At 35.7% G+C, this 60,948-nt stretch overlaps 1 protein-coding gene across 1 annotated transcript; it reads right to left on the bottom strand.

Moving 5' to 3' along the window:
• Positions 1 to 21,318: 21,318 nt before the first annotated feature.
• On the bottom strand, positions 21,319 to 37,580 carry LOC102804525 (uncharacterized). Its single transcript, XM_006819880.2, has 3 exons — positions 37,489 to 37,580; positions 32,386 to 33,208; positions 21,319 to 22,827 (listed from the first exon to the last, which is right to left on the bottom strand). The coding sequence occupies exons 2-3, from the start codon at positions 33,163 to 33,165 to the stop codon at positions 21,424 to 21,426; spliced, it is 2,184 nt and encodes a 727-aa protein (XP_006819943.2). The 5' UTR covers positions 33,166 to 33,208; positions 37,489 to 37,580; the 3' UTR covers positions 21,319 to 21,423.
• Positions 37,581 to 60,948: the final 23,368 nt, after the last annotated feature.

The raw sequence follows: 60,948 nt of genomic DNA, 5'->3' as shown, positions 1-60,948 counted from the left end.
TTATTGGAGTAGTGGAGTTTTACCGCGTTATTGTACTTGATGTTTGCAGAGTATAATAATACCAGTACCAGTTGAAACCTCATCTGTTGGCCCCGTGTTCGTATTTTATCATCGCCGCCAAGGAAGTCTTTCTGTAACTGTTGCCATTTTGGTATTTGAACCATCACACCTGTACTATACCAATTATGGTAATATTATGTTGCGTGTGACATACTATTAATTCCTATCAACTGTGATTGTATGAAATGTTACCATAGTAACTGTAACATGTTTAAATTTATTGAATAACTGACAGGTGTTTCTATTTTATTCCTAAAATTTGAAAAACAATTCAACTGTATAATGAACGAGGTTTGGTGGTAACACTTGATTGGTCACATTTTTTATAATGTCATGAACTTCATTGCAGTGACTACATGAATATTCATGTATTGTTTCTGCACTAAAATAATAATTAAGGCAATGTGAAATAGAAACTTATAATATAATTATCTTATGTGAACTCTAGGATCTAACTTATTGTACATGTACAGTAGCAACTTTACAAAACGTATTGCACTTAGTTTGTAACTTTCAATGAACAATGGGGACTAGTACCGAGTACAATGTACTGCTTACAGTAGAATACTATCTTAAAATGTTTAACAAATTAAGTAAACTAAAATAATGTGTTTGTACTGAAAACAGTAACAAGCTCACAGTAAAACTGTCAAGCAGTTGTTGACAACTGTGTTTGAATATAAACCTTGACTAGATTTAATTACCATACAATGACTTTTTACAAAGGTCAAATGTTAACTAAACTATAAATAATGACTTCAGTTGTTGACAACTGTGTTTGAATATGAACTTTGACTAGATTTAATTAACATACAATGACTTTTTACAAAGGTCAAATGTTAACTAAACTATAAATAACGCTATTTTTAATAGTTATTTAGGACTACGATTACCAAATATTATCTTCTATAAATAACGACTTCATAGGATATAACTTTATAATATTTAAAAAAATAACTAAGTAATATATAATAATGTGCTTGTACCGATGACAGTACCAATACATATAAAGATATCGATACATGGTTTTAATCACTGCAGCTATTTGAGAAGAGTACTTCTCACAGTATAAATTGTCAAGCACAAGCAAATGTGATTGAAAATTAACTTTGAACAGATCTAATTACCATACAATGAAATTCCAAATGATTTCAAAACAACTATTACAACATGGATTTTCTGGTTAAATCCTGATACAGATTGGGAGGATTGAATTTCAAAACATTAAAATTACTTTTCTTTAACTAAAAAAAGCTTTCACAACAATTATATTTTAAATAATTACTCCATATCTCATTAATTATGCATGTAAAGTGTACCAATATCGAACTTGGCCATCTTTGCATGTTTGTTTATAACATATATAAATTTGAAATGTAAATCTGAAAATAAAAATTTATCAGGCCCACAAGTCACGCGACAACAACAACGATGCCAACATTTTCCCCTTACTATACCTTACCCTTCTTTTACACAACACTATGGGCAAGGCAATAAGGTACCAACATTGGGGTAACTGTTAACCTTGGACAAATCCTTGTTCACATCTAACAAGATCAACAAACAACGATCTAACATAAGTTCACACTGACTAGAGATAAATCATAACTGTCTTACTCCCTGTAATAGCATCATCAGCGACTTTTTTTTACCGCGCCATAACTGGTTGAAAGACAAAAAATTGTTGCAACTCTTGGCATTGCAGAAGGCATCTAGATATCCCCCTTGCAACAACGTCCAATCTCTGATGACGTTCTTCATCAACTAACCATATTTCAATACCAGTCAATGAACAATTTGCAATGAGAGTAACAGGATCATTAAAGACTATGTTTGATAATATTAATTTTACAACATCAAAGACAGTAAAAGTGATATTAATTCTACATGGACATGTACATAATATTAATTCTACAACATTGAAGACTGTACATGTGAGATTATTAATTTTACAACATCAATAACTATATGTGTAATAATATTAATTCTTTAACATCAAGAACTATACACGTGATAAAATTAATTTTACAACATTAAGAACTATACACGCGATAAAATTATTTCTACAACATTAAGAACTATACATGTGATAAAATTAATTCTACAACATCAAGAACTATGTGTGATAATATTAATTGTACATCAAGAACTATATGTGTGATAAAATTAATTCTACAACATCAAAAACTATATATGTGATAAAATTAATTCTACATCAAGAACTATATGTGTGATAAAATAAATTCGACATCATCAAAAACTATATGTGTGATAAAATTAATTCTACAACATCAAGAACTATATGTGTGATAATATTAATTGTACATCAAGAACTATATGTGTGATAAAATTAATTCTACATCATCAAAAACTATATATGTGAAAAAATTATTTCTACATCATTAAGAACTATACACGTGATAAAATTAATTCTACATCATCAAGAACTATATGTGTGATAAAATTAATTTTACAACATCAAGAACTATATGTGTGATAAAATTAATTGTACATCAAGAACTATATGTGTGATAAAATTATTTCTACAACATTAAGAACTATACACGTGATAAAATTAATTCTACATCATCAAGAACTATATGTGTGATAAAATTAATTCTACAACATCAAGAACTATATGTATGATTAAATTAATTCTACAACATCAAAAACTATATGTGATAAAATTAATTCTACATCAAGAACTATATGTGTGATAAAATTAATTCTACAACATCAAGAACTATATGTGTGATTAAATTCATTCTAAAACATCAAAAACTATATATGTGATAAAATTAATTCAACATCAAGAACTATGTGTGATAATATTAATTGTACATCAAGAACTATATGTGTGATTAAATTAATTCTACAACATCAAAAACTATATATGTGATAAAATTAATTCAACATCAAGAACTATGTGTGATAATATTAATTGTACATCAAGAACTATATGTGTGATTAAATTAATTCTACAACATCAAAAACTATATATGTGATAAAATTAATTCTACATCAAGAACTATACTTGTGATAAAATTATTCTACAACATCAAGAACTATACGTGTGATAATATTAATTTTACAATATCAATAACTATTCGTGTGATTATATTAATTCTACATCAAGAACCATATGTGATAATATTAATTTTACGTCAAGAACTATACGTCTGATAAAATTATTCTACAACTTCAAAAACTATTCGTGTGATAATATTAATTCTACATCAATAACTATTCGTGTAATATTATTAATTCTAAAACATCAAGAACTATACGTGTGCTAATATTAATTCTACAACATCAAGAACTATACGTGTGCTAATATTAATTTTACAATATCAAGAACTATACTTGTGCTAATATCAATTTTACAACATTGAGTACTATACTTGTGCTAATATTAATTCTACATCAATAACTATACGTGTGCTAATATTAATTTTACAACATCAATAACTATTCGTGTGATTATATTAATTCTACATCAAGAACCATATGTGTGATAATATTAATTTTACATCAAGAACTATTCGTCTGATAAAATTATTCTACAACTTCAAAAACTATATGTATGATTATATTAATTCTACATCAATAACTATTCGTGTGATATTATTAATTCTACAACATCAAGAACTATACGTGTGCTAATATTAATTCTACAACATCAAGAACTATATGTGTGCTAATATTAATTTTACAATATCGAGAACTATACTTGTGCTAATATCAATTTTACAACATTGAGTACTATACTTGTGCTAACATTAATTCTACATCAATAACTATACGTGTAATAAAATTATTCTACAACATCAAGAACTATACGTGTGATAATATTAATTTCAGAACATCAAGAACTATTCGTGTGATAATATAAATTTTACAATATCAAGAACTATACTTGTGCTAATATTAATTCTACAACATCAAGAACTATACATGTGATAAAATTAAATCTACATCAAGAACTATACATGTGCTAATATCAATTTTACAACATTGAGTACTATACTTGTGCTAATATTAATTCTACAACATCAAGAACTATACATGTGATAAAATTAAATCTACATCAAGAACTATACTTGTGCTAATATTAATTCTACAACATCAAGAACTATACTTGTGATAATAATTTTACAACATCGAGAACTATACGTGTGATAATATTAATTCTATAACATTGAGAACTATACGTGTGATATTATTAATTCTACATCAAAAACTATTCATGTGATTGTACGAAATTATTTTTGACCTCAACCTTTTTCGCTCGGAAAGGCATTCACGCTAAATTTTGGATCCCCGGGCGCCTTTAATAGATAACCTATCTAAGTGCAGAGCTGAATAATTCATTTTACAAAATAAACAAGGAAGATTGGGAGAACATTTGAAACGTTTGTTGGTTGTGATATTGCATTACAAATGTACTTGCATTTCATTGCGTTTTATCGCCGAGGCAAATAGTCTCTCATCCCTTGGTTATTACACAGAAACTGTGGTTATTACAGGTATCACTGATTTTTCGTCGCCAGAGTGGTTCACGTCCCAAATTTTTGGATAAATAAGTTGCCCTATTTCTGTCCTTGACCTTTTTTTGCTCAAAAGGCAAAAGCCGATAAGACTCGATTTTTAAGTAACAATGTCGGTGTCGGTTAACTCTTACCAGTGTGCAACGTAGCCAAAATAAAAAGCATGATCATTTCAACACTGCTATTACAAGAGGTAAGAGTTAATAAATTTGGGGCGAAAGTTTTCAAAAAATTTTTTGGCTGTTGCCATGGCAGCGGTTGGCCATGATTTTTTTCCAATTAGTGACGGTACGACGTATCTGTCAATTATGAACAAAATCAGCCAAGCCAAACAAATCACAGAGAAGTTAAAAGCCGTTGCTGGTGCAAAGTTACCCCAAGTTTAAGGTAAATGTTCTCAGTAATGAAAATAGACATAAAAATAAAACAGTAAATTTTTGCCCACACTCAAGCTGAGTAGAATGAGCTACGTCCATGCTTTTTAATCCTAGAATTGTAAGGTGAGATACATATGGCTGTTGCCATTGAAACGGTGGGCCAGAATTTGTTTTTCAACTAGAGTGAAGGTGTGACCTGCCTGCCTTCCAAGTTTGAGCAAAATCTGCCAAGCCGAAAAAATCACAGAAGAATTAATACATGAAAACACTGGAAATCACACACACACACAAAGTGATTTTAAGGGCAATCCTGGCGAAGCGGATCGCCAATAGTTATTGACAAGTTGACAATCCCTAATATTGCTAAATCGCCAGTTGTGAACTTTATTAGGATTCTTTATTTATTAAAATATGTACACATTATATCTAATTGGGGTGGGAATTGCCAAGCCAGTTTATAAAATTGTGATCAAATATTTTCGTAAATAACACTGACTGCGAAATACGCCTTTTATATTGCAATTTTAATTAGTTGTATTGCAATGCATTAGTTATAATTTAAATATATATAAATTTCTTTATTTAATTGTTGAGACTCAGAGAGTTATACATTTGTTTCATACTATAATTTATCTATATTGGAAAATTATTAATTTCAATAAACAATATTCAACTATCCTTTGCAACATCAATAAGTTCAATAATTAAGGTACGTCAATAAGCAGTATAAATGGTAAATGTTTAATGTTTAATGGTCTTTGAAACTAGGGGCATTATCAGAGCATGGGTTTTATTTTGGAAATCCTGCAAGAGCAACTGCACAAATCGTAAGGGCAAATTAATAGCTTCTTCTGGCTTCTGGGAATGCCCATAGTTTCAAAGACCAAGAAACATTATCTTTATGATCTTATTGGTGTTGCAAAGGATAGTTGAATATTGTTTATTAAAATTAATAATCCACATAACCGTTTTCCAATATAGATAAATTATAGTACGTAACAAATATATAACTCAGTCTCATCAATGAAATAAAGGAATGTATATATATATATATATATATATATATTTACATTATTACTAATGTATTGCAATACAACTAATTAAAATTAAAAGAAATTGCAATATAAAATATTCCGTCAGTAACACTTCTCAAGGGCGTATTTCACGGTCAATGTTATTTACGAAAATATTTGTTTATAATTTTATAAATTGGCTTGGCAACCCCCCCCCCCCAATTAGATATAATGTGTACATATTTTAATAAATAAAATTAAAGATACACTAACAAAAATGAAATATTAATTATTTTATTATATAACCTGCACAGAAGTAATCAATATTTTTCCTTGCTAGAATGATGTGTAACTTCATATGGGAATCCTGATAAAGTTCACAGCTGGCAATTTAGCAATACCCGTATCAGGGATAGTCAACTTCTTGTGAATGTGATTACCTAACATTTTTTAGGTTTTGAGCGGAGCGGATCGCCAACCAGCCAACTGGCTTGTGGGATTGTTTGTAAGCATGAGATTGTTATGTGAATTTCGTTGATTAATGGAATACTGTGGGATGACGCTATCTTCAGGGCCTAACTGATTCAGACTTTTGTGTGGTGATTTCCAATGTTTTCCCATATTAATTCTTCTTTGATTTTTTGGCTGGGCGATTTGGTTCAAACTTGGCAGGCAAGTCACACCTTCACTCTAGTTAGGATGTAAAATCTGAAAACAAATTTTGGCCCACCGTTTCCATGGTAACAACCATATACCTTTGCACCAAATGTATCACACCCTACATTTCTAGGATTAAAAAGCACGGACGTAACTCATTCTACTCAGCTTGAGTATGGCAAAAATTTTCTTTTTTTTTATGTTTATTTTCATTATTGAGAAAACTGAACCCAAAGTTGGGGCTTTTAACTCCTGTGATTTTATTGGCTTGGCTGATTTTGTTCATACCTGACAGGTAGGTCATACCGTCACTGATTGGAAACAAATCCTGGCCCACCACTGCCATTGCAACAGCCAAAAACTGATTTTTTAATACTTTCGCCCCAAATTTATTACCTCCTACACGTTTTGTAATAGCAGTGTTCAAATGATCATGCTTTTTATTTTGGTATCACTGGTGCCGACATTGTTACACTGTATCAACGAAATCCCAAAGCAAGTTTGAACTTTGAATGAACTGTAAATGCTGCCTTCATTCTAGAAGTTGGAAATAATAAATGAAACAGCAGAATAAGTCCTAGTAATAAACTAATTGACTTTTAAAGACTGAATGGTTTTTGCGAACTTCGTATACGGGCACATTTAGTTATAAACTAAGCTTCACGCTCATGTCCTACCATGGAAACAGCCAAAAACATGTTGCTTGTTTTTTGAGCGGAGCGAATCGCCAACCAGCCTACCTGCTTGTACTGAATATGTCCCAGACTGTTTACTAGTACTACGCCACCAGAACCAGTTTACCAGAACACCAAAACAATTTGTCACCCTTCGCCACCCACAGCATTGATATGATTTTATATTAAAACGACCTGCGTCTTTGAGAATCTAGTCTTATCGACTTTGCCTTTGAGCGAAAAAAGGTTGAGGCCCAAAATAGGATATGTTATTTATTAGAGGCGCGCGCGAAACCAAAATTTGGAGAGTGAATCACTCCAGTGGCAAAAAATCAGTGATACCTGTAATAACTACAGTCCCTGTGTAATATAACCAAAGGGTGAGAGACTATTTACCAAATCCAAAATTTAGCGTGAATACCTTTCCAAGCCAAAAATGTTGTGGTAAAAAAAAAAAGAACGTACTTTAGTGCAAATATATTTTCACGGCGAACGCAATTTAATGCTAGTGAATTTCCTTAGTTATATGCGGTGTCCAATAGAGCGACTAAGGGCAAACACATTGGTATGCAAATTAGCTTTAGTTGAAAATTTGAGTTTTCTCAGCGATATCTACGTGAATTTGAACCAAAATGTTATCGACTGTGAGAGTCACTAAAATGCAATTGAAGGCAAATGAACACGTCAAGCAAAAAAGACTTTTTTGAGTCGTGATGTAAAATGGAGGCACATACCATTTTGACTCTTGAAGGGAATGGAAATCAGTTAATTTGAGGGTGTCACAATAAGTGAGGGAGTAAATCGAAAAAATGCAGACCTTGAACGTACTCTTGGACATTAGTACAACCTCATTTTTGTTTGATTACCTAACGTTTTTAGGTTCATTTGCTGCAAGTTACAGAGCACATACCTCAGCGGCCGTCCCTCAGCAAGTAATGAAGCAAAGGCATTTTCGATGTCGAAATCGCGAAACTCGCCCTTTTTACGCAAACTGAAAAGTTTGAAATACTAAACGAAGAACAGGACGACGAAGATAAAATATCCAACACATACCAAAAATTATATCTCAAAAGTGAATATTCATGGTGTATTTTAAGTCATCAAAGTTACATCGACTAATCCTAAATTCATTAGTGACCTTTGTACCGCAAAAAATTTACAACAACGTCATAAATTGTTGCTACAAACATGATATCATAGTTTTAACGATCAAACTTTTACAACCAGTGCAATTTTTATTTTTCACTGTGTCTTTTTAATGTGCCGATGCAAATTTTTATTTTCTTGGCTTGCTGATGAAATTTATTAAAACTTCTACAAAATATTAGTACTAAATTTAGGGTGGAAAAAATATCTGGCAAACAAGGGGTTAGGTAACATGTTTGCTATTGCTTTTCAATGGGTCCTTGCCAAGTTAAAATGTTTATAAAATGTTATAAATACTATTGTAAAAGCTGCAGTTTCTATTAAAATGGTGCAACGCAACAGAGGAAAAGCGGTTTCTATTAGAGCTGGTGTACATATGAGAAATGATGAATGTTTGGTTCTCAATTGTTCAAAAAGAATGGATGCGACTTCTATTAGGGATGCGGCTTCTAATAGAGATTTTACGGTACAACAAATTTCAAAATTTGGTTTAAACCTCTATTTAATGTTTAAATAACAATACAATTGTTTGTTGGATATTATAATTAATTAACAGTGGACAAAGTTTTGTGGTAGAAAAATATTTTTAAAAGACTGACCAAATTTTTTTATTATATTATTGTATTTTTGAAGGCAGTTTCCCATATAGAACAAAATAATAATTTTAAAATAGTTTTTCCCGTTTTAAGTTATTTCAGATAAAAAAAAAAAAGACAATGAACACATTTATGAACATGTACATACATGTTTGTCAGTATATGGCCATGAGACGTCAACAATATATAATTTATTACATGCAAGATATGGGACTTATGTAAACAAAGATAGCAATGCAGACTGACCAGTACAAACTGAGATGTGAGAGACGTCACCCAAGTAATTATTGCACCACGTTGCACCCAGGTCAAAACTTGTACTCGTGATATTAATTAGAAGAGCGCATTGGATTGTGGGAAAATCCACTTCAAATTTTGCACATTTGTGGCACGACAACCACCACACTTTAAGTTCACAAAGGCATTAAAGGCCTTGATGTCTATTGAGTCTGCCTTGACATCCTCCAATATTACTTATAATATTTATATGTGGTTTAATGTTATTTTACAAATTGTGGCTGATAATTGGTGCCACTAGCTAGATTTTAGAGTTCAAGCACTGATAGGGTCAGCTAAAACATTGTCTTAATAGCAACATTGTGACACAGCCCTGTTAACAGACACAGGTATGAACATAAGATTATGAAATTCTTATCATTTCACTATACAGAAAATCCTAACAATCTATATCTAGTCCACATCCAAAATGGAAAATAATATAGCACCGCTCTATTAATTAAAATTATGCAAATTACCTAATTAACATGAAACAAATCAGATCTAATGCTTTTTTAATGTGTAGCTATGTACCAAATTCAATCCAAAAAATAATTCAAAAATAGCTAATTTTCAACATTTTAATTATTTAAACTTATTTGCACACTATTTAGTGAATCAATTGCCCCAACCAAACGTAGCCAACTAGACAAGTTCGAAAATTAATTGTTTACAAATTACAGGTTGCTAATCGAGTTTATTAAAAATTAAAAAAGCCTACTCTAAAATATACAGACTTGTAGTCTACTGGTGTGTAAAACACAGAAATTTTCAAACAAAAATGCGCAGGTTTGTAAAATTTCAAGTTATCAAATCAAATTTTTCACCTGTCTAAATTGACAGGCCGGCTAAACGCCTGCTTCTATCATAGAGATATTCGTAAACTGTCAAAAGTAAAGATTTTTCAACAAATTCTGCCAGCTCTGACAGATTTTGTTCGATCATAGATTATCGGTGGAATCATTACTCACCTATCTAGACACCTGGAACAGACAATTTCTGAAATAACGTGTCACTGGCAAAACTTGTCATTTTTAGAACAATTCCATAGAACACAGTGTTAAAGAATATTGCACTTTTTAAAACCCAAATATTTGAAGTATTTCAGAGAAAAGTACCACATCATTACCAATTATATATGATTTTTTCAGGCTATGTCACCAACCTACAATTCTTAGTCCCTTGAATACAGCATGTCTGTTCGATTCGGCAGTAACCATGTGACTTACAAACTACCCGGGTCAATATATTTTTTATGTTCTACAGTACAAAACACACATACCGCATGATGTTTTGGCCTGAATGGCAAAATAAATTGCAATAAACCATCAGTTCAGCCATCATAGCGGTAGAGTCATGTCTGCCTTTTTGTGTGTTGTGTATTTTCACTAAATAAAATTACAGAAATTCAGTATTTAACGTCTTTTTGACGTTAAATGTGTCATCTCTATTCAAACGTATGTTGTATATTTTTACAGGTCACTGGAACACATCAACTCATGAAAATGTATGGAATACTGCTTGGCCAACATATTAAATCTCAAAACATACCACTAATGTTAGAAATACAATTATTACTACTTTTGTTCAGCCGAGAATCTGAATAGGAACTACCGGTATTTGCTCATATAAACTGTAATTTTTCTGAGAAAACATATTTTTTTTATTCAGTATTTTTTTTCCTGTGTTGGTTCAGTTATTGGACCAAGTTCAGATCATTTCCATTTATTTTTCTGCCCACTTAAAATCCGCTATATGCAATTTTTTATATGTTGCCCTCAAATCGGAAAATTGAAAAATTGAGTCGGTACGTCGGATTTTTTTTTTTTAAACTTGTGAAAACTAAGGGTATCGTAAATAGCCGAGGTATATGGGAAGAAATCAAACGCATGCTAGATATTAAACACAAAAATCAGAAAGTGTTTCTTTCAGTCTTTTGTATTTAAATACAGATCAACTCGAGGTTCAAAGTCGCCACTTATCCCCCCGGGGACCCTGGGGACCAAACAACGGTCCGGGATCGTTAATTTTTAGAGGAAACAATTTTTTTACTGCTTAAAATGGTGAGTTTTTAATATTTGGGCCTATTTAAAAAAAAAAAAAAAAAAAAAAAAAAAGACGCGACGCGATCCGCTCTGCTAGGATTGCCCTTATAATCACTTTTGTCGTTTTGTGTGTGTGTCTGTGTGTGTGTCTGTGTGTGTACATTTCCAGTGTTTTCACGTATGATTTCTTCTGTGATTTTTTTGGCTTGGTCGATTTCTTTCAAACTTGGCAGGTAGGTCACACCTTCACCCTAGTTATTAGAAAAAATCTGAAAAATTTTTTTGGCCCATCGTTGCCATAGCAACAGCCAAAAAACTGATTTTTGGATAGCTTCGCGCCAAATGTATCTCTTCCTACAAATTTGGGATAAAACATTCAGACATAGCTCATTCTACTCAGCTTGAGTGTGGGCACAAAGTTACTATTTGAATTTTTGATATATGTTTTCATTACCGAGAAATTTGACCCCAAAGTTGGGGTAACTTTTCACCAGCAACAGCTTTTAACTCCTCTGTGATTTTTTCGGCTCGGCTGATTTTGTTCATAGGTCGTGCCGTCACTAATTGGAAAAAAATCCTGGCCCACCACTGCCATTGAAACATCCAAAAACTTATTTTTGAATACTTTCGCCCCAAATTACCTCCTACCAGTTTTGTACACAGACAGCTGGCATCGGTGTTGCTGGGTGTATATGATAAAGGGAAGTTGTGCAACCAAATTTGCCGAGTTCGCAGTTTTTCGCCAAGAAAAAAAATAACTAAGGCAACAACTCACGGTTTTTCAACATTTTTGTAATAAAGACATTATTCTCTATCAATAATCTGCCCAAAACAGGAACATTTCCACTAATTCTTGTGTTTTTTCGACGTTTTTCGAAAAACCTGCGATTAGGCTGCAAAGGTAGAACATTCCGGAGGGGGCGAAACGGAAGAGCCAAATTTAACGCATAAAAATAGAATGCGTATTTTGACCTCTATGCGGTCGTTGCCAAAGAGCCCTGCGTCCATGCCTGGCGATGCTCTTCCGTTTCACCAGTTGCGTTTTTTTGACCAAAAATTTTGCAATACTGTCACGACAATTGATGAATAAATTAATACACATAAAATATGAATCACGGGCTAATTCAATGGTCACCGAACACTCCACTACTAATAAACAATCTGTGGCAAGATTGTAGCGTACTGTATATTTGACCCAGATTTGACAAGCGTGGTACAGTTTTTTGCGCGAGTCCGTAATAACGCGCAGAAAGGATTGTGAGTCCTCTTGGGTTGCTTAATATCCGTCTGAAATTCTGGACTGTGGTCATATTTTTCGATTAGGAGTCGTATATTTAAATAACTCATCGTGACTAGTGTTTTGCATTATGAAGTATATTATTATAAAGGTTAACACATGGTACTTTAGTTAAATATTTACCATTTCGTTATTTCATTATTTCGCTTTCCAGCATTTACAGGAAACGCTTCATTCTAGAAAATCCTATCGCAAAACGGTTGGAAATAATAAATGTAACAGCAGAATACGTCCTAGCACAGTCATTCTACTAGTATAGTGACTGTCGTCCTAGTAATAAACTAAGTGACTTCTAAAGACTGAATGGTGTTTGCGAACTTCGTATTAGTTATAAACTGACGTTAGCTTCACGTTTATGTCACCATGGAAACAGTCAAAAAGATATTGCTTGTTTTTGAGCGGAGCGGATCGCCAACCAGCCTACCGGCTTGTTTCATGATATTTTTCAGTCGGTTGCTGGGGGCAACAAAACATTTTTTTTTTGTTTGGCCCTACGATGAGATTATTGTTATTCCACGTTTTTCAGCAACTAAACCGAGTGCAACTATATCTAAGTTATAATGAGATTGACTTTTGCACTTACTTAAATATTTCAACATATTTTGGACAGCCTCTACAAATTGATACCTGATAAAACACACTCGGAAGAACGTCGATCAGTTCTTCACTCGAGTTATGCAAATGTTGACTTGTCGACCTTTTCCCATGATGCAATGCGCGAAACATAGGGAAAATGTTCCAAAGACACGCACGTTTTGTATTTGAGGTACTGAGAATTTAATGATTAGTAAAAACAATGTGATACTGACAAAATGGCCACTGACCACTAAAATTTAACCATCATTTTCTTAAAAAATAAGCTAGTAATACCAACCTTAAAAATATCCTTATATTGCCCTGAAGTACTATTTAATGCAGAATGAATAAATTCTGGGTAGGCTTCTACTTGAAGTCAGATAACGAATGAGGTACATTATGCCCTGATCACTCAAAGGTTTCACTCCCTTGTATAAGCTACCAAACTTCACCTTTATACAGTAAGAAAAGCCACTCCCACACAAACCAAAAGAATAATTGATTACAGAACACAGTTGGTGATAAAAATCAGTTGTTCTGACTAGTTTGTTTAATCATTGACTTGTTGTTATCCAGATTCAGTTATTTATTAATGGGGGCAGGTAAAAAACTACTTGACATAAATTTGCTTGTGATGAAAAAACAAACAAACTCTGGCTTGATTCTTTTCGGTGGGTTACAAATATGAATGTATATTTGTTTTCATTACCTTTCCTGGTAAAAAGATTCTCCAATACATTGATGAAAATTGTTGCTGTGTTGTGGACGTTTTTTACTAGAAAACTAAATTAGAACAAACTTTTGGCACAAAAAAAAAATTTATTGAAAATTTTGCAGAAAATAAATAGCTAAAAAATATGACAAAAAAAAATTAAAAATGTTGCAAAGTGTTTGTTTAAGAATTGTTTCCTCTAAACTAATATACATGCTTTAATATTTACTGTTCAGCAATTTTCAAAATTATTTATGAATACAATAAAACCGCTATGCAAGTTATATTGTAACTGCAGTGCCTGTAGCAACAGAACAACGTCGCCCACTCATCATAGAGATATTGATATGTTTGTGGTTTATGCATACAGAACCAAAGACCACCATACTCCATACAGATATAGGGGATATACAGTGGGCCGGTGTAAGTTCAAACGGTTTCTTTATAAGATGCCCTGATGTCAGTGGCAGGCTACAGTTAACAGTTATCCGATCAAACACTATATTAGGGACACAATAATGAAATATAATTGTCTTCGTCACACAAACAACATAACGTGGTATGGGGTCTAGCTTTGAACTCACACCCGTGTCAACAGGCGGTTGATCGTCGAACTTTTCGGACAATGTTTCGTCACATGGGTCGCTTTACGCATATAATGTTCACTCCCTTCTTACCTGTTGTCTGTATGAAGAATTGCGTTCGCTTTACATATCCAACGTCAATCGAGGAGTAGACATAAACGAATGTGTGTTGTTTGGCGACGACGTGCAAAATGCCAAGTACCGCTTCTATATCAGGTGGTGATGCGCCCGGAGTTGCGCGAGATTGGTTCAAAGTTCATTCTATTCTTGCCGCGGGGGGGAGGGGGATGTCGAATTGTTCGAGTTACGGGCATCGAGTTACGAACGAGTTACGAAAACATCAAATTACAGAAATGACCACGGCCCATAATTTTGAAACCACGCCCAAATTGTAACTCGATGTTCAATTAACAGTTAATAAAGCGCGGTGGTCGTCGCGCAGCGCGTGTTCGAATTTCATGTAAATAAACAATATATTTTACATGCGTTGTATACGTCGCTATGAGTCTCATATAGAACAGGACGCGGCACGACGACTGCCGCCCTTTAACAGAACTTTGAGTTACGGGCAACATACATTTTGATTTTTGTTTAACTTTCAAATCGAACTTCAATTAAGAGTTCTTCAAACTTCGAGTTAGTAACTCGAAGTATAATTAACAGTTAACCGAAGTTCGAGTTGACCACACAATAAGCTGGCTTGTTTCAACTTTTGAGTTTAGTCTCTGTTGGCGTTTGTAATGTCGCAACAATGTTACTGTTATTATTGCAACAAATTTGGGCGCGGGGGGAGATGCTTAATTGTGCGAGTTACGAACATCGAGTTACGAAAACATCAAGTGACAAAAATGACCATGTCCATATTTCAGAAACCACACCCACTTTGGCTAAACCACGCTCAAATTGTAACTCGATGTTTAAGTAAAGCCACCCTGGCACTTGAACGATTCTGTGGCACGCATTGGCATGACAAGAAATTTGAAGGGTCGCGTTGGAGGTTTTTTTCTTTGAAAATATCAAATTTGCTTTTTTCCACACTCTCTTATAAAAATATATAAAGCATGCATTCAACTAGAAAAACAGTTGTAGCGAATACATTTTGAGTAAATTTGAGATACAGTGTATTTTATGTTTTTGTGATTTTTCACGCATAAGAAACATCGGTATTTGGGGTTAGTCTAGAGAGTTGATCTCGACTCCCAGCTGCTCCACGATGGTGATTTGTGGTATAGTTATTCTCTGATAGTTGCCAATAAAATAAGATAGTTTGTCTACCACATTAATTAACTTTAGAAAATACGACACAACTCCCCCCCTTGTGAACTCTGACACGGTGTATCATATTTTAAAACAACGTTGACGATGTTTTTAAAAAAGTGTTATAAGGTCAAAATCTAGGTCCCACAACAGTAGACAAACTGGTATATTGAATTCAAACCTTTTAGAGTATCTCCAAGTACAGCGAACATCATTTCTGTGGCCTTATTTTGGTTTCTTCGAAAATAACATCTCTTTATTTGCACATTGATCGCGTGATTACACGGTTCCATTTTTGTGTTTGTTTGAATATTTATTTCATATTATTTGAAAAATAAGCTTTCTAAAAATATATAACTTAATGGGATTCAAAGAATATGTTACTTCAGAAATGTGCTATGCAATTGCAATCGCAATAACCTCTACTACATCCTTAAATAATAACACATGGTTGTGAGGGCAATATCACAATTTGTTGCCCATCCTACGCTATGGGTCATGCTATACTGCTATACTAAGCATGGCATATTTCATGCCCCTCAAGTCATTTTGGCTGTATTTGTATTTGTAAAATCTCCATTTGTATTTGTAAAATCTTCATTTGTATTCGTGAAATCTTCTTTTGTATTTGTAAAATCTCATTTGTATTTGTAAAATCTCCATCTGTATTTATAAAATCTCTATTTGTATTCGTGAAATCTTTTTTTGTATTTGTAAAATCTCCATTTGTATTTGCAAAATCTCTATTTGTATTCGTGAAATCTTCATTTGTATTTGTAAAATATGCACTTATATTCGTAAAACTCATTTGTATTCGTTAAACTTACATTTTTTGTGTGTAAAATTCCATTTGTATTCGTGAAAACCAGCATTTTTATTTATATTGTACTTGTAAAATCATCATTCGTCACGTATTGGTAAAATATTCAATTACCGGCTATATTCATAAAATAACATGCTTGTGTGATTTGTGAGCGTGGAGAGCACAGATATTGCATGTATTAAAAATGGCAGAAGATCACAGGAGGCTGAAAATCTAAATAAATAAATCAATTTTTTGTCAGATATATCTGTGTTGTTATATCTCCCAGTCTCTATTTGTAGTCTGTGAGCACTAATCCTCAATTTTGTCATTGATGACCTATGATGAGTATTTTTGACTACGTGTAAGTAGTTGTCAAAGCCAAAGTTTGTTATCAGTTCTCTGTAAGTCCGCAATTTATTTTTGTGATTTTCCACTTTGTTATTGTCTAAAATTTTCAAATTTTGTTTTTAGTTTTTCTGATATTATTTTATTTGTAATTACATTATTCGCGTTTTGCTTTTTTTTCTTCATGCTACAAATGGTCTATATCTAGATCTTTAAGTATAAGTTTTAAACCCAGTTGTAGGTGCCAGAGTTGTCTAGTTCTAAGCCGAGACTGTATGCTTCATATACCAGAGAATTTTCAGTCATTTTTTTTATTCTAGACCAGTATTTGGACACCTTCCTAATTCTAAAAGACATGCCACATTGGTCGCTTTGCAGTATTTCATGTGCAATTGTTCCATTGGTGACATGATATTAATATACATCTTTTGGTGTTTAATTATACTATCTGACCAGATTTCTGCACAGTAGAAAAATATTGGTTTTATCATGGTATCGAGCATTTTAAGATATGTTTTTATTGGTATATACGTATCTGAGAATAACAACTGTTTCATTTTGAAGCATGCTTTCATAGCTCTATTTTTAAGATCTTCTTGCGTCAAGTCAAATTTACCATTTGTTTTCAATTTATTTCCAAGATAAGTGTATGTTGACACTTGTGTATATTGTCTATTGCTCTTGTTACCAGTTTAAACTGCTAAATTGAAACTACCCACTAAAATACAACCATCATTTTCTCATAAAATTAGGCTGGTGAGTGGTGACCCCAACTGCGTGTTCGAATTTCATGTAAATAAACAATGAAGCCTAGTCATAATTTTTGACAAAATTGGTCATAAATCGCATGACAATGTTCTTTAGTTTATTATGTACAATCATGAAGCTAATGTTCCATGGTATAATGAAATAGCATTATTGTGTGTGTTACAGTTATGCTTTTTGAGAAACGTGTTCCAATATTTCTTAAAAATTGCTATTTTTAGAACAATTCCATAGAACATAATGTTAAAGAAAAAATGGATTTTTTGACACTTTTTAAAACCCAGATTTTTTTAATAATTCAGAACAACAAAAGGTACTCCATCATTAACAATATCAGATTTTTTCAGCCTATGTCACCAGGCTAGATTTTGAGATATTGCATAATATCTCCGCCATAGGAACCTGTGGTAAAAGTGTTATAATAGTGTCAAAATGGCGACTTTCCACTAAAATACAACCATTAATTTCTCGAAAAAAAGGCTGGTGACCCCCAACTTTTTTAGGTCAATATCCTTATATTGCCACGTATGTGAACATGTCTCAGGGGCGGATACAGGATTTGTTTCATGAAGGAGGGGGTCAAACTTTAAAATCGCCAGATTAAGTTAATCATTTTGTTATATTATACAAAAACAAATTGAATAAATTGTTCAACGCCCATAGCTCCGCCGAGCGAAGCGAGCAGCGAAGCCGCCGAGCGAAGAGCCGGTGAAAATTCGAGAAAACAACAGGAGTTTGACTTTGAAGTAATCCTGAACAATCAAATTTATATGCGTTACACACGCAGGGGTAATCTTGTTACACTGTTCAGTGGAGTCTCAACAACTACCCCAAAGTACCGTTTTCTGAGAGTTTTCGGCCTTTGTTTTCACCGTGATAGTTGCCATGCGGTGAAATGCGGTGAATGTCCACCCCCGAGAATAGCAATTTTTACCCATGATGACAAATGTGTTCGATAAGATATCGCCATAAAACATTCAAATCTAATAGAGGTCTATACGCAAGAAAACGGTGAGCCCTTTAATATATCTTAGTGTCTTAACTTAAAGCGAGAGAGTCGTCACCTGCGCACGCGCGAGAATTAAGTTCCAGGCGACGATAACAAAACACGCTAACAATGCAAAGGCTCATGGGTAGACGTTTGTTTGTAAACAATGACACGCTATGGCCATCTGATGATGCGCAGGGGACGACTCCCAAGCTTGGTGAATACCACTTAGCCAAATCCTAATGAGCCAAATTAGCTTATCCTGGCATGCCCACTAAAACTATCCCAATTAGCCCACACAACCAATCATGGTGAGCCCAACCTAATCTGGTGTGCTCACTTAACCTCTTCGGCAAACCCATATAGTCTATCGTAGTGTGCCTACTTAACTTGTCCTGGTGAGCCCCACTTAGACAAATCGTGGTTTGCCGACTTAACCAATCACGAAGGGCCTATTTAATATATCCTGATGAGAATACTAACCTAATCATGGTGAGCCCACCTAGCCTATCCCAGTGAGCCCATCTAACATATCAGGTTAAACCCACTTAGCCAATTGTTATGTGCCCAATTAACTTATACCGGTCCTTGTAATTCCCACTTAGCCTAGCCTTTATAGAGCCTAGTTGAACATGTCCTGGGGTGCCTACAAAGCCTTTCCTGGCAAGTCCACATAGTCTATCCTAGTGGCACACTTAGGCTATCCCGAGGAGCCCACTTTGCCAAGCATGGTGAGCCCCCACATTGAAGTGCTATATTTATATGTGCTGCCAAAAGGGGTCCCAAATTCACCACTTCTGTTTGAAAAGGGGCATGTTATTTTACCCTGTCTGTCTGAAAAGAGGTATCCTTTTTTCATTATTTGTCTGAAAAGGGTCCATATTTTCCAAAGACTGTCTCCAGAGCTTGAGTGATCTAGCAATCAGGAGAATTCAAGCCCACCTGCTTTTCCCTTGGCACCATTTATGCTTACTGTCTGAAAAGGGGTGTCAAATATCCACAGTTTGTCTGATAAGGCGTAGGGGTTTCAAACAACCAGCTATTACCCCTTTCCAGTATTTTTTGCAAGTACCACCCACAGGAATAGGTTTGCAAGTGAGCCCCACTTAGCCTATCATGTGCCCTACTCTGTTGAACTTGAACTATCCTGGACACTTGCACTGGACACAGCCTATCTTGAGAGTCTATACAGACCATCCTATAGACAGCAGATACAGGATGCAATACAATTAAACCCCCATAGACAGCAATGTTAATACTTCAAAAGCAGGGCCATTTTAAACACAAGTACCTAAAATATTTGAAAATTCATAGCAGCAATGTGATTTTAGTAATCGCATAAAGGTGACTGAATCTATATATTATTTAATATTGTTTCAGACAATTGCAAGAGCAAAGTGACCTTACACAAAACATGTCACAAAAAATGTGATGTGAAAAATAATACGAGATGAATGGTTGCCATTTTGTTGAAATCACCAATATGATGGAGACTGTAAAAAATGATGACTCATGATTCATACTATTATGGGATGTGACAAAAACTCACCGGTAAGAGGCACTCAGTGGAAACGTATTTAACATTTCACCCGGGCACATGATAAGTTCATGTCATATTGTACTGCAATGCTCAAGGATTGCTTGTCAGAACTTGATTTCAATAGATAGCACCTTTTTTCACTTGAAAAGTGATTTAATGCGCAATGTTGGTGTATATATATGAGGCATAAGCTGTGATTACAGTGTCCATATTTCGATGATGGCTGATACAAATTAGCACTAATGAATCAGGATTTTTATAGAAAATATAAATGGGAGAACAAATTTAGAGAAGTAGTTTTGTTAAGTTACATCAGATTCTGAGATAAATCTCTCAGCCTATCAGATTGTTTTTATTTTAGCCTATCACAGACCTGATCTTATTGACCAATCATACACATTGCCGCTCATATATTTATATATATATATTTATGTTGCAATTGATACATGTGCTTTCTCTCACGTTCGTTCAATTAGTATATATACTTCAAATTTATGTATTTCACCAGTGTTCATCTGATGCTACTAGTTACTATGTCGCGATAAACCACTAACATCTTTTTGCATACAACTGTTTGGTTCTGTTCTGGTATAGTCTTTCCAAATCTTACCCTTCAGGAGTTAACTGCTACATACTAACTTTACTCCCCAACAAACAAAGATTAATAGTCATTGTCGTTTTAAAGGGTTGATTTGTCTAGTTTTTAAAAATCAAAAGTGCAACAATATCATTAGAAAAGTTGAAAGTCCACGAAGGCTGATTTACACTGGTAAGTCCAAAATGGTTTATTTTCACTGAGATTCCACTCACAAATCTTAGAAGGCTTATTCTTCCATCATATTGATAAAAGTTTGAAATACAAGAATGCCATTCTTTGCAAAAAGTTGTCAAAATAAAAGGGATTTACAGTCATGTAATGAACTCAGTTGTTTTCATTACAATTTGTCCTAAATCTTCAAATTGTAAAAAAATGACAGCAGCAAAAATACAATACAATACATGGGATACATTACCCGCAAACTAGAGTTACAACAACCAGTAATTAAATAATTTAGGCATTGTTTGATTTACTGAATTTAATGAGCAACTATACATAGCAATACATCTGTAATGAAAACAGTAGAATCTCTCCACAATTTAAAACAGAATGAAGGCATACAGCATTAAAAGAAGTGATCAACTCGGAAGACTTCCTCTTTATGCATTTCTGCGACACGTTGTGCTATTTTCCTAATGACACCAACTTTGTCCAGCATATATTGTTCATAGTAATCTTGTGATGGTTTACCAAAGTGTTGATTTCTGAAGCTGGGAAATAAAAATATCAACTCTGGTATGAGAGACAACTCACTCTGTACGTGTAAATCATGCATTTTTACGTTTGCATGGCTTTTCTTGTGTTCTTCCAAGTCAGTTAGAATTTCAAAGCTTAGCGTACACTGTGAACAATTCCACAGTATCTTGTTCGCATGCATTCGTGCTATATGGCTACGCTGATTCTGTTTGTATGAGAAGCGCTTATTGCAAACCTCACAAAGGTATGGTTTTTCACCAGTGTGCACCCTCAGGTGTTCGGTTAAAGATGTCTTTCGTGAGAAACCTTTCTCGCACACTGTACATTTGTGTGGTTTCTCACCAGTATGCGTCTTCTTATGGTGAGAGAGATCGCTGCTGTGAACAAAACATTTCCCGCAGTCTGTGCACTGGTATGGTTTCTCTCCTGTATGTATTCTCATATGATTCTTTAAACGATATGTAACAGCAAAGCACCGTCCACACTCTATACACTGGTATGGTTTTTCGCCAGTATGGATGGTCATGTGGCAGTCCATGTGGCATTTCTGTGAAAATCTTTTCCCACACTCTCCACACTTGAACGGCTTCACTTCTCGGTGCGTCTTCAGATGGTTGTACAGTTGTCGCTTGTGAGCAAAGTCTTTCCCGCACTGCTGGCAATTGTGGGATTTATCTTGCATGTGTGTCCAAGAATGATATTTCAAGTTATCTTGTCTGGGAAACTTCTTCCCGCAGTCCGGACACGCAAATGGTTTCTCCCTAGAGTGAGTCATCATATGGTAATTCAGGTGAGCCTGTTGTACAAACCTTTTTGCACAGTCCCCATACTCGCATAGATATGGCTTCTCACCTGTATGTGTTCTTGTGTGGTTTTCTAAATGACATCTTGAGGCAAATGTTTTATCACATTGCATACATGGATGTTTTTTGGGACTTTTCTTAGCCGTTCGACGGACATACGTTTTAATTACTGGAGCACAGTCAATACTTGGTTCAATAGGACGAGGTGGTACGAGTTGTTTACGTTGACTTCTTTTGTTTTTACTAGCATTATTAGTGTAATGTTGATGAGGATTTCTTCCGGTATACGTCCTCCAGTCAAATCCGGATGACTGTTGATCATGATCAGTGATCGGTGTTCCCAAATAAGAGTATAGAAATGGTGCATCTGCAAGAGACTTGGTTGGTGAGTTAATCACATCAGACTTGTCAGATGGGTGCATCCTGCAGAGACTCGGATATATACTACACCAAGGCAGACTCTTATTAACCTAGTACAAGTACATCTTGAACAGTGACTGTAAATCCTAAGTAAAAGAATAAAACGAAAAGATAAGCAAAATCGCCTTCTAACTTAGAAAACTTGAAAATAAATTTCTACGAAGGTTTCTGATAACCAATAGATGTAGTCTATGGTAAATTATTATAAATATTTATTTGTAAATAATATATTTACTCTATTAGAAGCACACCACATTACAAAAAAAACTAAAATAACATTTAATAAATTTACCGGTAAAATAACATAACTGAATGAATAAAATAGGACTTATTTTTGAAACATTTTGAAACTAGATTGCTTATTGCTAGACATGGTAATTTAAAAACATAGTTGAACTCTGGTGACCTTCCCTTTCTTGTAAAATATTATTTCTTTTATCATAGTCTGTTTCAATATGAATATGCATTGTCATAATTATTCATGAATAAGTTTTAGGATTGAAACAGTAGTGGGAAAGCAGTCTACTAAATGTCCTTGATTGATGTAAATATCTTACAAAAACATTGGTACCTAATTTGTTAAAATATTTTAAGGAACATAATTTCCAGCTTTATTCAAAGTAATTCAGATATTTTAGTATAAAAACAAATGCCTCATTTAAAAAAAAAGTGCTGCATTTATACATGAATAGATTTGTAAAGTATGCAAGAAAACAGAAAATCTTAGCTGGCTTTTGCCCAAGTATCTTGTACAGGTGTCCAAAATTATTGATTCACTGAGACAAATACAATGTATGAACTGTCTTATTATATTGTGTATTGTGACTACTTTATTATTTGAAACAATCAGTCTATCGGCTGAGATAGCTCCGCTGTTAGTAATGCACATTTCAATTAAAGAACTGAAGACATCATTAGAAAATAAACAATATGTATAGTATCAAAGCAATCGGACTTGCTGTTTTCAACAAAAATATTCATTAAAATTAGATAATTAAAGATATCATCACGAAATGAACAAATCTGAGAGAGGTATACCTGAGGTACTAGTACCTATATGTATAGTATCAAAGCAATCGGACATGTGTTTTTTAAACAAGAAGTCGAAAATATCACTTTTTACCAAAAAAGACAAAAATAATCATTAAAATTAGAGAATTGAAGATATCATCACAAAATGAACAAATCTGATAGAGGTCCACATGTAGTACCTATATATGTAATATCAAAGCTATCGGACTTATGGTTTTCAACAAGAAGTTGAAAATATCACTTTTTACCAAAAATTACAAAAATATTCACAAAAACTGGAGAATTATAGATATCATCACATATGAACAAATTTGAGAGAGGTCCACATGTAGTACCTATATATGTAATATCAAAGCAATCTGACTTGCGGTTTTTAACAAGAAGTTGAAAATATCACTTTTTACCAAAAATTACAAAAATATTCACCAAAATTAGAGAATTGAAGATATCAACATGAAATGGACAAACCTAAGAGAGGTCTACCCAAGGTACATATACACCAAGTATCAAAGCATTCAGGCTAGTAGTTTTCAAGAAGAAGTCGAAAAAGTAAAACATTGACACGGACGACGACGGACAATCACTCATATGATAAGCTCCGCTCGACAAAGTCGACAGCGGAGCTAAAAATGTCTGAAATGATTACCTAATTTTTTAACAAAAATGTATGGTTGTTTTGTGATTATTTGAACGTTTTACAATGGCATATTACACTACTTGCATCTTATAAATCCAGAACAGGAATTCAGAACAGGGGAGAATAGATTATGTGATCTCTATGATTACAGTGAAGTCAGTCAGGGGATGAAAAAAGACTATCCAGTATGTTTCACATTGTAATCTTAGTAAGGCTACAAGCAGCTCTTTCTTTACTACATGCATGTATATGTCCATTGTACTTATCATAGCATATTTTCAGCAACATTATTCTTAGTAATTTATTTATAACATTATCTAATTCTATTTTCCAACTTGAAACTTGGTGCATAGATACTCTGGGCCAATGCGCAGATTTGATTAGGTTTTGGTGAAAATCCATGCATATTAATTACCTAATTTGCATGATAATTAGCTGATTTTTAGCTGTTCCACTGATATCTAAAGAACCACTTATTGGATTTTGATGAAACTTGGCACACAGATGCTCCAAACTAATGCGCAGATTTGATTAGTTTTGGGTAAAAATTTGTGCAATATTAATTACCTAATTTGCATAATGATTAATCAATTTTCGACTTTTCCACTGATATCTCAAGTACTAATCATCACATTTCCATAAAACTTGGTACATAGATGTCATAGGACACTGCACAAACCTGATAGTTTTAAGGGTAATATCAGTATATATTAATTAGCTAATTTGCATAATTAATTAATTTTCAGCTTTTGATATTTCAAGTAGTAATCATCACATTTCAATGACACTTGGTACATAGATGTCATAGGACACTGCACAGACTTGATAGTTTTTAGGGTAATATAAGTACATATTAATTATCTAATTTGCATAATTAATTAATTTCCAGCTTTTGTTATTTCAAGTAGTAATCATCATATTTCAATGACACTTGGTACATACGGTAGATGTCGTAGAACACTGCACAGACCTGATAGTTTTTAGGGTAATACGAGTACATATTAATTACCTAATTAGCATAATTAATTAATTTTCAGCTTTTGATATTTCAAGTAGTAATCATCACATTTCAATGAAATTTGGTACATAGATGTCATAGGACACTGCACAGACCTGATAGTTTTTAGGGTAATATCAGTATATATTAATTAGCTAATTTGCATAATTAATTAATTTTCAGCTTTTGATATTTCAAGTAGTAATCATCACATTTCAATGACACTTGGTAAATAGATGTCATAGGACACTGCACAGACCTGATAGTTGTTAGGGTAATACGAGTACATATTAATTACCTAATTTGCATAATTAATTAATTTTCAGCTTTTGATATATCAAGTAGTAATCATCATATTTTAATGAGACTTGCTACATAGATCTTCTAGGATTATGCAGACACCTGATTAGTTTTAATTGGATATTAATTACCTAATTTGCATATAATGTTCCACTGATATATAAAGAACCACAAATTGGATTTTAATGAAACTTTTAAAGAGAACTATGCAGAAACCCAATTAGTTTTTGGTAAATATTTATGCTTATTAATCACCTAATTAACATAATTAATTAACACTGATATCTCAATTACTGATCATCACATTTGAATAAAATTTGGTACATAAATGCTCTAGGACAATAGACAGGCCTGATTAATTTTGGGTTAAAATTTGTTCATATTAATTCTCTAATTAGCATAATAATTCATAATTTTTTTGTTCTGTTCTGTTCTGTTCATATTAGTTACCTGATTTACATAATTAGTTTTCAGCTTTTCCACCAATATCTCATGTACTAGTAATTTTGAATTAATTTTTAATGTGTCTTCAAAACTCTCAGCACACGGGAGTTCTTTCTAAGCTTTCTTTGATTTTAGTTTGTTACTGCCATGGTTACTGTATTTTTTGCATCTTACTGGACTTTAGTTGTGTGTCCATAGCTATTCTTCATTTCTGATATATTTCGTGTCATTAAATTTGTTATTTTCAGCAGAATATTTTCTTTCATCACACTATCAAAGTTATCTCCAATCGATAATACATGTATGTTTGTTAAACTCTCACCAAAGCCAAGACTGACACAAGAGAGCTATGGACCCACAGCTAACTGGACTTTACCAAGTGTGTACTGTATACTCTCCAAATAAAATATATAATTATGTTTGTGACCACACTCTGTAAATGTCATCAAGATATGGTTGATACAGGACAATAAAGTTCAAAGTACATATTTAAACATTTATTAGAGAAGGGGAGACGTGCACATATTGGCACAGTACCTCTCCATGGTTAATTTTGATCAGTTCAGCTGTAAATTTTTGAAAGATTTTGGCCATTTTTGAAATATTATATTCCATCTATAGTCGGCCAGATCATAACAGTCAAACTCCACCAGATGTATCCGCCATGGTGTGAAGTGGTGGAGAGCTTCACCTTCTTTCATGTTTATTTTGCGTGTTTTTATAGGAAAGACTTTTCAATGTACTTCCACCCCTATAACCCAAACTCTAACTCCAAGCAAGCCCCCCCCCCAATTCAGTTGCATATGCCCCTATAGATAACTATATGTCTTCTCAAGAGATGCTTATACAATTAATTTGGGGGGGGGGGGGCAAGAGAGGGTAGGGGGTGGATTAGAGTTAGGATTAGAGGTGGGGGTACATTGGAAATTCTTTCTTTTTTATATACCGGTAGTGTCATTTCATTTATACTGCTTCACTCTTATGTTGTTGATTTCAATGAATCACATGACTGCTATGTTGTAGATTTTAGTGACGCATGTTTAAATAAACAAGCGACCTTGCGATCCAAGGGGGCAGTGGCTGTTACTATGTTACTAAGTGGACAGGAGAAGTGGAATCTATGACAGTTTACCGTAGTAATTGCGGCAATGATTACTGGAAGGACATACCCCCATAAGAGGAAAAAAGGTTTGTGTACAATATGTAATGCATGGATATGTATAATTGATGATGTGGATTAGGGAAATTGAAGCTGAAACATAAGTTGTTGTCACTATTACCAGAATATATTTTTGCATCATTTGCTTACTGTACATGTGACTGAATTGAGAATGACAAAACGACATATGATCTTGAGATGACCTTGTCCTTTCCTTGAAAGATCTTGTCTGGAGGAGTGACCTCCTGACCCCCAGTACACATGCAATCAACATGCGAGACCATGACATGGCGCCTGGAGGTGACCCTGGAGATTGGGGAGGTGTTTTAGTCCCTCCCACCCTCACTGATCAGTATCGCCCATATAAAAGCAGCAAACATATAAACTTTGAATAACCTTGAGCTGAACCTGAGCATTTCTGGAAAACATTGGCCCATCAAGTTCATTTTCCAAGACAATGTGTACTGAGAAAGCCAAGTTTCCAAAAATAATAACAAAAGAAATCATAACTTCCACAAAAATGGAGATATCTTCATCAAATGAACAGACTGAGAGATTATTATGAATTTCAAAGCAATGTGGCAGTCGGTTTTGGAGAAGTCGAAAATGCACAAAAATGAGCAAAAAAAAATGCACTAAAAATAGACGCTTGCATATGGTGCAATAATAAGTCTAAGTGTAATCCATGTCAACAACATTCATTCTAAATTTAAAAGTAATCTGAAAAGTGGTTGTGTAAAAAAATCATTTTTAACCATAATTGACAAAAATATTCCCCAAAAAATAGATTTTCACATGTGATGTCATGAAATGCACAAATCTGACAGAGGCCCATCCCAGGTATGAAATAAGAAGGCAATCCAGCTGACGGTTTCGTAGAAGATGTTTGAATGAGAAAGTTGACAGACGTACATTGTAGTCAACCCATGAGCTCCACTCGGTCATCTTCGATGACAGCGGAGCTAAAAAAAACTCAGACATCACATCAGCGTCCATCTGGCTCTGCTATGGAAAACAAAACGATAAATATTTCAGTTTGTCAGGAATTGTTACAGCGCTGCTGCGTCACTGAAATCTACAACACTTGCCACCCATGTAACGTACAGTAGTTTATTTTACCGTGATATGACTCGCTCTTACTAATTACTGCCTGGGAATGCCCGAGACAAAATGGGACTGGCCAGGGCACAATGGGATTGCCCAGGACCGATATTAAACTATTCAAAACAGGAATTTGACTGATCAAAACTATACTCGCTAAAAATCAGCAAAATTTCCTCAATGTTTGCATCTTTTTCTGTATTTTTTTATGGCCGTGTGGAATTCATACTCACACATTTTGACCGTATCATTAGGCAAAAAAAAAAAAAAAAACTTTAAAAAATTTTAAAATTGGGTCGGTCGGTTGGATTTTTTTTTGTTTTTTTAAATTCATGAAAACTAAGAGTATCGTAAATAGTCAAGGTATATGGACTTCATATTATTCGGAACATGTCAAAGAAATACAGATCAACCGGAGGTTCAAAGTCGCCACTTACGGGGACTCTGGGGATCAAACAACGGTCCGGGATCCTTAATTTTTAGAGGAAACACTTTTTTACTGCTTAAAATGGTGAGTTTTTAATATTTGGGCCTATTAAAAGAAAAAAAAAAAAACGCGACCCGATATTTCATACTTTTTGGCCGGTCGCTGCGGGCAACAAAACAATTTTTTTTTTTGGCCTTATTCTGGTAAAGTGTATTGGTAAACTAAAGTATAACGCTATTAATGGATGCATGTTCTAGTGTCAATTATGGAAAGCTAAAGTTACACAAGGTTTTGGCAAAATTACACACATTTTTTACACTGCTAACTTTTTGACGCAATGTTACACAATATAATGTTACACAATATAATGTCTGGCAAATGAATGTTCCTTCTTAATTCACTCCAAAAATATTCTCCGTACACAGGTACATCAGCGATGCATATAAGTAAAACTTTGGGGCAATCATTGTTGCGGTGATTGACTCGCACTTGCCCATAGCTTTGACACTGAATTGTATAGTTATGACTATATGCGATTGATGCTAAAGTACCATTGTACGAAGCCTTATCTACTATTATTTTTGTTGTTAGTGACATTCACGGTCCTTGCTATTTTAATATATCTTTATAGCAGTGTATAAGTGAGTATTTTCACCCCGGGCAGTCCCATTTCGTCCTGGGCAGTAATTAGTAGGACCAGAGGTACATTACTTGGGGTTTGCAACTATGGTGACATGATACCAAGATCCAGTTTCAATATTGCTCTCGCTTAAGCGTTCCAACTCAGAAAAAAGCGAATGCGCATGCCCGAGGTAACTAGGATACTGGGATGTCCAGGTGGATCGAAATAGCTGCTCACGATATGACGGATTACGATAAGTATATTTTCTGTACATTTTCGATGTATTACATTTTTTCACTATGAATGTGACAATACATGTTTTATTACAAAACCGCCTATGTCATGTCAAAAGGTCGTAGCATCAGTCTCGCTATCTACGAGATGAGACTTGAATGCGATCTTGACATGATGTCACCATACAGTACTATGCGCGTTGCAAACCCCAAGTAATGTACCTCTGGTAGGACCCATATGACTCGGGTCTATTTGTACTAAAAGATCGACCACAGATAAAATAATTTGTTAGAAAATATTAAATTAACACCTAACCCACTGGCCGACTGCAGTCGAGTTCGGTCGTCTCCGATGCATCATCGTGACAGACGACAGACACCTACATTTTACCACAAAGAGAGTACATGTACAACGTGTGATATTTACGCGGCATGTGGGTCTATCGCCATTATAACTGAAACATAAAAACCTGAATATACCAACTTACCAATACATATAGAAGTAGAATCACTGATGATGATATCGCTTACTTTACAGGGAAAATATTGCTCTTTTCACACGCCAGCTGACTGAAACAGACGCATTCAATATTGCCCTCTATCGGTAACCCTCTGACCTTTGTGCTCATTTTGTCTACACGCCACGGTTTTCCTTGAAATTTACTATTTTAGGAATAATGCAATTCCCCACCCCCTTCTGCAGTATAACTGTACTGATATTTCTTTAATTTTGCAATTTTTATAAACTGCCACTCTCAGAGTGGCATAGAAAACAATGAATACATGAAAGAAGTTAAATCGCCGTAGAGGGGGTAATTAGAAAAATATTCAGCGAAATAATGTCGACTAGAAACTATTACGTGTGTTCATTCACTTATTCAGAGCAAACTTTTAATTTAACAAAATTTTGCCGATTTAAATGAAGAACACTATTTCTAATATCAGACATTAAGATGCCAATTTTCAATGGAAAAGGAATTTTTAATGCAAAAAAAATCAGTTGCTTTTCAAAAATGCTATTGATGAAAAGATATATACTGGTATTTTTTAAATAATGCATATTTTTTAAATAATGCATATTATTATTTAACACAGGAAATATCCAATGTTTGGGACTGGGTTTCTAATTTTTTTCTTTTTTTCATACATGAATAAACATTTGCAGACATGTTCTTAGAGTCACAAGCATGGTATACCTCCAAAGTATGGAGCATCAGTTTAATTACCGGTATTAATACAATCAATTACTGAAGTTATTATAATAAGCTGATTAAAACCCCTGTTGAGGAGACTTAACATAGACATGATACAGATGACTATGGAGCAGCAAGTAAACACATCACATCATGGATATATCACAGACAAAGTAATATTTAAATAATCCAGTATAAAATAAATACATTTTTGTATTTATGTGCGCTTACATGTACAAGTTCTGTAATGGTTTTTATTTTCTAAACATTTGTTCATGGTTTGGAACAGTTTCACATGAAATTATTCATGCAGTTATGCACAGAGTAGATGACAGGCTTTAAAACGCCTGTGTAGCCACAGTTTGGGTTTAATTAATCTAATATCAAAAGTTACGCCTAACCACTTCTTCCTCATAGGATCGCAACGTTATGCTGGATTTAATTGATGCTGTTGTTGTAACATAAGACAGGAAAGAGATGACAGATTTGTCGACAAAAATATCAGTGTGTGCAATCAGAAACAAATCTCTATTTTTAGACCACCACAAAGTCACGCACGTACGATTCATCGATGATATGGAAAAAACAATATACGTAATGCATGAAATACGCAGTTTGAAATGTCTGTTACAGAAATCGAATGATTTGATTTCGAACTTCAATTTCTCTTTTATAGTTCAATGTCGAAATTCCTATCAGAGAGAAATATGAAATTGAGATACCTTTACTTCATCAGACTTGACCATCATCAAATGTATAAGTGTAGTAATACCCGAAAAATAGTTTCTCGATTGTCAAATCCCATGCAGTGTTTTGACGCCACTAAGACGCTATGACATTTGTTAAGTCCCATTTTTACATTTGTTTTCACTCATAACATGACCCACAGCTTTCATAAAGATAATTTTAATTAGGTCAAACAAACTGTAAAAAACAAGACAAAAATGAATTTTTAAAAATAAGACCAATACTGCACTTTAGACAGTGTTCCAGGTAAAATTTTACCATGTAGGGCGCTATTGAATTTGTATTTCAGCTACATTTGTATTTATTTATTTATTTATTTCTACTGATTTTTAATATGTTAAACAAACATGATTTATTAAAGATTTTTGGTTTATATATTTTCAGTAATTTAACTTATTTATTATCATAAAATTAGCCAAAAAGTGCACAATGAGTAAACGATTATCGTCATTTGCATACTTCCCATGAGACTTAGCACTGCGAAGTTGGTTTTGGTCAGTATCAATATTGGACTAGTCTGTGAAATACAGAATGAAACTGACAGTGCACTTTAAAATAATCAGTCCAAGTGACATTTAGGCATACATGTGGCTTCAACTTAATTGATGGCAGTGCTTCATTCATCTATTTATTTATAGTCTTTCCTCCAATTATGTTCACTAGCAATTTTTCAAAAATCAATTATCTTTTCCATACGTAATAGGTTACCAGCCCTAATTTTCAGGCAGTGAATGAGGTAGTGTAGTCGTTTCAATGGCTGATGCTGAATTATCATGTTTTCTTTTGACATGCCAGTCCAAATCCCTCTGCCGTACATAATCACGGTCACAATGTATGCATTTAAATTGTCTTTCACCGGTATGCAATTTGATATGTTGAAACAACGTATCTTTTCGGGAAAACTTCCTATCACACTGTTCGCATTGATATTTCATTTCTGAGTGGACTTTCATATGTGTATGCAAGTACGCTTGCTGAACGAATCTATTTCCACATAATTCACATATGAAGAGTTTCACGTCTAAGTGCGTTTTCAAATGTTTGTCTAGGTATCCCTTTAACGCGAACGACGTCCCGCACTCATCACACCGGTAAGGTCTTTCTCCTCCATGTATTCTGATATGAGAAACGAGTGAGGAGTTGCATGAAAACTTTTTCCCGCATTCTTTACATTGGAATGGTTTTTCACCAGTATGAGTTCTTAAGTGTCTCTCTAATGACCACTTGTCGGTGAATCTCTTCGCACACAGCAAGCACCGACTCTTTTTCGCTTTATCTCCTGCATGAGCTCTCAGATGGTGCTCTAGAAGATACTTATGTGCAAACCTTTCGTCACATATTTTACACTGGTGGGTTTTCTCCTTGGCGTGCGTTTCTACGTGGCAAACAAAGTAATGATACTTGACGAATTTACGTCCACACTGTACGCAGTTGAAAAGTTTCTCCCCTGTCGGTGTCACCACATGTGTGTACAGGGACTGTAAGTCTGTTGCCATGCTGTGCAGTTATCGCTAAGTTGTTGACCTTTAAAAGCATTACCTGAAAAAAACACAGTTTTGTTAGAAGATCTGTCAGTAAGAATGCGTGTGTGATTACAGGGAAGTTTAATCTCTAAGAGGCCCTCTTAGATATTAATGATAATAACTTATTGCATCCTTAGAAATAATAAGCGAGAACTATTTGCTTTACAAAGCAAATTGTAAAATATTTTCTTTAAGACTTGTGGACTTTAATTTCACCAGTGACAAATGTGCACAAACTTGGGAAGACTGCCAACCTTTGTAGAAGTGAACATTTTATTTTGAATCTGTGAGTCATGGTGATTTTTAATGGGGCCCTGGGGATGTACTAGTACTGGGATGGGAGTGGTGGTCACAGTGACATCCACTGGGGGTACTAGGGAGTTACAGTTATGTTCATTAGTGCTCTAGGGAGACACTGACTTTCACTGGTGTTCTAGGGAGTCACAGTGACATCCACTGGGGTACTAGGGAGTTACAGTTATGTTCATTAGTGCTCTAGGGAGACACTGACTTTCACTGGTGTTCTAGGGAGTCACAGTGACATCTACTGGGGTACTAGGGAGTTACAGTTATGTTCATTAGTGCTCTAGGGAGACACTGACTTTCACTGGTGTTCTAGGGAGTCACAGTGACATCTACTGGGGTACTAGGGAGTTACAGTTATGTTCATTCGTGCTCGAGCAAGACACTGACTTTCACTGGTGTTGTAAGTAGTCACAGTGATATCCACTGTGGTACTAGGGAGTTACATTTATGTTCATTGGTGCTCTAGAGAGACACTGACTTTCACTGTTGTTCCAGGGAGTCACAGATACATCCAGTGGGGTCGTAGACAGTCACAGTGACCATAGCGAAATTTCATGAGTGTTATAACAGTTTTTGCGACAATAAAATAGCAGGACTAGTTGTAAGTGTGGATAACACTTGAGGGATTAATACAGAGATCAGCTTAATTTAATTTTTGTATTCATGAATTTGTTAAAGTCAACAGAAATGTGACAGCGATCTGAAATGCGGCATGAAATCAAGTTTAGAGCTTTAGGTTTTACCTGATCATGTACATCTTGTAGAAATTTTATAAAATTAAAAATAGTAATTGTTTGCTGATACAAAGTTTTAACAAAAGCAATGTGAAGTAGTGCGAATCATGGAGACTTATACAGGTATGGGTAATTACATGTATAGTGCTTTGTGGTTGAGATTTGGCCCAAAAAAAACAATTTTCTTGAATAACTTGAATAACACATGTTTTATAAATAGTTTTCATTCAATGTTGGAATTGTTTTTTTGCTATCAAGCACTCCTTGTTATTAACAACAGTATGCGAGTTACCTGTATGCATATAAATATTGTTGCTTCACAGCCCACAAGAAAGAAGATGTATGTAGATCCAAACAAAAGCTGACAAAAATGGTGTTGCAGCATTTTTGAATTTTTCTATCAAAACACTCACATTTTTTGAAAGCTTGGATATCGGAACAAATTTGTATCTAAAGCGAAAAGAAAATCACCAAACCTTGTCAAAATCTCTGATCATGAAGTAGGCTACATAAAAGTTAAAATTCACACAGTATATACATATACACTGTCCATTATATAGTCCAGTTATGGTACTAGACAGGCCAACTCTAGACAGGCCATCTGAGTTCATAACAGACAAAATCCATACGCATTTTGCCTCGCCCATTGCCATGTGGGTAGTCAGTACAAGGTTTAGAGATATAAGTTCAAGTTTATTCTAATTTTAATTTGACAGAGAAAAATAGAAACATGATGGATTTGTCACATTATTATAACATAATTTACTAAGTAGTTATTGACCACTGACTCAGACTTAAAATAAAATATTATGGGAGTGTATAAATGGTGAAAGCCGTGTTATCACAAAATGTTTATTTATAAAATTTATTCATATAAATACTTTATTACGGTGCAAACACCTTGCAAACCAGGTTGATTCGGCCACATACTTTTCATGTCTTATCGATTATATTTATTTAAGAATAACTTGTATATTGCAAGAATGGTGTATTTTTAATTTTTTTTTTTAACTTGTAGATTGTAAGTACAGCTTAATTCAATTAATTATATTAATTATATTTATTTATTTACTTATTTATTTATTTATTTACTAATAGCTGTACATTGCAAGTATGGTGTTTATATTGTTATTGGTTATGTACGTATAATTGCTGAATACATCGATGTTTAAATTTTATATGCATGCTACATTTGGTAATTGTATCAGTTATTTTAAATAAAAATAGATATGCTGTATTTGAATTGTTATTTAGTAAATAAATATAAATACACATTTGCAACATTTGAGTTATTAAACAATACACTAAGCTTGGAACACAAATAAATGTAAATACATGTAAGTGTAAATACGCATGGGTTATTAGATAATAAATTTAAATACAATGTACATGTAATATACGATGTATATAAAACATGTGTGTAGCCGAAACCTCTGGGGTGGCAAATGGTGGCCAAAACTTCTTACATTCGTTAATAATATACCCACTTTGGAAAGAGTTCCACAAGGCCGCCCCCTCACCCCTAACTTGAACTCTAACCCTAAAACTACAGCCCCAATGTAATGCAATACATCCCTCCATATAATTATAAGTGGCCCAAAGGGGTATAGACAATTGAAATGGAAGAAGGGGTACTGAAGGGGCAGGGTTAGGTTTAGATGATGGATGAGGGGGCTCTAAAGAACCCCCCCCCCCCCCCCCCCCCGCTTTACCTGCATGACTGCGCTGTACAATGTATATTTGATATGTTCAGCCAAAGACATTATTGTCTTTGGTTCACCCTTGTCTCTATACATCAGTAATTATTACTCAAAGTCAAAACAGGGTATTGCATCACGGAAAGCAGCCAAACTACTCTCATAGGGAAATCAGCGTTGATAACACAATATGTGATCCGTTCATGACTCAAGCGTTGTCAAAAATAAGGAAACGTAGGTAACGATTTACCATCACTAGTAAACGCATGCACACATGAGGACAGAACATTGAATGTCCATTGCTATAACAGCCAAGTCGATCGAGTTCGGATGGCTGCAATATTCCAATAAAGTTCAGACATTTCTTTATGAGTTTACCACATTTGTTTGCATCATATTTTTCATTACCAAAAACACAGTCACTCTACTAGGAGTGACTGTGCCAAAAATGATCCCAAAAAATAAAACAAAAGAACGACAATCGGCGAATCGCAGCTACAAACAACACCGTATTATTTTTGCAGAAACAGGTGACAGATTACAGTGTGCATGGATCTTCCCTAGCTCTGTGTACAGGTCTGTGAATGTGGAGGCGCTCCTATTCATCGGGACCTTATCTGCGCCCCAATACACAGCCCTGTGAACGACCATAGGCATTTTCAAAAACACTACACATGTCATACAAAATGTCTCATTTCGGGACGAATTCGTACCTCTTTGCACCAAAAGCAGCGTCGATCACCTTAACATACTGTAATGAACACTCGGTTGTTGAATTGATGTACTGTAGGGGAGTTTTGGATGTTAAAACAGACTATTTATCGCCCAAAATGCGTATACACGGTACTTAAGTATATAAACAGAGACGCCATTTTGGTCACGTGATAAAACTTTTTACTATGACGTCAGAGCTGAATGACGAAAACGTGTTTTCTATGAGGAAAATCAATCAAAAGCTCCAGCCGTTTCTGGCAGTCATTGTAACAAAGCTTTCTATTGGTCGGTAAACTTTCTATCGCGCAACCACGTGACATACAGGGTTATGAATAGAATTACCGCACGGTGTTGTAGAGGGAGGAATATCCGAACGAAACAACACCGTGCAGGCGGACGATGTGAAAGTACATGCAGATTTCTTTTTCGCGGCTGTGACGTCAAGAAAAAGTTGTATCACGCGATCACCGTTAATCAATTAAATCACGCGTGATTCAAGATGGCTGCCACAGTTTGTTGACAAATGCGAGTTTGACGACAAAACGTGAATTTTTCCACTTTATAATTGTCAAGACATGCGTAAGGTACAAACCTAGTGTTCATTAAATGTTATTGAAACGATCGGTTTTGTATTTACTGATGGAGGATGGTTAAGTTTCTGAAAAAAAATATAATTTTCCATGCCACGTCAGCTGGGGATGTGGGGTTTTAGAAAATCATAGTGACCGTTCACATGGCTGTGTTGGGGTGGCGTAAGAAGCCTAATGTAAATATCACCCCTACACAGCCATGTACGCAGGGCTAGGATCTTCCCCTACAACGACTACCTGAATATAACAACTTACCAATACAGTCACTGACCAAAGAAATCTCCTGCTTACAACGCAAACATTACTCTTGTTTTACGAAACCTACGCGTCCAATACTGGCCTCTATCGGCGACCTCTTGAGCCTTCTGTTTATTTTGGTAACTTCACAGTCACTCAACAAACGTGATTTTACAAAAGATTCGATGTACATTTTTATAGCTTTATACGCATTGTCATTCTTTGTGTATTCTATCTGCAGAATAACTTGTTTTAGTAATTATATAACAAATTTCTAACTATTCATAACACACATGGAATTAGCTGGCCATTGATGCAAGTGTGTAGCCGTAGAGGGGGTAAGTATAAACACGGATACTAGTACCTTCCATCACGGTTACTTTTTTTAGTAACCGTGCTTCCATGCACAGTCAGCTGGCATCGATGTCGCCAGGTTGTATATGATATACACCCAGCGACACAGATGCCAGCTGACTGTGCTTCCATGCATGGTATAACATACATTGAATGTGTTGAGCCCGCTCGGAACTCAAGAAAATCGTTACTCACTCAATGAATGTGAACATCATATATGTTAATATGTCTTCCTTCTTTCTAATTTCTGCTTTCCTAGTTATTTGTAAAGAAGACAGATTTGTCTTTCAAGCTACTACATGTATCTAATTCGGGAGCTAAAAGTCGAACGGATAATATTATCACTGATTCCGAATGACAAATAATACGTTTCATGAAAGCCACTATATTAAAAATAGATTCAAAACCAACAATATATGCATTCTAAACATGAATCTGATAGAATAGTTCCGTTGCAACATTATTCATCATCCGCGCACACAGTTTTGTGTCAGTAAGCTGAAGCATACCTTGAAAATTTAAAGCGCGGTGGTCGTCGCACTGCGCGTGTTCGAATTTTATGTAAATAAACAATGTATTTTACACGCGTTGTATACGTCGCTATGAGTCCCGTATCGATCAGGACGCGGCATGACGATTGCCGCCCTTTAAGATGCAAATCATAGTCACTATATATGAAAATGTCAGCGACGAGCTAACATATAGACCCGCATTGACGAAATTACGTATCATAGTATCTTTGATGTTCTGATCGACGGGTACGGCGTCTATACAGTCTAAGATTACTGATTTATAGTACTAGTTAAGTATGCTTGGAACACAAAACATTATGCCTGTTTATACAAGTGCAGTGTCTTGTCACTGAGAAATGATGAATCAAAAACACACACAAATACTATCACGATGAAGCTTAATTTAATCCAACATATAAAGCAGATCTTCTAAAGAGAGGTTTAGTTTTTGATGATACTTAGCGGGTACGGACCACACCCAGAGATCAGTGTGCAGGATCACCTTACATTTGAGCTGACACTGATGGGAAATGTTTCTCTCGATATAATAACAGATTTACCCAAATAATGGTGTCAGCACCATTCTCAGCTAATTTATTGACCCCTCAAAATGATAGATTTCAACACTCACAGCAGCTACAATTTAGCGCTCACCTTTTACACATTTTACAATAATTTGGGGAATATGTTAGTAACCGATCATTACCGCTAGTACTTGCGGCAACTATCTAACACTGGCATCACAGACTTCAGATCCAGTAGCATTTTACTATTTACATATTCCAATCGCGTTTTCGAAATTGTGAGTCTTTTCTACCTCGCTTTAAAATAATGAGTAAAATTTGCGCTCCAATCATAGTATAATATCTGCTGATATGGCTTGGTAAACTGGCTTATTGTTTAGTGCTTGAAAAAAATCGTTCGAACGAGTGCATCTGCGCTCTGAGAGAATATTCCTGAAATGAAAATCCGTGATGATATATCTAGACTGACTTCAGGTTTTAGTATATGTGAACGTACAAGAAAGTTATTCCTGAGAATGGACCACAAAAACAAGTTGTTAATCAAATTCACCAGACCCTCGTTGGCACAAAAGAAAATCGGCGTCGTTCACGGCACAGCCACAAAAAATAGTTCTAGTTCTCGATTGCTTTATGGTACATAGGCCCGATTCTGCTCCGTGTCGTTAAACAATCAAACACTGTATAAAAATTGCATTCCAATCATGGTATAATTCTTGCTAGTGTGGTTGGGTCAGTATAGTAATTACATAATTTGGTTCGTGTGATTTCAATAATATGCATAACTAATGTCAAACCCGGTTGAAGAAGCAAAAATCAACCAGTACTACAGTAAAGAGATATGACTACCTTATCACATGACCATATATATGTGACCTCATTAGTGTTCATGACTGTATTTCAAACCATTGCACGGATAATTCACGGACAATTCAACAATATATGACCAACATATCAAATGCCATTACTATACTAATGTATATACATATTTTGTATGATTTAAAATTGGTATATTACCACCATTTAGTTCTCGTGACCCTCCAATTTCTTGATAGTAGTCTATAATAATTTGTTCATTAATAACAGAAGTTGGAATACAAAACATAGTAATACAGAAATACAAAATGTTCCTGTGTATTTTGCCAAGGTTAAATATTAAATGGTTATTTAAGCCACATCAAGCATATACATATAGTAAAACTACCAGCATGTGTCATTTTTAAATGTTCTTTTTACAATGTCACCGGGGTGGGAGGCTATGGTACTGTGTCACACGCAACGTAATATTACCGTAATTGGTATAGTACAGGTGTGATGGTTCAAATACCAAAACGCGGTAAAACTCCACTACTCCAATAACTAGATACCTAAACTCCAATACAATACAACGAGATCTCCGATCTGATCTCAGTGCTGAACAACTCCCCTATACATACTGTCTATAAATAAACCATTACATCAGCATATATAATGAGTCTGGAACTTACTACAAATTTCTAGAATGTTCCATTACCTTCTATTGCTTCCTACAGTGTCCTATTACCTATTCAACCAACTTCTAAAAATTCCACCCAGACACAGTACGGTTCTAGAACATTCTCAGTCACATGGAAGTGGTAAACAAGTCGTATGCGACATGCCTCCCCTCTCAAGAATATTATAACATATAATATTACATGACTAGCAACGACGTCAATGATACGAATACGATAACAATTTCAAATAAAACAACAATACAATATATCAAATCGAACTGAATAAAGCTCTGAGTACAAAAATTCGAAAATCACATACAGTAGAATATAATAAAATATGAAATACAGTCATAAACGAATAACATTCTACTATACTGTTCAAAAGTTCAGGTAGTCAGGGAGGTGACGTCTCCCGCTCAACATACAACTTTAACAAATTTACATGATACGTTTTCACTTTGTCACTTACCCTCAATCGATAATCGTTTTCGCCTATTACCTGCTCCACCACATAAGGACTCTTCCACTGCATCAATAGCTTGTTGTTGTCAGTTGGCAGCAAAATTAACACCTTATCTCCTTCCTTAAGCTCTTGTTTCTTCGTTTTACGATCATAGTAACACTTGTATCGGTTCTGTGCCTTTTGTAATTCCTCTCGAGCAATCTCTAAAGTCTGTTCTAATCGATCTCTCAACTCAAACACATACTGGTAACTATTAACTATCTCAGGAGAATCGCTCCCTTCGGTCCATAACTCTTTAAGAATCTTCATTGGGCCTCTAACAGTTCGACCATATAACAGCTCAAATGGGGAAAAACCAGTTGACTCCTGTGGTACCTCTCTATACGCAAAGAGTAAAGCACTAATATACCGATCGCGATGCCATTGCCTTGGTTGTTCATGGCACAACCGCTTTAACATCTTCTTCAAAGTACCATTAAACTTTTCCACCAGTCCATTACAGATGGGGTGATAGGGCGTAGACGTCAGTTTCTTAATGCTGAGCAATCTTGATAATCGGCTATAAAAGTCAATCAACGCCTCGGCTACAGTCTCCGTATCTATATTTTTAAGTGGTACGGCCTCTGGATACCGTGTAGCATAGTCCACCATAGTTAAGATGTATCGATGACCCCCGTCACTGGTTGGTGTAATTGGTCCAACCAAATCTATAGCCACACGCTTGAATGGCATATCAATTAAAGGCATCTTACCTAATGGGGCCTTCACAACTGATCCCTTTGAAACAGTCTTCTGGCACACATCACACGACCTACAAAAACTGGTAACATCTTGATGTAGCCCAGGCTAATAAAAGCTAGTCACAATCCGGTCTTCTGTCTTCTTTATCCCCATGTGTCCACCAAATATTGAATCATGGGCAATCTCCATAACACGAGTCCTCAACAGTTTCGGCACAACCACTTGACGTGGAACTGAACGATCCCGATACACACGATATAACAAGCCTCCATATACCTGGAACTCGGTTGTATGGTGCCTTCTCACTTCTGGTTCTCTCTTATTATAATATTTCTTCAACGATGTGTCTGCTTGCTGCATCTCGATTAATTTGTCTTTTGTTACATGTGCTCCAGTCTTTACATCACACACTTTGAGCGGCTTTACCTTACCAGATTTCTTTGCTTGCGCTCTGGTTGTTACTGCTCCACTCACATTCCACACTGGATCCGGGTCATCTGGTGGTCTTGCTCCGGGCACATTCCCAACAATTAACTCATACATTGGGTCCTGCACACATAATGCTTCAACCGTGCCTCTCAAATATGGCGTATCAATTTCCACCATGGCGACTGGAACCCTTCTTACAGTACGATCAACCATCAACATATGACCCATCTTTTTTGTATACTGGTCATCTGGTACCAAGCTCTTCTTGACTATAATGCCATTACACCCAGTGTCTCTCAACATGGTCACAACTGTGTCACCAACCTTCCCTTGACCCACAGGCAAAGTCCTGTCCTCCACAACGCCACTCCGTTCCATACATGCACCATTCACAACCTTTAACTGCTCTCCCGATGCTAACAACAAATGGTCCTTCTCAACCATTTTAGGCACATCACCGTTAATTTGAACAGCACAGCTAGCACTGATATTAGACTCCTCTTTAACCACTGCAGCTGCACCAGTAGTAGTGCTGGGATTGACACTCTTTCTTTCTTGACCCCCTGTGTTGTCCACTACGGCAGAACTTAGCCACATGTCCTATAGCACCACACTGAAGGCACTGTCCACCTTTGTCATGGTTGACATCAGTAACGCGGGATGGACATTGTACTGCTCGATGACCAACACCCTGACATAGATAACACCGGATACTACTGCCCTGTCCCACATCAGTATTTCTAATGGCCGTCTTATTATCGTTACATCTCACCTGGTCCTTTGTGGATAACTGTCGACCATGTGCCACTAGGTACTGCTTTGCTATTACTGCCAACTCATCTAAATCTTTGGGTGCTCTTTCTTTAAGATGAACTGCAAGATCTTTTGTACAGGCACCAATAAACTGCTCCTTCACCATCAAGTCGGTAACACCATCATATGTTGCTGCAGTGCCTGACAACTCAACCCATTTAGCAAAATAATTCTTAAGCCGCACAATTAACTGGTCAGGACTCTCGGAACTTTCAGGTTTAATTTCACGGAATCGCTTCCTGTAACCATCCTCTGTGAAATCGTATCTTGTCAACAGCGCCACCTTCACACGATCATAGTCAACTGCATCAGTGTCGGACATCCTGGAATATACTTTCAGTGCTCTACCAGTCAACACCGCGCTCAATTTTGTGGCCTATCCATCTCTATGCCAACTCGCATTCGTTGCAAACCTCTCAAACCGCAATAAATAACTATCAAGTTCGTCCTTACCATCAACAAATGCAGGCAACTTTGGTGACTGTGCATCACTGACCACATTTCGTTGACCACCAAAATCAGCCTGTTGAAATCCCGTCATTGCTGCTTGCAGCTCTAATTTCCTCAACTCAAATTCTCTTTTCTTTTCTTCCGCTTCCAATCGTAACTTTTCCCTTCTTTCCTCAATCTCCCTTTCCTTTTCTCGCTGTTCTGCTTCCATTCGCAATGTTTCTCTTTCGCCTGCTTCCGCTTCCAGCCGTAACTTTTCCTTTCTTTCCTCAATCTCCCTTTCTTTTTCTTGCTGTTTTGCTTCCGCTTCCAGACGTAACTTTTCCTTTCTTTCCTCAATCTCCATTTTCCTCACCTCTACTTCTATTTCCATTTTTGCCTTTCTCTATTCCCTCGCCGCTTGTCTGTCAGCCCGCTGAGAACTCAATTGCTCCAAAATAAATTTCCTTTTGTCTTCTCCAGTCATTCCCAGTTCATCCGCCCATTCCATCAACTCTTGTTTTGACATCTTTTATCTCGCTGGCCATGTTGTCTTCTATATGTCTTCACTGTTCCCGGACGAGCCCCCAGATGTCACACGCAACGTAATATTACCGTAATTGGTACAGTACAGGTGTGATGGTTCAAATACCAAAATGGCAACAGTAACAAAAAGACTTCCCTGGCGGCGATGATAAAATACGAACACGGAGCCAACAGATGATGATACTTAAACTCCAATACAATTCAACGAGATCTCCGATCTGATCTCATTGCTGAACAACTCCCCTATATATACCCACACTGTCTATAAATAGACCATTACATCAGCATACATAATAAGTCTGGAACTTACTACAAATTTCTAGAATGTTCCATTACCTTCTATTGCTTCCTACAGTGTCATATTACCTATTCAACCAACTTCTAAAAATTCCACCCAAACACAGTACGGTTCTAGAACATTCTCAGTCACACGGAAGTGGTAAACAAGTCGTATGAGACATACTGCTAGACTAGTACAGGACAACGAGATATTGTGTCCGACCTAAAATAACCTACTGTCATTCTAAAATAACCTACTAATTACCCATTTGACTCTGGTTTTATCAAGCCAAGATTGTAATACCAGGGTAGAAACACGAATTTCACAAAATCAACTGTCGACAATAACTATAACGTTTCAACTTGCAGACAGTAGCGATTGAACACTGTAAGCAGAAACTGATTTCAGCTCGACAAAATAAGCTGCGTATAACTTTTTTTTTTTTTTTTGGTATATTTAGAACTGCATTTTTTAAACGATAACATACAAAAGAATTGGCGATACACGCAGACTTGACTTGCGTGGCATCTGTATGCCCTCAGAACGTACCTGTAGATCAACACGCACACAACAGTGTTATGGCTTCTGTGTTCCCACACAATTCATCCTGTGATTATACGGTTTTGAAACACCATAAATAAATGCATTAGGCTATATCAGGATTCATGACGTTATTTGAGTGGATATCAACCAAATACAAAATAATGCCTATTCTGACAACACTATGGGCAATTGCAAACATATAAATACTCACAATTTCCTGTCACGATAAGGCATCAAGCCACGGTAGATATACATACTAGTACACCTCACATCGTCCATTTTCGCGACGCATCGCCTCCCGGTGCAAAAGATCGCTATAAATACATAAAATATCGTGGATCTAAAATTGATTCTCCGTCTACATATATACGGTAGAGTATTCATGGTCAATATTGCAACATCAAAGTATCACGCCACCATAGGCAGGATGTCAACTCACTACACAACAGCAACCATTCACAAAAATCGGTTTCAAATTTATATATGTTACAAACAAACATGCAAAGATGGCCAAGTTCGATATTGGTACACTTTACATGCATAAATAATGAGATATGGAGTAATTATTTTTTCAGTTAAAACATAATTGTTGTGAAAGCTTTATTTAGTTAAAGAAAAGTAATTTAATGTTTTGAAATTCAATCTCCCAAATCTGTATCAGGATTTAACAAGGAAATCCATGTTGTTGGTTCTCTAGTTTGGTAACTGTGATATAAGTCACATTAACCTAGAAACCTTCAAGTTGTGTTGCATTGTAAGGAATATAAAACTCCTTAATGTGTAACCATATTTTGACTGTCATCGAAACTCGTTTTATTTAATTGCTACTGTTTGCATAACAACAGTTTGAAGATAGCGTACTAGTTTTTATTACACAACGTTATTACTGTACCTCCTGCATTAATACCAATTACACCCCGGAAGCAATACAGATCAGTGTTATTGCTTTACCTGATTGTATTGCCTCCCTTTTAAAACTAATTATTTTTTTCATGTTCGACTCGCACACAATTGGTGTATGTCTGTTACGCTATTATCAAAGAATATTTTGCATGAGGGCAGGTTGAAGCCAATGTCTGCAAAGGCGATGAAAGGATTCACCGTTTGTTTGTTTTTTGACTAAGAATAAGGGGTTCACATATTTCATTGACATATACATTCTATTGGCGAGCGAAAACGAGCGAAAATGACAAATTCTTTAAGTTCATCAAACTTTCGCTGTAACTCAGCTAACTTGTCATGGGAGTACTGAGGGATATTAGTATAGTATTTCAAAGTCAAGAATCTCAACAATGAGGTCCGTCACAACTTTTATAGGTGATGAAGCATCTGCTTGACATGCTGTTTGAGAAGTAGATTTTATTGGGATGCAAGGACGTTTTGTGGTGGCCAATAAGACCATTTTGCTTGTGGGACTACTGTCAATGGTAAGACGTGTAATTTGGTGGCCATAAAATGTATCAGTATATGGTGACTGGCGAAATTGTACTCTAAGGGCAGTAGGAACGTTCGTGGTGTTAATGTCGCTGAGATCATCGGCGCCTGAGTGGGTGTACTGGGGATCCTCTTCAAGTATATTGACAAACTGTCAGGCCGCTTGTCATGAATTTATGATCTTGGTTAGATAAGAAGTTACACTCGCTGTAGAAATGAATGTAAGCTCAATACTCAGATCTTAGGTTTTATAGAAGCCAGTGTCCAAGTTCGTAGCTCAGTCCCATAGCTGTTTAACCAGTCACTATGAATTAGTTGTTCCCATGGTGTGAAATACCATTGTTGCTAAGTAACAATTATCATCAACAAATTATGTTAAGTGCTGTAAGAGATCCTCTGGGCGTACAAGACGTATGTTGCATAAATCTAGCAGGTGTGCACCAATAGACTGGAAATTAAAATGAAGACGAATTACTTGCAAAATATTGGCAATGGGTGTAGAATTCTTGACTATCATGTTGCGTGATATGATAGGGGAGAAAATGACCATTTGTTCCAACATTAGCTCTAGTGCACCGAACTTCTGCTGGGAAGTTTGCCTTTTGCCCTCTTGGATGTTTTCTCTATAATCTACGAAACCTCTCAGTGATGTAGATTTGCTTGAGAGGTTTGCTTTGTCCACTGTACGGCCTGGCGAGGAACTGTGCACAATTGGAATCTAATGACAGTGTGTAGATCAGGTTCTGACGCCAGCTTTAAAAAAAGTAATTGTAATGGTCGTAAATCAACGTCTGCATGATCCAGTCGATATATTGATTGACTGGCAGTACGTGTAGAACGTCTGTATACGTAAAGCAGGATTGTGAGTTATCGCTGACCTTTATACCTTTCAATGATCGTTATACCTTTCAATGACCCCATTAGTTTATAGTACACTATATGTACGCTTGAATAATTATAACGTCTCAATAGATTTTTGTGAATAAATTAGCATGAATTATCACAATGACCATAAGTGGAAGTTTGAATTGACGTCACGCTACGTTCTTGTGAATAAATTAGCATAAATTATCGTAATGATCATAGAGAAAGTTAGAATAATTTTGACATCATGATAGGATTGCGTAAATAATTAAGCATGAATTATCATAAACTAAATATTTTTTTTTTAAATCCTGCGATTAATGACGGCATCGTGGATAAATTATCATAAATTTATTTTGTTTTAGTCGTGCGTGTAATGACAGAATCGCGAATTAATTATGACTTCACAATTTTATAATTAAACAGTAGATGGCGCACACACACATGCATCGACAACCTAATGTACGGACATACACATACAGCGTTGAACTTCATTGCTTTCAAATATTATGAGTTTCCTGAGTTCTTCTCCTAGATTTATCATCTTTTCTTGCTCTGCCAGCACACATTCACACTGCCTATGTTAATAAATACACGGCGTTTTTGCATACTAAGGCAATTTATTACATAAAAGACGGAAAATTGACGAAATAGATACATGGAGTATAAATGTATAGTGTGGTTAAGTGATTTTTAACGCTACGACATACGATACGAGTTAAACATTTTATTATAAAACTGAGTAAAATAGAAAAAAAGAAAATATATTACACACCCTTACTAATCAAAATTAGAATCGCTTATCTACCGTAAAAGAAAAAAGAATGAAATTAATTTAAAATCGCTAGTTATATGAATAGTGTATAGGATATATTTTTGAAATTTCGAAATATAAATCATCTAGTAAAACTGTGTGGGGAAAAATATTTGTCATAAAGAGGTAGACTGAGTTCGGTGAAGTTCTCAATATATCTGTTCACATAAATGTCGTTTAAATGTCTATCATGGACGGAGAAGTCAACTACAAAGTGCATTCGTCCCATCGACATCTGCGAAACAAGTAATAAAGGATTTATTAAGATTGACAGATATGTGTGACAGATAATTGAGAATTCATTTCACATGAAGGCACGTGAAGGTAGTGATAAATCTTGGACACAGACTCGGCTTTGTCTTGAATCTAGGAAATAGCACACAGGTATATACGCCTAAACCACAGTCAGCTGGTGCACACGTGATAATAAAATAAATACGATATTTACTATATGGGGGCCGCCATCTTGAATGGCACATAAAACTAAACAAGAGACAGGTTGTGAAACATCTAATTACGCGAAGAATCTGGAACACTTTCCTGGGGGTATTTAAAACTAAAAATAGGCATTCCAGCTCAGCAGCCAATCAGCGACGGCCTAACGCTTAGATGACAATTTCGGTTTCAAATACCCCGGCTTAGTGTTCTATGTTCTTCGCGTAATTAGGTGTTCGTATGCATGGGATTTTTCCACACAAAAACGACGAATTCGGCCGAATTTTGTTATCGGTTGGCTTAATATAACCCCAACGGACCGTATTTTTGTGAAAGATTGGTATTTTTGTCCTGATTTGTAGGAATCTGAAAAACGCGTTTCACAACTTGTCTCTTATTTAGTTTTATGCGTCATTCAAGATGGCGGCCCCCATATCTTAAATATCGTATTTATTTTATTATCATGTGTGTGCCAGCTGACTGTGTCCATCACGTACGGCTTTCTGGCACAGCTGGTAGTTGGCACTGTGCTCGACATTGTAGCTAGTATTCTCTAGCGACGAAATGAGGGGTTCTCGCTGGAGCATAGCAGAAGTCAGCAACTTAGTAGCATCACCAAGATGTTTTTCAGCCAAAATATGGTTTTCTATATACTCGTTTCGATGAGAAGACATGTTGCCAAGAAGCATATACCTATATATAAGGTATGTATAAGGTTAAACAATAAACAAATAAACACATCACGTATCCCAGTCTGTAAGTTATACAATAAAAAGCCGATCCAAAGCGATTCACGTGAAACCCAAACGTAAAAAAGTATAAATGCATTTGGATCCAAGGTTTTTGTTCTTGATTATCACATCAAGTTAATTTTATAGCAATGTTATTGCCGTTACAAATATTCGACATGACTGCAAAGTTCCAATTCTGCAATTAATGCCAAATTCCACCACTAGCAGCAATATAGGTGTTGGGTGAACATTTATCTAAATAACGATGCAAATAGCCGTTATTAGCAATGTACTGTTTGAGCGTATTTGGTTGAGTCACTGAAAATATATCCAATATGTAATACAAAGCCCTGTTCATCTGCGAGAATTGATTTGTACACATTTACAAACAACATTGATCAAATCACATAAAACATACTAGTATTAGATGTTAAGTACTGTAATGTGCAAACTATCAATTTTCAACTGAATAAGACAATGTATTAGTGAGGAGTCGGCATATAAATCAACATTGGCACACTAGCCAAAATCCCACATCTAAACAAGGTCCGGTGCATGACTACTTCGAATTTAGGTGCTGACTATTTAAGCAGGCCTCTATTACACTGTGACATATTGGTGTCAGAAGTGGGATAGTGATTCTGATTTTGATTCACTATCGATTGGGATTTTGTTGTTAATAATCTTCTGACTAAATTGACTGTTTCGTAACTATTCCATATCACCCAGCGTGTAATGGTTTGGTTAAGTAGGCCTTACACTGTGACAATAAGCCACATGAGAACATGCTTTGTATGTTATGGATATCCAACTAGCAACACAGAGCTCACTGATCATTGAGATTCTGCATATTGTGTAGCATATTGAAGCAAATTGCTTAAATTGTCGTGTACGGAAAATTACAGTATTGATGGTATCCACATATGCATTCTATGTATTATTTCAATGGCGCTGTTTGAGTTGACAGCCAACGACTGAATGGAAAATAACCAGTGCTAAACATATAAACACTCACGATTCCGGTTACTGTCACCACACCTGACCTTACCCATACACACCTCGTCTCGCCTCCCTCAGCCTATAATTGAAGGGCATTTCCCAAACATATAAACACACAATATGATAGTTGACTTACAACAACAACAAAGCGTCACGCCACTGTATACAATATGCTGATTATCTACACCACAGCAACCATCCACAAAAAACACATCTCAAGTAACATGACTAAGACTAATTGTTCAAAAGTACACTAAACCTAAAAAGAGATTCTCGGACAGATGTGGGAATTAACATGAGCGATCACTATGGAGAGGAATAGTAGTGTAATAGTATCACAGTAGATCCTGGTGGAGTAACTCATTTTCAACTTCTTCAATTTTTGTTGCGATTCATCATGTGGCCGATTGTGTACAGAAGAATAAGGTATGCTTATAGGCCATACCTTAGAGACAGTTTGCCACCAAGGGCAATATTGTGCGTGTGCATTAACTTCAATCTAAAGCCTAAATACATTTACTACAGTAACTGAATATGTATGTAATTGTTAAGACATGATTTGTGAACATATCATGTATAATCACTAAATTACAAATGCTTAATTGGGTGATATTAGAATTATTTTCAAATTTATATGTTCAAGTTTAAATGTTACGCATCTTTGATATAAATGTTTTTCTCACAGATATTCCGATTAACTTACCAAGTTTTCAATGTTTTGATTATGGAATGCTCCTCTTGCTATGCGTCCATATGCCGAGTAGAGTGATCAGTAGAGAACCTTGACAGTGCGTAGTACCAGCTTTATTTACCCACTAGTATCATGTAACTTAGGGGGCCCGAATGCGTGGTGAATCAACACTTATTCAAAACGTCACAATCGGTTATTATTACATGTGGGCGATTTTAACTTCAGGTTAGTTTTAATGTCATAATAATAACGTTTTCTAATTTTAGTTGATCTTTTTCTGAAATCTTCAAGTTACCATTTTCAGAAGCTTAAATTTAAAGGGACAAATGCGCTTCAACACAGATTAATTTAAAGTCACATAATGTGTATTATTCTCAATCCATACTTATATTGCTGAAAAAAATGGTTTTACTGAAATTCAATAAAAATATTTTAAAATGTAGTCAAATTCCTGAAAATGCCATTTTACCCGAACTAAAATGATAGAAATATCAATCTTCATTCACATGCATGCAGCAAATCTGTGTTCAGTTGGTGAAAAAACTTTAATCTTGTTTTCTGAATTGGAGGTTGACAAACTCCCGTAATAGTGGACAGTTGATGTTAAACTGTTGACTTTATTTGCATTGACCTGATGTGTGATGTGATCATGTTTAGACATAGCATGACACTAATCCGTACTCGTACAGTGCCATTGTATGTAGTTCTTGAAACTTCAAAGGCAGCATATATGATGGGAAGGTACTGTTCAGTGAACAAAGACTCCATGGCTGCTCTGGAGGCAATGTCGAAGTTCATTCCTCAGTCATTCTCTATTGTCCTGTGCCAAGTTTCCTTTAGCCTTTTTTATTTTAACTTGGGAGTCTAGTATAGGGCTGTTCTGAGGACCAAGCAACATATATGCCTTAGCTATCTCATTCGATGCACCTGGACTGCCTTCAGTTCTTTATTCGAGTTGATTTCCGGCCGGACGATCCTGCGGATACATTGCAGGCATTTGTTCTGCAACACTCTCAAAGTGTTCACAGTGTTCTTCCAGTACTGTTAGCCATATAGGAGAATGCTAAAGACATTGCTCTTGAAGATTCGAATGCTGAGATTAGTGGATCTCGAGATGGTCACTTAGAGTTGCAAAGGATTAGATGGCGTTGCTGAATCTGGCTTTGATCTGTTTGCGCCTGTTATCATCTTGCTGCTGCAGGTATACTAATTCCATTACATTGTCAAGAGCTTGATTGTTAGTGAAGATTAGGTTGGTATTTGTGTCATTTTGTCTCATGACCAGTGTCTTCCTCCCATTGACCTTCAGTCAGATGGTGCTGGCTATCTCCCTGAGGTTTTCTGCCTTTTGCTCAACATCCTGATGCTTGTGTGACAACAGTCGTCGCCCAGGTCGTCCACGTAGTCATTGGCCTCCAGAGATCAACGTCCATTTGATTCCCAGTTGCCTTCCCGGGTGACGTTCCTCATCAACCATTCAATGGTGAGAAGTTGAGATTACAGGTTCTTATATATATATATGTATTGTTTATTGTGGGATCTTCTGAATCTGAATGACAGTTTACCAATCACAAACGATGATTTCTCCAGGATCATTTTGACAGTTTGGATAACTTATATTGGTATTTTATATACACTTTGTAAACAATGTATTTATTTATTTATTGACTATGGTGATGGTATTTTATGATTTATATAAAACCGCATATAGAGAATGTGATTAACATTGCAGTCATTTTTTGAAGACGAACTTGAAACGAGAACATTGATTGCACAACTACACTTTGGGTCAAGTAGATGACACCGAGATAGCGTGCGGCCATTATAACAGTGGGAGTAGGGTTAATAAACACTCAAAATAATACCAGTGTTACAAATGAACAATATAGCTGCTAATTGTAAATACAATATGAATGCAACAGCTGATAAGGAAACACTGATATGTCAATTTACAGGCCTGCTATATCATGTGGATGTTGTGTTTTTTACAATGGAGACTGACCATGCTTATTTTTGCATGCTTATTTTCGGGTGTTATTTACAATTGATCTCCAGGTGCCCACTCAAACACGTCATCGTGGATCCTGCTACAGCAAAATAATGTGCACTGTTTTGCAATAATCAGTTGAACAAAACAAAAATGTTTAACTACAATAACCTTGATTTACTATAACCTCAATTACATTTCGAATTTGACAAAATTTGTCTGGATGTAAAATAACCAGAAAACCAATGGGAACCCAGGACCAACATGGCGAGGATGCAAAAATCGGAATAACATAGCATGCTTAGATTGTATAAAGTGAACACGAGAGGGCGTAAAAACAATTCATAAATACACATTGCGGTGTAACCACTTATTGTCTCTTATGTTAAAAATTTTTGAAATGTTAACAGAAAACATGACATATGTCTGAGAAGATCTTGCAGATGTTGTGCCATTGGTTATCAACACTTCAAGTGCAGGTGTACTTTCGATATTCCGCTGCCTTGATTGTTGGCCAAACGTTTGATGTGTTGGCCTGAAATAAGCTTACGATAGGAAGTTGATAATTGGTAAATTGGTCTTTTTGAGCCCACGTCCCATGTGTCGATAATTTTCTTGGACAGATGTGGGAATTAACATGAGCGATCACTATGAAGAGGAATAGTAGTGTAATAGTATCGCACAGTAGATCCTGGTGGAGTAACTAATTTTCAACTTCTTCGATTTTTGTTGCGATTCATCATGTGGCCGATCTCATTATTCAGACTGTATTTTCAAAGGCTGTCGTTAGATAGGGCTATAAAACCTGGCACTGCATTCGTCGTATAGCAGCTGGGATGCTCAGGTCTATGCAAAGTTGCAGAAGAGCATTGTGCAACATTTTACTGTGATTGTCGTCTATGATGACGACAAATAGTCGTTCACGTTTGATTACATCTGCTGCATTAAACTGCAAACATACTCTGATGAATCGGAGATTGATTACTCAACAGCAATGCGAGGTACATTGTTAAGTAAGGCACACTGGTAACAATAGATTGACACGTGTTGATTTGTCTTGTCCATGTTTAATGAAAAAAATAACAATGAATGACCTGCTTCATTTAGTTACAATATGCGTGACTGGGACGAATATGGATTGCTGTCAGGAGGTCATCTTACACTTGTTAGTTGGACCGAAGTGGGGCTAATCTGCACTGGCTCGGAAGGTTGTAAATGATTAGCTAGTTTGAATTTGCATAACAATACTGACAATGAACGTGCATTCAACGCCACAAGTTTTTTTGTTTTTTTAGCCAATCAGAATTCATCTTCCGAGCCAGTGCAGATCAGCCGCCGAAGTGCCTTGTGTCACTGACGCCCTCTAAGCTTGGAGCTGCAGAAACCTGTGAGGTGGAGCTCGTCACCATGTGAGACTTGCATTGTGAACCCAACACTTTTTTTTTCATTGAAGGCAGCATCAGTGACAATCCATATTTTATTGTGCGTCTGGGGAGTGTTATTGTACGATTCGATAATAACGCCGCATGAGCAACAGTAAAGGAATCGCTAAGCTCATTGAATTCTAGATTGACGTCAAATAGTTTCGTTTTCCAGTGGGCAACAAGAGATGCACACCATGGTAAGACTAGATATTTGCCTATAAATGAACGTAGGTTGCATACCTTTTTGAGTGGATTACATGATGACAGTGTTGACTTGCACGAATGGTTCTCTGGTTCCATACCAAATCAAGAATTGGGACTTTTGCAGGGCACATACTAGTTTTGGGTGGTGACAAACGTAAGTCATTGGCTGTTAGTTTGTACAGGACACATATTCATATCACAGTACAAATTGTCTGTAAGTTTGGTGATGCCACCATCATCAAGAAGGTCACCGAGTATGTGACAGTGACAGCGACAGTGACAGTGTGTAGATCAGGCTCTGACGCCAGTGTCATGAATTTGTTTGCGTGTATCTGTTGATCGACTTATTTAGCCGATTACTAGAGAATGGCTGTGTTATATCTGTCATCGTTTAGGCTCATGTGAAGTCCTGGACGGAACTCGACTCAGTGATTTGAAACTAATTACGATATAACCGTCGCTATTCGGACTACTATTTCTGACAGTTGGTATTCGCAGTTACTAATATAGTGAACGATTAATCAAAAGAAATGACGTGTTCAGTACTTAGTGTGATTGGCTGTACGATTGAAGGTTACGCCCTAGAGTCTTTATACTTCTTTGTAATTGGTTAAGCTTTTGAAAGTGAATAAAGTTGTTTTAGTTGGTCTTGGCGAGAACACCAGGACAGAGGCAGTCTTGGCGCAGTCTAGGAGAGTCTTGGGTCAGCCTTGCGATAGTCTTGAGGACTTTTCCCCAGGGCGCTGTGTCTTATAGAGTACTCGACTGACCGACTAAAGACGAGAGCTGAAACGTATTTCGTTGTGCGTGTCTTATTTGACTGTAAGGCTTAAGTGACTTTCCCGATCCTGCACCTCGAGCAGACGTGTAAAGAGACCAGACGAGATTTCCTCCTGACATGTGTGAAGAACCCTCAGGGAGAAGAAGTCCCCCGTGATACCAGCTTTAAAAAAAAAGTAATTGTAAAGATTGATATTAAATCAATGTCTGCATGATCCAGTGGATATATTGAGTAAAAAGTCTGTACATGTAAAGCAGGCTTGTGAGTTATCGCTGACCATTATACCATTTTATCACATCTCACTGCTGTTACGCATACTGGTTGGTTGAGACTCCGTTACATGACATTGAATAAAATGGATATTACATGGTATATTGCCCGCCAAGTGGATATTACACAGTATATCATATGGTTGACGTCACTGAAACTGTGCAAATTGTCATTCACTGCACTGGTGCTGCCCAAGCCGAACGTGCCAGAATGAATATTAAGTAGAACACTGTTTTGATGTTTAGGGTATTCTTTATACGAAGCAAAAATGTACGGCAAAGTCGCAACGGAAACAGGTCGCTGTGGCGCATTCTATGCTGTGAGCATTTGTACGCGCTCTACACCAATGCAAACTGTGCTAACTAGGCTGTGTGACTTGTGAATAGAAGGTGTGTGTATGTTTAGTCAAAAAGCCAAACGATGAATTCCGCGTTATCATCACATTTGCAGATATCGGCCACTACAGCAAGCCACAACCAGCCCTCATGCCAGACAGCAAACTTCGCCAAATTGTACAATGGAAATGTTATTATAATTATACTTTATTTCAGACTCAAAGGTCCATAGAGAAATTACAACAGAAATAACATTATTTATAAAGAAGGCGTCTATAATTGCGTCAAAAAATGTCATCACCACTGATCTCACTAAGGCCTTCTAGCATATTCCCCTTTCGCACGAGTCACAAAAATAATGTGGCGTAGCAACCACATTTAAAGGTGTCCGTGTCAATGTGCGTTCAGCTATGGGAATGCGAGGTTCTGAGACAGTGTTGGTGTCAGATTTTTCTAGCAGGCAGCACATGCAATATAAATAACAAGCAGAAATCACGCCAGTCTGCGGTTCAGAATTAATACGCTTTATTAAGCTAGTAGTGAGTTCTATACACAATGGGATGATACTAAGGGAAATATTACTAGTTATATTAATACATGTCACAATCCATAAAACGGCATACAATTATAAGACAAACTAGACTACACGCTCATCAAAACTACAATAATGCGTGAAGCATACACGTTATAAATACAAGCAGTAAATTAAGAACTAGCATTACACGTTGGTAATACAACCGGCTAGACCTCATGAACACGCCACAACAAGTTCAGACTGTCCTAATGTCCGGCAATTTCAAACGTTCACTTGCTCGACACTTGCTTCACTCCACTCAATCCAGAATTCCACTTCACAGCCTCCCACTCGGACTGCGCTCCATGCTTCATGCGTCACGATGGCTCATCACTCACAGGTCATCTGGAAAAGGGACAAGTACATTCCATAATACCTGCCGTTTTAAACACAACTAAAGAAACGTAATATGGATGTATTTAATCGGGCTACCGTACCCGGCACAGTTGAATGAACTACTAGGAAATGATTAAACTGAAATCTCAACTTACAGTTTCTATGTGCTGGCGTCTTGTCCATCTCCCTCAGCAAAGGGTGGAATATTCAAGTCTCAGGAATATCCCCAAGCTGCAAAACCAATTTGGCAGACCTCTATTCTATATACTTGACTGACCGAAGCCTGAAAGCCTTGCCAGTTGATCGTAAAATTACGAGTCACCACGAGTAGAATTGCAGGAGATGCTCACTCCTGGACAACTAACCACATCACACTGCAGAATTACCAAGCACACTGACCTACTTTGCATCACAAAAGCAGTTCTATTCATCACTCCAGCCAACTCTAGTAAACTTCCATACACCCACCTGTAAGTGCATACCACTAACTCCCAATACACACTCGCATACCAGCACACTGCAAATCAAACTATGATCTGATTCATGTACACCTGTACACTAGTTACTAAGCAACAGACTTAGCACTATTAATTATATTATATGATGAGTTTATTCAATTAAGTTACTTTACAATACTATAACCTACAAACACAAATAACTAGACAATAACAAATAACATCCAAAATAGTGACAATTTTGTCACAGTTGAAAGAGTTAATGTGTTGCATACTCGGTGACCTTATTGAGGATGATACCATCGCCGAACTAGCAGAAGATCTGTACTTTGGTGCGAATACGTCTCCTGTGCAAACTAACATCCAATGACTTACGCTTGCCACCATTCAAAACTATTATCTGTCCTGTAAAAGTCACAATTCTTGAGTTGAACCAGGGAACCATTCGTGCAAGTCAACGCCGTATTTCTACATTGTCATCGTGTAATCCACTCGAAAAGGTACGCAACCTAAGTTTATAGGCGCATATAAAGTCCTAGCTAGCTAGTGTTACCTATGTTGTTACATTATCGAGACCTGTAGTTAAAATTTCGGAAAAGCGAATAAATATCTCGTCAAAGGCGTTTAAATATCGTAGTGGCTTCAGAAGAATGTAGAATTTTGAAAAATTATTGAACATTAAATGATCGCCAATTTGAATAAATTTCAAATGACTCTCATAGTAGAATGATCAGTTGATCAGGCCGATTACAAAAGTAAAGTTCATTCGGTCGAGGTTAGTATGGGAGACAACCTGGGAAAAACTCTAATGTCGAACATTTATTGTAGAAAGTCGTGGAAATTATTTGAAATTTTCAAGTTTAAATAAATGCTCGTATTTTCAATGAAACAGTCTGCACCTTGTTATGGGGCATTAATGACTTTGTGTTGCATTGTAGCACATTTGCTGCATAATTATTACCTGAAAATAAAGTATTTCATATTAAATTACTATAAATGTTTATGTGAAAATTATTTCTTGCAATCGTGTTATTGAACAGATTGAGAGTGTACATTATTTTATTGTTTTTTTACCTCCGGGTTTAATACTCTAAATACCATTTTGAAATGGTTGAAATGCAACCGAGAAAGAGAAATAGAAATACGTCAACAGTGATCCTACAAGTTGAACTTCGTAGATAGAGAAATTGAGAGATTGAATGGTACAAATGTATGGTTATTGTATTGACGTGTGTTTCGATTTCATCTTCCGATGTAAAAAAAAATGCATCTTTTGGTTCTGATCGACGCGAACGTCGTCTACGCAGCCTAAGTTTACTTATTCATAATCGCTTTAAATAACTAAAAGCTTAAATACAAATTGTCAGCACCGTTTTTAGCTAATATATTCACCCCAAAAATGGGTTTAATTCATCCCTGAACATATTCTTATTTGTTACTACATTACAAGGAGGGGGTAAGTTATTCCACAATATGGTTCTCTGGTAATCTTCTTTTTTTGATAGAAAAATGTGAATTTGTGTTGACCTGATGTTCAAGAAAAGTAAAATAATTATTTAAATTACATATGGTATGTGGTAATAAAGATCGTGAATAAAAGTACAGATTTGATATATAAATTGGGTGTAAATATCTGAAATACCAAGAGAATGAAAAAAGAGGCTGACTGTGAGTGAATTTATCTTTGAATGAGATGTGGCGAACAATTTACTTTTGAAGGATATAGATAGGATTAAGAGAGGAATTTGTTCCATACTTCTAAGCCATAAGATAAATGAGCAAGTATTAGTAAATTGTAAAGAAGAACAAGGGCAAATCGGGGTAGTGTATGCCGGAGTTTTGCAATCAAACCAATAAAGGGGGAAATGTTATGCTTAATGTGAGATTATGATTATCCATTATTACGTCTAAATATTTGGTAGCTTTACTTCCTGTAGAATACTGTCATCCATTCGTAGTTTTCGCGTTGGGGTTGATTTACATTGGACTGAGGAAAATAGCATGTAATTAGTCTTGTTATCATTGATTGTTAATTTATTAGCATTACACCATGTATGCACATTAGTGAGGTTAGGTTGTGCTGCAAATGTGCAAGGTGAACTTTTATTAAGTGCGTGAGAAAGATGTGTATCACCAGCGAATAATTTGAAGTTGAAAAAACGAAGACAGTAATAAGACATTTTGACAATCCAAATGATTTTCCGATAGTACTAGATCTGCAGAATGCTTACACACCCGAACAGCTAACCGTTTGTGGTATATCAGTTAAAGGTAATTCCGTTCAGTCTTTGTTTGGCAACATTTGAATTCATGTGCTGGTCTCACGTTTCTATCTTTCCACTGTCGATGGGTCTCAAAAATAGTTGAGCACGATTTCACAACGAAAAGGCCGAAACTGTGAAAACATCGGCGAAATCCCTGCGAGGGTTGCCATCTTGAAAAAATTATCGTTGAATAATTGATATCGGATCAAGTGCAAAATTTATCAGCTAAAGGGGTTAGTTGTGCTGGCATCTCACAGAAATCAGAAATGGAAGAAGAAATAATAATAATAATAAGGTAATAATTAATTGTAATCATGTTATAATTCTAATGCAAAATAATTGTTAGTTTCCTGTGTCAGATTTTGATTTTAAAAAAATTGTAATATAAAACAATAAAATCAATATATAAATTATAAAACCTCAATCATAAAACAAATACACTGTATGTATATACTGATATTAGGTGTTTTGTACTGCTTTACAGGTCTACAATGTGGCATATGAAGCGTGGTGTTTGTGTCGCCAGAGTCCATGGTCGAGTTAGATGAATGGACATTCATGTTGGATACAGATGTGTACCAGATGCAACGATAACGATACCAACAAAGAAGTGATGCATCTTGATGACAGTGATAAGTTTTTGTAGTTGCTAAACAGAACATTGCCTGGTATTTATACGAAATAAATGCTAAGAAACAAAATGCAGGAATGTCAGGTTAGTATGTAGCATTTTTTCGTAAAATTATTCTTTAAAATTTGATTCATCCTTGTGTATGGTCTATGCGTGAGAAATCAAAATTACTAAACCACTGCTATATCAAACTTGAAATTTATACATTTAGCATTATTGGTATCTTATACTTAATAAAGCTACTTTTTAACCTAAGTTGAAGTTGCCTTATTTTGAAGATAAATACTTTAAGCCTGGTCAGATGCTTATTTCATTGGTCCTTCAGCCCTTTGCATAGCAATCTGTAAATGTTACTTTGCTTTTGCTTGGATGGTCAGTAGGTGACCATGCAATTGGTTGGCTGATAAACATAGCACATGGCTAATCTGTATGTGCTGAACAAAGGATGATAGTTGCAGGATTTACTTAATTTGTTGTTACTGATATTACTGCCCCAAAATGTTTATATTTTCACATAGTTAATGAGCAGAATATTGGTCTTTTTCCAGATTGTCATGAGAGGGCCATAAGAGCAAAGAAATAACAGAAAGCAGGCTACTTCAGAGTCAACCACTTAATGTTGCTGCAGCATATTTAAATGTTTTTGATTATACAAAATGATAATAATGCAACTTCAACAAGCATGTCATTGTTAAGATTATTTATGTTTCTGTAAGTTGTATTCAACATTTAACTTTTTTTACATTTTATTTTTTTCTTTCATATTGTCTCATATGACTTTGTTCCATTACTCCACACAAATAGTATATGGATATCATTTAACCCTGGGGCAGTGTAGGATACTCTTATTAAAACTGTGTTTAGAAAAGGGAATGCACCACAGTTTTGATCTTTGTTGAGTCAGATTGCGTAGATGCGCAGCTATTAAACAAATTTTGGCTTAGTTTTTAGGGAAAATGGCTTTAGAGCACCTTAATTCTGAATCTCCGCAACTACCCCTACCACAGGCATTCAACAATGAATGGAAAATTTATTTCAATCCATTTATGATGGATGCAATATGGACGAAAACAAACATTTCTTAAATATTATTGTTAGATACTTCATAATGTAGACCAACTCAGAATTATAATTTATCGGTAA

The sequence above is a fragment of the Saccoglossus kowalevskii genome, chromosome 21 (genome assembly GCF_978046115.1).
Source record: "Saccoglossus kowalevskii chromosome 21, keSacKowa6.1, whole genome shotgun sequence".
Classification (NCBI taxonomy): domain Eukaryota; kingdom Metazoa; phylum Hemichordata; class Enteropneusta; family Harrimaniidae; genus Saccoglossus; species Saccoglossus kowalevskii.
This window is presented reverse-complemented; position numbering and strand designations above follow the sequence as displayed.

What these genes read in the sequence shown, in the direction of transcription:
- LOC102804525 (XM_006819880.2), bottom strand. Translation starts at nt 33,165, where the DNA reads ATGGCAACAGACTTACAGTCCCTGTACACACATGTGGTGACACCGACA. An exon ending in CTCATTCACTGCCTGAAAAT is followed by an intron (nt 22,828 to 32,385) that starts TAGGGCTGGTAA and finishes TACTTGTACTAG; the next exon opens with GTTAATAAGAGTCTGCCTTG.